At 34.9% G+C, this 60948-nt stretch overlaps 2 protein-coding genes and 1 non-coding gene across 3 annotated transcripts; 1 reads left to right on the forward strand and 2 right to left on the reverse strand.

Moving 5' to 3' along the window:
* The first annotated feature begins 11977 nt into the window (after window positions 1–11977).
* On the forward strand, window positions 11978–16135 carry LOC132059412 (uncharacterized). The gene is made up of 3 exons (XM_059452026.1): window positions 11978–12178; window positions 14136–14378; window positions 15912–16135. Exons 1-3 carry the CDS (start codon window positions 12161–12163, stop codon window positions 15957–15959), a joined length of 309 nt encoding a protein of 102 aa, XP_059308009.1. The 5' UTR covers window positions 11978–12160; the 3' UTR covers window positions 15960–16135.
* A 14188-nt stretch (window positions 16136–30323) lies between these two features.
* Window positions 30324–42826, reverse strand: LOC132059413 (developmentally-regulated G-protein 3). Its single transcript, XM_059452027.1, has 10 exons — window positions 42681–42826; window positions 40990–41043; window positions 38744–38917; window positions 36002–36073; window positions 34721–34780; window positions 33669–33778; window positions 33280–33579; window positions 31807–31998; window positions 30811–30862; window positions 30324–30696 (listed from the first exon to the last, which is right to left on the reverse strand). Exons 1-10 carry the CDS (start codon window positions 42720–42722, stop codon window positions 30646–30648), a joined length of 1107 nt encoding a protein of 368 aa, XP_059308010.1. The 5' UTR covers window positions 42723–42826; the 3' UTR covers window positions 30324–30645.
* Window positions 42827–53152: 10326 nt separating this feature from the next.
* LOC132061713 (small nucleolar RNA R71) lies at window positions 53153–53259 on the reverse strand. Its single transcript, XR_009416133.1, has one exon. It is a non-coding gene; the product is annotated as a small nucleolar RNA R71 (small nucleolar RNA).
* Between the last annotated feature and the right edge of the window lie 7689 nt (window positions 53260–60948).

Consider the following 60948-nt stretch of genomic DNA (forward strand, 5'->3'; position numbering starts at 1 on the left):
ACTACACTTGCATGTTAAAACGAGGGCTTTTTTGAAACTTGCTAACGAGAAAGGTATATTTGACCCCAACTTGTAACGAGAGGGGTATATTCGACTACTTCGACGCAACGAGCGCTGTTACCTAACAAACCAGAAAGATATATATTTGACCCTTTCCCAAATTATAAATACCAACATGAAAATGTTTTTTGGGCATGCAAACGCATTCTCTGTATTTAATAAAATAAATTAAATACTTTAAGCAAAAAAGTCTCGGTGTTTCGAAACCCCCCCGCCTACGACAAGCATTGAGATTCCGAGTCGAGCTCGCTCGCATCGGGCTTGCCTAGTGCGGGTTACCTTAGCTTTGCAAACATTGCACAGAATCGGCGATTATACGCGACCCGAAAGCGTATGCATTGCGGCTCTCATGTCATAAAAAAAAGTTACCTAACATAAAAAATGTCTCTTTGGGTAGGCAAACGAATTGTCTGTATTGAATAAAATAAATTAAATAATTTCATAATACAAAGCGTAAACAATATACGGAATCTATGAAAGAAAATAAGGAAATGAGAAAAAGTAACTAATGAATAGGAAAAAGAATTTAAAATACTTTCGTTAATAAAATGTTATCATACTTTTAACACGTAGTACAGAACATTGTTTGTTAGATGGATGAGACGAAAGATTGAGGAAAAAATTTACAATGGGTGAGCCATAAATATGACATGGTGTGTGAGGGAGTATTTTATTAGGCCAAAGTTTCAGTAATTTTACCTCCTCGAACTCGTCCCCGATTTTCCATCTGACCGCCCCAACTAAATGTCGACCATCTAAACCCCCGAACATAAGATAAAATGTATTATTTGAATCCTCTGTACAAATGCACATGCGTGAAGCTCACTTGCTGTGACATGAAAAAATAGACCAATGACATGGAGTCATGTCATTTTTTATTTTTATTTTAAATAAGTCATGTCAACAAAAACAATTAATTTTAACAAAAACTCTATTTTAAAATCTATTTAAATAATTAAAAAAATTGAAAACCCCAACCCATCCTCTCCTCCGATAGCCCACCTCGCCATCGCCGCCGGCTTCTCCTTCCATTACCGCCGCTTTTTTTAAATTTTTAATCATTAAAAATTAATTTTAACAAAAACTCTATTTTAAAATCTATTTAAATAATTAAAAAAAATTGAAAAACCCAAACCATCCTCTCCGATAGCCCACCTCGCAGCCGCCACTGCCGCCGCTGCCTCCTCCACCCCCCGCCGCTCGCTTTTTAAAAATTTTTAATCATTAAAAATTAATTTTTAACAAAAACTCTATTTTAAAATCTATTTAAATAATTAAAAAAAATTGAAAACCCAACCCATCCTCTCCGATAGCCCACCTCCGCCGGCCGCCATCGGCTGCCGTCGCTCCTCCACCGCCGTCGGCTATCGTTTAAATTTTTAATCATTGAAAATTAATTTTAACAAAAACTCCATTTTAAAACTCTTATTAAAATAATTAAAAAAATTGAAAACCCAACCCATCCCTCTCCGATAGCCCGCCACCGCCGCCCGCCCCGCCCCCGCGCCGTTCAAAATCTATTTAAATAGCGTTTTTGTTAAAATTAATTTTTAATGATTAAAAAGTTTAAAAAAGAAAGCGGCGACGGCGACGGAGGAGGCGGCGGAGGAGGAGGCGGTGGCGGCATTGGAGGCGGTGAAGTGGGCTATTGGGGAGGATGGGTTGGGTTTTTCAATTTTTTTTTAATTATTTAAATAGATTTTAAAATAGAGTTTTTGTTAAAATTAATTTTTAATGATTAAAAATTCAAAAAAAGAAAAAAAGTTGGTCTCTCATGCTCGTTTAAAGGAAATGAAGCCACGCGCGCGTATGCCACCGGGCACGAGTGGTTCAATGACACAGCTTTATCTTACGTTCCGTTCGTATGGTCAACGTTTTAGTTGTGTCCGTATTTAAAAACCGAACAAGTCAGCACCATCTACGACTTTACTTTAATTATAATTATAATGTAAATACTACTTTGTCGCTCTTCCTTCTCTACCTTTTTTCTTCCACCTTTTTTTGTCATTTCTCTCTCCTCTTTCCTATTTTTCTCATTTTCTTTTTTTTTCCATCAATTTTAAAACCAATTCTATCATACGCATCAAATTTTTAAAGATATTCTTCCGTTTTTTTATTCATTTTTCAATTTTTCTTAAAAATTAGTTAAGTCTACACAAGTTTAAAAGAAAATAATTGACACTTCAAAAAAAATTAATGTAAAACCTATAACCAAAAATGAAACGCGGGATACTTAAAAGAAAAAACACCTCGTAAAAAAATATTGGAATTCCTTTTTCCTTTTTCTTTTGGTATATATTATTCAAAGTTGCTACATGAAATTCAAAGTTCTAAGTGTTATCAATGTAGACCCTGAATTTAGTGGTGTGCAAAAATCGATTTGACCGATAAACTAGAGCGAAAAAAAAGTTATTGGTTTAGCAATCTATTTGGTTAATGATTTTTTAAGTTTTATGGACTACCAAAATTTCGATTTCAAATTTTAAGTTCTATTAACAGAAATTTATTGGAATTTTTTTTTTTTTTTGTATATATTCAATTCAAAGTTGCTACATAAGAGCTTTTTCTTTTAGTATATATTCAATTCAAAGTTGGCTACATTCTACACCCGAGAAATTGAAAGTTCTGTTGTCATCAAAGTAGACCCGAATTTGAAAAGTGTGAGTAAAATTCCGTTTAACCGATAAACCGAAGAAAAATGTTATTGGTTTAGCAATCTATTTGGTTAACGATTTTTAAATTTTATCACTACCGATTTCAATTTTTAAGTTCTATTAACGGTTAAAACCGAAACCCAATAAGGACATAGGTTCAAACACGTTATCGGTTCAGCTTTACTCTGCTAAAACCAATTGTCTCCTCGAACACAATTGGTTTGGCCTCCAAATATCTTTTCAGAGAAAATATCACTAAAACATACTTACTAAAGGTAATTTTAGTGAGAGATCTTTATGCCCATATCGTATTTGCTTAATCGTTATTGTAATCCTTAAAAAATTTAGCCGTAGTCCATAAAACTTAAAAAATCATTAACCAAATAGATTAATAAATAGATAACTTTTTTTTTCTTGCTCGCTTTATCGATTAAACCGATCTTTTGCACAACACTAAATTGTGGTCTACTTTGATGACACTTAGAACTTTGAATTTCACTATGAATGCAAAAGCAATTTTGAATAATATATACCAAAAGAAAAAGGAAAAAAGAATTCCAATAAATTTCCTAATGTGTTTTTACTTTAAAAAAGTATCCTACATTCATTTTTGTTATCAATTTTTACATTTTTTTTTTTGGAGTGTCAATTATTTTCTTTTAAACTTTGTAGTTTAACCCATTTTTTAAGAAAAAATTGAAAAGCTAAATAATCAAAAAAAGAATATCTTAAAAAAAAATTGATCTCGTATTATAGAATTGGTTTTAAAATTAACGAAAAAAAAAAATGAGAAAAAATAGGAAAGAGGAGAGAGAAATGACAAAAAAAAACGCTTTAAGAAGAAAGAAAGAGAATGACGAGCATACAAATGGGGCCCATAATATTCGTAGATTGATGGTCAAATTTGCCCCTATTAAACTCTTGGTTTAATACTACCAGAAAAAAAAATATCACTTTCGCCTAATGGACTCCAGTTTAATGATAATTTTAAATCTGCAAATGGATTTTCATAATGCCTTCTTGCATGGAGATCTCAAAGAAGAGGTCTATATAGAATAGAAGAGGTCTATATAGAATTTCCATCGAGATTCCGTGTTTCCAGTCCGAAAAATGTGTGTAATCTCCAAAAATCTCTGTACGGATTGAAACAAGCTCCATGTTGTTAGTTTGCGAAGCTATTAACGTTCAGACAGTCGTACTCGGATCACTCCCTCTTCACTATGCACCAAGGTGATGTGCATCTCAACGTTTTAGTTTATGTGGATGACTTGATTATTTCTAGAAACAAGTCGTGCCATGGAACGGTTCAAAGACTACCTCCACAAATGTTTCCACATGAAGCATTTGGGCTCCTTGAAGTACTTTCTGGGAGGTAAGGTTGTAGGGTTCCCAACGGTATATTTCCATGTCAACGAAAGTATTCCTTGGACATATTCTCTGACACCAGATTATTGGGAGCTAAACCCATCAACACTCTCATGGAATAAAATCACAATTTGGCACTGGCTGGTGGAGCCAATTTGACAGATCCAAAACCATACTATCGGTTGGTCGGGAGACTCATATATCTTTATTTCACCTAACCGGAGTCATCATATTGCATGCACGTTCTGTCTCAGTTCATGCGGCAACCGAAGGAGGCACACTGGAACGCGACTCTACGGGTAATACGATATATGAAGAAGAACCTGGGACAAGGAATAGTGATGAGGAAAGATTGTGACCTCCATTTGTACAGATGGTGTGATTCAGACTGGGTAGTATGCCCACTCACCCGAAGATCGCTTACCAGGTGATTTATCACGCTCGGAAATTCGCTTGTGTCTTGAAAAATAAAGAAGCAACGTATTGTCTCCTGGTCTTGCGCGGAGGCAAAATGTCGGTTAATGGCGATGATGGTATGTGAATTGAAATGGTTTAAATGAATCTTGCATAGTTTGGAGGTAGAACACGAGTATTTGGTTAATGTGTATTGTGATAGTCAAGCAACATTGTATATTGCCTGAAATCTAGTATTTCATGAACGAACCAAACATAATGAAATTGACTGTCATTATGTCCAGGATGAGCTTCAATCCAGTAATATATCCTCAGTTACGTGCCAACCAGTGAGTAGTTGATTGATGTATTTATGAAGGCGTTGGGCAAATCGCAGTGTGAACATTTACTTGGCAAGTTGGGTATTTGGAACCCTCATGCTCCAACTTGAGGTGGGGAAGGGGGTTATTGTTACCGGATGTAACCGACATAATAGTTCGGTTATATATATGGTAATTGTAATCAAATTGTAATTATGGTAATATAGGGATTGTGGTCGTATTAGAATAGGGTTACTTTAGGCGGTGACTTACTTGTATATAAGGAGGTCATATTGTGAATGAAAAGGCAGAGAAAATTCTCCCAAAATATTCTTGTCTCTTTACCGCTTTCACGTCCCTTTCGATTATAGCAGAGTCCGACTATATTTGGATTTGCCCCAAGTAAGGCCCGTAGGGGAAGGCACTTCCTACCAAGAAATTTTCCATACTCAAAGCTCAAATTCGAAATCTCTGATTAAAAAAGTATCAGTCCCATTCGCTGCATCATAGAATATGACGGTCAAATATGAGTTTCTATCGGTTGATCAAATTACTTAACCTTATATATTTGAGGAAGACAGTGTAAACAAAATTAACTTTATCTAGTTGTGCCCAACCAATTATTTAAATTAGTTGATTTATTCCCTGTGATATGACTCTTCTTTGAATATATTGATCCTTCTGTGATTTTTGTCTCATTGAGTAATGTCGCATGCATAAAGAAAAACAACTGGAAGTAGTACTAGACAGCTCTCTCTCATATTTATAGCCAGTTAAATAACCACCATCAAGAATATATTCCGTAGGATTTGCTTGGTACGCGGGATAAGGTGAGATATCTCAATATTAAATCTAGGATTAGATTTATACTATGATTGATTGATGGTATAATTTATTTTAGAATAAATTTATACTATCAAGCAAACACAATATAAATTTAATTCCAAACTTAATCCTGAATATCCCACCTTATTCCATCAAACTTGAGATTATTTTTTAAAATTTTAAATTGAAATATTTAATAGGAACATTTTATCATATGTTCATGTGCTCAACCGAAATATATTGCAGCTTGAATATTTACATAAGATTTACTAACAAAATTATCAATATTTTCTGCTTAATATTTATTATGACCAAGTTTAGGATTGGGAATGGAATCGGTCCACCTTCTATTCGAAGGACAAATATGTGTATGTATCATCTGTACATCCAATAAATAGAGTACGTGTTATAGGAAGTACTGTTGTCAAAACAATTGACTTTTTATAAGAATATTTGAATTTGAATTACAAGGATTCAATATTTATTTTTTCCAAGTGAATCTTATTTATACAGTACAACGAAACTCAATTTCTAGAACAAAAATTAACATGACCATATAAAATAAGGCAGAACGAGTAGTACCATAGTAACATCTAAAGGTGGATCTGCCTGCCCAATATCCACCCTACATTCAAGGTCATTGATAGTCACTTTTCCTCTCTCCAAGATAATAAATCACTTGTTATACATTGGTTTATCGTTAAATTAGTCACAAATTAATCTTGATAGATGAACTTTGCATATTTTTTATTATCCCATGCATGTGGCATCAGCAGTGAAGCTAGTCAGCCACCGTTATATATAATTACAGGTTCAATTCAGTAAATTTATGTCAAATCTTATTTTTATGTTAAGAAATCTATATATATAATCTATTCAAAATTTAGTTACAAAAGATATTATATGTAGTTTAAAATTCATAAACTAAAAATTCTTAATTTGTCTTTGTTTCTCAAATTTGGATTGCATCAAAAGTTTGATGCAACTGGTTGTAAATTTAAGCCCCAAAAAAGTTATCTTGAATAAAAAAATATAAAAGGCAATCAAAGCAATGGATGTGAGAGAAGAGTTGTGAGATCCAAAAGATTATGCCCACTTGTACAGAACTTGCGATTAACTAAATCTCTGATTTGTGACAAATTCTTAGTTTAATATTTTGGGGAATGTTCGTTCTAAGAATAATTAATTATTTATTTGCCGTGATTAGGAAATGACTATATAATTGCAACAGTCAATATTAATTTGCCGATCTGATTAAGTTACGGCGTATTAAAGGTTTAAAATTATTCTCTTATTGCTGATGTATTCCAGTTATGATTAAGGTTTATTTATTATTGATCAACATTCTCTATGATGATGAAGAAAATTATTTTAAATTTATGTGAACTATCCCAGATCTTTACAGCTAGCTAACATGTCCTATTTACATCGCCTTATGATATTTTCTTTTCTTTTTTGAATATTTTGAAAAAATTGCATAAACGGTAGATGCATTTTTTAAGCATATAAGCCAGGAAATCCAGACAGTCTACCTTAAGAGTAATTGAGTCTTAACGGATAATTGCATAAGTAGAGATGTAAGAGCTTCTTCTTTCGTCCACTAGTCTTCTTTTAAAAAAAGGAGAAACGCCCCAACCACGATGTTGCGCTACGAAATCCTCCCTCCATAGCATGACCTCTCTATATATAGATATAGGAGTCTTACAAGACTTAGACAGCTTCGAGAAGACTCCTTGAATTAGGAGCTATTTCAAATGAGACAGGAATGAAAGCAAGGCCGAGAGGGGAAGAGAATGGAATACTCGGGGAGAATCCTAGGACTTCAAGAAAGTCAGGTGAATGGTGCCTATACCCGAAAGCACATAAGCTCATATTCCAAGACTTTGAATGCGAACTAAATCGAAAGCTAATTGAAGGCTGGAGGACCTGACCCACTAAACTAAAGAATAGGCGTATGGAGGAGTAGAGTTAGTTAAAGTTGCACGGGACTCATTGCCTACACATCTACTTAAGGTAGAGTAGAGATTATTCATGAGAATTATTCGTAGTTCTCATAAGAAATGAGAGTACTTATACAACAACCCTTTAATTGCTATATGACTGTTGATTAAATTTCGAAGGAAACTCTAAATATTTTGTGTAAATATATATATATGTGTGAGCACTCATTGCTTTAAATTCTGAATTCTCTAATATCTGGTATGACAAACAAATTAAAGTTTTTCGGGTGACAATAAGGAAGATCATAACTTATTTTTTTAATTGGTACGATTCCATTCTTGTTTGGGACTTCGGTTAATTCAGATTCTTTCTTTTTCTTTTCTTATAGTTCTGAAAAAGTGTGACCAAATGCTCAAAAGAAAAATACTAAAAGAAGACACAAATTTAATATTGAAGCAGCAGGTTGTCTATTTCCCTTCACATATTATATTAGGTCGAGAAGAATAAGTCCTCGTTGGTCTCAGACATCACACAAATTCAATTTCAAAAACATGGAATATCAATCATAATTATCTTCCGATCTTCCTTTGATTCTTTTAATCATTATCTTTATATTATTTTATCAAACACAACCCTCTTTGTCCATTTTTGATAATTTCTCTTTATCAATAAGGGTTGTGGTGTAATGGCTGGTACTACTTCATCCTTAACCAAGTAGTCTCGAGTTCGAGCCTCCTTGGGTACGGAGTCACCACTGTTAGAGAGTGATTTGCCCCCAGTGTGGGACTACTCGGCACGAATCCGAATTTTATCGGGCCCCAATGTGGATACTAGACCGGATGAGAAACTAAAAAAAAAAAAAATATATAGATAATTTCTCTTTAACGCCCATTTTCTTTTGCCTCACTCGATATCAAATATTTGTACAGGATATTTTTCAACCACACATTTGATTCTTTGCTTCTAAAAGGATTATCCCTCTAAAAAGCAGAAAAAGAAAAAATTTATATGAGATATGCTAATTTGCTGAATGGGACTAAGATGTACATTTTTTTTTTTTTAAGATGTACATTGTAGGGTTTAAAATTTCGGTCTTACAGCTTATGAGGAGAAAAACACATGATGAGGATATTCATATGCAAGAAGTACTCAAACATTCGGAGCCATTTGGTTTTCCATTAGAAAGCAAGAGAAATTTTCTTTTATTCGAAGCATTTTGTGATCTTAAATTAATTATACACTTAAACATAATCATCGCGAGTAAGCATATGCTTAGCAAAAATTTTGAATTTGTAATTTAAGATGAATCTTAAATATTTGTGTGATCACAATTATCTCATTATAAAATGAGAATTTTAAAATTTTATTGTTTTTAAATATTCGAAGATGACATTCTTTGTTAAAGAGATCAAAACAAAAATTTATCACATGAAAGATAACAGAGGGAGTACCAAAAAGTGGGACTGTGCACAGTTTGGATATATATGAGAATCCGAGCCAATCCATGCTATTTGGATGGTCGGATTTCGAATTCGGATATTTGGTTTGGATATGAGCTATTGACAAGTTGGTATTTTACTAATTTATCTCTTCTTTAATCTTAGATTATTGCTATTTTTTGATTGAGAAAATAATGCATTTGATGTCGTTTATTTTCATTTTACAGGTTTTATGTGATTTAGAAGTGATCGGGAAAGAAATCAAGTAAAGATAAGTAAAAAAAAAAAAGAAAATATCAAAAAGTAGCTAGAAATGCAAAAAGGGACCAAAATTAAATGCTGAAATTCAGGGACTGTTTTGATCATATCTTTATTTGAGAAGATTAGGAATCCATGGAAGCAAGACTTAGGGGGAAATCTTCATCTTTGGCATTCACACAAGTTTGGGTGCTAGGGTTCTTACATCACACTTTGGGGTTAAAGATTTGATTGAGCACTTTCTTGAACCTTTACTTCATTTATTTAATTTCTTGTTTTGTATTGAACATCTAAGTATGTAGTATTTATTTCTTCACCTGAATCTTGTTTATGGGAATATTCATGATTAAAGTTTGGATTAAAACTCTTATTTTGCCTATGTATTAAATGATTTTTATTTCTAATGAAGTATGTCTTTGTCTCTTTAATTAATTTTGTTCTTTAATGTTTCTTAAGGGATTAGCTAATTCTAGGATTCGGTCCTTTACTTCAATTTGAGCTCAGAAGAGAAAAATTAAAGTTGGGAAAGATTAATTAATAAGGATTTGGAGCTTTAAACCCCATCTAATAACTTAAGCTAGGAATAGAAAAGTTAACTTGAGATTCAATTGATTGCGCTTAATATCACACTCTAAGACTTGAAAAAGCTTAGAGAAAAATTCATTGATTTGGTTGGAAGACTTTTAATGAGATGTTAGAAATCATTACCTATTAACATAAACTCATTCTTAGTTGTAAAATCGTGAAATACATGAGACCGTTACTTGAGAGTAATTTCCCTTGTTTCCATGTTTGTGGCCATTGATCATTTTACTTACTTTCTAGGTTTTATATTTCCGTATTAGGGATAGTCATTTCAAAATCAAAATATTATCAAGTGTTTGGCTTAGCATAGAAAGTGATAATTCCTTCCTTGCTTGATTGCCTATTATATTGTTTCCTGTGGGATTCGACCCCGACTCATAGTTGGGTAAATTATATTGCATACGACCGTGTACACTTTCTCTTTGAGTAGTGGATTTGGATGTTATCAGCTATGTTTTTAAAATTTCTAATATACGAATCGAATACGGGTTGGCACATTTTAAATCAATTCGACCCGAAATCCGAAATATATGAATACATATAAAAAGTTACACTTTCATTTTTAGGTTATTCGACATTTGTTTGGAATTTCAGTTTACTTTGTTAAAATTTTCAGTTTATTTTGTTAATGCTTTGTTTAATGAACTTTCTTATACATTGGTTGATGAAGATTATGAACTAGGTGTTAGGTTTTTGCCTTTCAATTTATTAGACATTTACTTGGGATTTAAGTTTATTTTGTTAAAACTTTTGTCTAATAAACTTTAAGTATTAATTGGCTGATGAAGATTATGAATTAGGTGTTGGGATGTAGGTATGGTGCAGCAGTGATATAAGCATCTTAATAAGGCGTACAACCAGATCTGAAAATTAAAATATTTACCCGAACCAAACATCAAAAATTTGATCCGATACAAGGTTAACTTGGATGGGTTCGCATTGTATTTTATAAAATTCGAAATTCGAAATTATAATTCAAAATATGCTAAATCTGATTCGATCTGACCGATGAATAGACCTACCAAAAAGAAATCAAGTGTTCATTCAAATTCAACAGACGTAAAAAAAAAAAAAAAAATTAACGGAAGCAATATATAGTAGCTCATTTTTTTAAATTTATCTAATTTGTATAGAAAGTTATTCGACACTTATATCAATTTTAATAAGGGAAAAGGGTTAAAAATGCCCCTCTACTTTGAGAAAAGGGCTAAAAATATCCTCCGTTATAAATTTGGATAAAAAATACCCCTTCCACCATTAAAATTTTCAAATATACTCCTATCTTAACGGAAATCACTAAATCCCACAAAATAACCCGATTTTATTTTTAAACCCGATCCAACTACATAAAAAAACTCATATGCGACCAACTTATTCCCGAGTCCTGCATCTGGAGCTACTAGGCACAGGAGTGGATAACTCATATGAATTTTTTATTTAGTTGGGTCAGGTCTAAATGGAACGGGTTTTAAAATAAAATCGGGTTATTTTGAAATTTTCGTTAAGACAGAGGTATATTTGAAAACTTTAACGACGAGAGAGGTTTTTTTGACCTCAATTTATAATGGATGATTTTTTAACGAATTTTTTATTTGAAAAATAGTTTATTAAATACTTCGTTATCTTTAGGGCAATTATACCGTCGAGTAAATGAAATACAGCACATTGGTTTTAAAATTTTTTACTCAAAATAATTTTCGATCGGATTATTTACGGATAATTTTTCAAAAAAAATATAAAAATAATTCCGTATTATATTTAAAAAAAAATTATTTGAGGGTATGAAGAGTATTTTTTACCTCAATTTATAATGAATGATTTTTTTAGTCTTTTTCCCAAAGTAGAGGGGTATTTTCGACCCTTTTCCCTTTAAAAAATTTACTACAAATACACGTAAAACAATTAAGATAACCACGAACAGTAGGGAGACACACCCTTTCATATTTTGATTGTTAGGTTAAGAAAACGTGTCAAAAAGTGTTCACAGCTAGCATTGAGCTTTGCAAAAGCATGAGACAGCATAGCATACCCAAGTTAAAAGGTGTAAACACCGTGTGAAAGCCTAATGCCATTTCCGTAATTAAACATAACTATAGGCCCTATTTGTTTCCCAAAATCTTTTATATACGTACTTCTTTTTTTTTGTATGATGACAAACTATACAATACATAATTAAGCCCCTCAATTTTTGCAAAATTTCTCTATTCCCCCAATTGTAGCTTGCTAGATTTCTTATCTCCAAAAATCCAATTTTTTTTTCCAGATTATTAGTACTTTACAAACCCCAATTTATATCTTTCTTCACTGTTAAGTTTCTGCAATGGATGATGGCAAAGAGGTAAATAAAAAAGAAAAAAAGTTTAATGGTTTGTTCTTGTTTGTTTTTTGCTTTCTTGATTTTCTTGAGAATTTAGAGTTAGAAAACAGTTTCTTGAAGTTCATTATATGATCTTTGCTTCCATATTTTTGCATTTTTACATGAACAAGTCTAGCCCCTTTGCAAAGCTTTAAGTAAGCGTTTGGCCATGAAAATGAAATATTTTTTCACTTTATTTGGAATTTTAAAGTTGGAGTTGTCTTTGGTTATAGTTCTTGCAAAGAATATTTGATTGTTTTAACGTACTGAAAGTGAAAAAAGTGGAAACAGGGCTCAAGTGTTTTCCAACTTTAAGTTGTATTTGGATTTTTCATGTTCAAACGCTGATTTTTAAATAAAGTGAAAAATTCTCATGCCCAAACGGGTCCTTAAGTTTTACAGGGCTTCTTTTATTTTCTTATTTTTTCTGAACTGTTGTTTTCATTTTTTTGGATACCCTTTTGGGTATATATGAATCTTGAAGTTTGAAATTCTACTTCTTTACATCTTTGAATTATCTAATTGCATGAATATGTAGATTTTGCTGTTTTTTTTTTTTTGAAGTGTTTTTCTCTTTGAATCTTGAATGTATTAGTCCTCTTGAAAATCTCTTAGTAATTCTACTGTTTGAACTGTTCATTGTTGTAGTCAATCAAGAATTTGTTATTTTGGTCAATTTTAATCATGTTAACTAAAATATAATTGGGTACATAGTCAAAACTCTCAATTATTCTTCCTTCAGACTATTCTTTTGTGTTTTTACTTGTTATGGGTGTCATGATGAACCTCAGCTATTTCCATCTTTTTTTTTTTGATTGGTGGAACTGTTCTTTTAACTTTAAGATTAGTCAATCTTTCTAATTTTTTAGCTGTCACTGTTGAGCAACAGTTGTTTGAAAATGTTAGGTCAGTAGAAGGCAAAAAAGTTGTGTACCTAACAGTTGATATCTTCCAGTTGGGGCCAGTCTATTCATTTCTATTTATGTTAATATTTATTAAGTTAGGTAGTTTATTTTGTGGATCTATAAAGATAAATGTGCACCTGGTTATAGGAATGTGGTGACTTAATTAGTTTTCTGCTGTCCCTTTTTGTGGCAATAAATTTGAATGCCTTAGTTGAATATGAAGTCACTTCCTCTTAGATAAGCATAATTTATGGAAGATATCAGGTGAAGACTCAAGATTGTGTTTAAGGGTGTGTATGGTAAATAGGAAAATGTTTTCAAAAAATATTTTTCAATTTTCCCATGTTTGGTTGGTCAAAATTCTTGTGAAAACACTTTCTCTAGGAAAAAATGTTCCTTAAGAATGAGGAAAATGACTTCCCCAGTGGAAGTATAAAAATAAGTTTCATAAGTGGCATTTCATTCATCCTCAAGCACATCCAATCCCACCCTCCCCTCCCCCCCCCCCCCCCAACAAAAAAAAAAAAAAAACCACATAGCCCCCACCTCCATAGTGTTTGCCTAAATGTTGTATTAATGCTTTTGATACAATTTTTCTGCTTATTTATATAACACCAGAAACTAAATAAGAAAACCACCGGCCGGGGTCTATCGGAAACAGCCTCTCTACCCGTCAAAAGGTAGAGGTAAGGTCTGCGTACACCCTCCCTAGACCCCACGGGGTGGGATTATACTGGGTATGTTGTTGTTGTATTTATTTTTCAAGAAAACATTTTCCTTCATACCAAACACACCCTAAGTTAGTACTTAGTAGTTGCATTTATAAGGAATAAACTTGGAATTCTTTGTAAGTTTTAGAGGTTAATGGTTTTCTTTTTCTTCTTCACAATGTCTAGTGTTATTAAGTTGGGTGGCCAAAAACTATACTTATTCTTGAACTTTACTAAGTAAAGAAACAATTAGGAGAATTTTGGATTTATGTAAAAGAAACTATATTGTTGAATTGACTCATGTGAATCTATTTTAATGAACAGAAGAGTGCACCATGGCTATCAGTGCCACAATTTGGAGACTGGGATCAAAAGGGTGGTGTGATGCCAGACTACTCAATGGATTTCTCAAAGATAAGAGAGAATAGGAAACAGAACAAGAGGGATTTGTCAAGAGCCAGTCTTGGTAACGAGGAAGAACTTATTTCCTCAACTAATAGAAAATCAAATACTGGTCATTCAGCCCACAGTGATGATCTCCATTACCATCAAAACCACTCCCCAACTGTAAGTTCTTTAAATGCCAGTTCTCTCTTTTTACATTTGTACATTCCCATCTTAGTTTAAATGCTGAAAACGAAAGACTCTTGAAATTTGTGGCCTAAAAAGTCTTAAGACATTTGTGTAGCTATAAATCAAATGAGTATTTTGAAGTTAAATTGTTAGTAAATATAGAAACTGTGTCATTCTTTTGGGACTGGAAAAAAAGGAAAGAATGTTACATAAATTGAGATGGAGGGGGAGTAGTTTTTTTTTTTTAATACATTTGTACTTTCCCATTTGAGTTTAAATGCTGATAGAGTTACAGCAAAATGTTAGATAATTTTCTGAGAAAATATGGTATTGAATACATTGATCAGACAAGTAGTTGGCAGTTATTAAATAAAGAGTGTGACAAATAATATATAGTTGGATACATGTGGTGGGGCCATTGTGTTGCTGATTAGTAGGTTGCCTGCATGGACAACCCTATATTCTCATATAACTAAGTAATTTTCTAAAATAATACCAGCTCATGAGTATCTTCAGACAATGGAATAACAATTATTGTACAACCAAATATTGATTTGTATTTCTTATGAGCTTTAACATTGGGATAAGGATAGATGTGTTGGTTTTTTTTTTTCCTCCTTTGGCAAGGCTTGGTGTTGAAAAGTTGAGGCTATATTTAATAGGTGTATGCATTAACCAATTTCTGATGACTTTTGATGCATTAAAAGTTACTAATCTTGCAAACTCAAAACCAGTTGGAACTCTTAGTTGATTATTTTGTTCACTCTCCAAAAATGTTATTGCACCCATGTTAGATCGTCCAAAAATGCACTACTTCTGGAGGATCCAACATGCACTCGTCGACATTCTTGAAGAGTCCGGGCAATATAGGACTTGATACAAAAAGCAAAAGGCTCATTGATGGTTTAAATTGGGCACAAGTGTTGTTCCCATGTGATGTTCCACTCATTGATGTATGATGGAAAGTGGTCCTCCCAAAAGGACCAAAATCACATGAAAACTATAAACAAGTTGCAAGAAAGTGATGTTTCCCTAATTTGGAGATACCAATTTTTCTTGTCCAGAAAAATTCTTTAAGCAAAGCATTCCTGTTTTACTTGGCTGTGGAAGGTCTTAGAATGTTGGCCTTGTGTTGGAAACTATCAGTTCATATTTGAATACAACCTCTTCAAGACTTCCTAGTATAATAGGAATCTTAATTGTGTTCTAGAAATCGTGTTTGGTCATAAGTCATAACCTTTTTTGTGTCTAATATACAATTTTCCTGTGGACCCTTGTTAAATTGGAAAAGCATAGCAAAGTCTGAACATCTTGAAAAAAAATGAAACCTATATAGCAATAAGGGAGAGGAAAAAGATGTCTGAATACCTTGAAAAATCGCGGTATTGCTAATTTAATGTCTCTTAGTTGAATTGAAGTATTTTGATTGTTTGTGCTTCTTGTAAGCTTTTAACATATGGTAAAATATGCACCATTGTTACTATGATATTCATTGCATTTATTTTCTTTTATCTTTTTGGTTGACAGACAAGGAGAAGCATCTTCAGCTACTTCAACTGCTGTGTGAAAGCTTGAAGAAGCTCATTGGATTGTTTTTTTGCGTATTTTTCTAACTTCTCTCTGTAATGATAATGTTCCTTCCTCAATGTTCTGATGGAACTCTTCTAAGAAATAGGACCTATTCTGGCTTTTGAAGATCAGCAATTGCTTGTCAAGTAATACCATTTGTGAATGTTCATGGTGACTATATCCTTTTGTCCTCTTTTTCTTTAGGTATACCGACTTGAAAATCTCATTTTTAATAGGCAAATAATGTTAAAAAGATTTTGCAGATTGTTCAAATTATTTTTACTAGGCAAATAATGTTGAAAAGATTTTGCAGATTGTTGAAATTCTGAATTTAGGTTTGTAGGACCCTGGATTGAACACAACTGCAAGTGCATTGCCAACCATAAAAATCCCACCAGAAGGGACTTTTGCGTTTTCTGTGTTTGTCTATTTATGTACATATAGCAGGCTTTAAGATTCTTTTATAACGAAAACTTGGTGTCAACATGCTTTTTAGTCTCATTAAAAATGATCACACAATGGTCAAATTTGAATCCCATTACTACTACTACACCAACAATATACCCCGGGGTAGAGAGGTGGTTTTTGATGGACCCTCGGCAGAAGGACAGACAACTCAAGTGTGTAAACAGACAATGACAAAATACTAACAAAAAACACAAAAAAAAGGAAACGTAACTACCACAAATTTGGATCTCATTATTAGATAGAAAACTGAACAGGTCTCCACAAAGTCGTAAGGTCATGTATGGGATTGACGCCTACCCAATGTCGGAGGGACAAGGAAGTTGGTGACTTGATCGACAGGGAGCCGGTGATCGAAGCCCCAGCAGCTGTAACTAGTCCTAAGATAGCAAAATTTCTTGTCGGGTAAGTCTTGACTAAAATATGATGCGAAAAAACTAAATCGATATGAATGAAAGATGCCTCAAAGCTTTTCCTTTTTTATATCTCGGAACGACTATTTTCGTACCTCGCTATGCTTGCTCATATTCATACCTCACTAATACATTTCACTTGAGTCTAAAATTGTTCTTATCGAGTAGGTTTAAATGGTAGTTTTACATGTTATGACAAAAAAAAAATAAAAAAAAATGAAAGCAACTATTGAGAAAAGGAATTGATTTGCTCTTTACATTATTGACAAAAAGGACGTGAATATGAAATGGCTCAGATTGAGTCTTTCTTTCCACTTCTCCACTGTTATTTTGAACATGGGGATGTTTTACACTATCATACTCTTAATTCTCTCTCTTGTAGATTTTGTTTTAAATATCAATAAAATGAAGGATCAATTGAAACTCTTTTTTCCATTGTTCAAGTAAATAAAAAGTTAAAAAAACAAACACCAATATGGAGTTCTTGTTTTCCTTCGCACAGAACAGGAAAAATCGAAAATGAATGAAAGACAAGTGAAGCCTCATTAAATGGTTTTTTAGCCCTTTAAAAACTTCTTATAGTTTTATGACCTTTTTACTTCATTTTTACACATAAGAGATCTAAAAGAATACGAAAGAGATCTGAAAATATCATTTTCTTCTATTCAAATTGTAAGAGGGCAAAATCTTATTTCCTCTGAAAATATTAATAGAGTTCCTCTACCCTTAATCAGAGGTTTCGGTTTCAAACCCTGGATATGAAAAAAATCTTATTAGGGAGCACTTCCCCTTAAATGGCCCTTACACGGCTAATTCGAATTGGTCAAGGCCCCAGTCCAAGTACCAGACAACAAGAAATCCGAAAAAAAAAAAAGAGAGAGTCGCAAAGGTAGTGGTCAATTCTAATGTTTTGTCGAATTTTCGCATTTTCATGACAAAAAGCGCCTCCTTTTTTTTTTTTTTGGGTAGTTCAACCAAATGTTTAAGGAGGAAATGAGATCTGTTGCCCTTTTACAATTTGAATAGGAAAAAAAATGACCTTTTGTCAGATATGTGCTATTTTTCAGAGCTTGTATGTGTAAAAATAAAAATCTCTTGTAAAAAAATCATAAAATTAAAAACATTTTGTTAGTGACTCATTTATGATAGGTCCATTCAAGTAAAATAGAACTACTTTTAGTCTCAAATATTTTTCTTTTTTGACAAAATAAAGGTGCTTCAAAGTATTTGATGTTTTAGAAAAAACAAGAACCATTCATGTTTTATTTTTTTTGTTGCTCCAATTGACTTTCTATTCAGATTAGTGGAATGTTAAATAAGTAAGACATTTAAAGAGAGATAAAAGATAATTTAAATGCATATTCTTATGGCTGTTAGATTTCTTAAGGAGTATAACTGTATAAGAATCTAACTTTAACTGTATAAGAATCTAAATTTGAAAAAAGGAGAAAATTTATTTTGAGTCTCTCTCGTATTCGTTACAAGGGCAATCCCCATCGGATTAGTATCCCAATTAGCTAGAACTAATTTCTTTACATTCTTAAAGAGTAATTTGTCTTGAAAAATAGATCAACAGATACTTGACTCTTGAGAAGCTTTTTGGAAGGCGATATTGTTGCGAGTTCATGCGCCATCTCTAATTTTTTCCGTAGAAATTAGATCTCGTGCCCTCTTACAGTTTGAATGTTTATTCAAATCTCTTATGTGTTTTTTTTCTTCAGATTTCTTATGAATAAAAAATGAAGATCTTTTATAAAAAGGTCGTAAACTAAAATGAGTTTGTGAAGGGCTACAAAATCATTTCTCCCTTTTTTTAAAATTTTCTTCTGTTTAGTTTAAATCAATGACTAGTTGTACTCTCAAGTCTCAAGTCATGGGCTTGAACATTTTAACTGAAACGATAAATAAACTGCATTAGGTACTCAATGGTGATATTATTGGATTGCTTATGTTGTACTAACTTCATTCACTTCTTCTTTGTACTGTTTTTTACTATGTTACTAAAAATCTTGAACTGGATTTCTTCGTCTGCATAGTTGTATTTAGTGGCAATAAAGATATGATAATTCCTTATCAATGCCATTTGATTTATCATGCTAAGGAGCAAGACGAGATATTTATATGCCGTTTAAGGAAGTGTTTGGTTGATGAGACACGGAAAGCTTCATATTTTTACGATGTGATTGCATGAGTTCAAAGAATACGACTCCGAAGTGATGGAAAAGCAAGAGCTTCTACCGGGAATCCGGAGCCAAAGGGTATAAAAATACACGGTATAAACTAAAAGGGGGCGGCCAAAAATTTATATACCAAAAGGGGTATAACGTGGATCAGCCCACGTTATACCCCAACTTTTTTTTTTAATTTGTCAGATTCAACGAAACCGAAAAAAAAAAAAAAATTTTTTGCGTAAAACGTGGATCCCTCCACGTTATACGTTTCATTAATTTTTTACCCGACGTCTTACAAATAGTTTGTAAGACGTTGCCTCTATTTAAATCATATTCGGCTATGTTTTTAATAAAAAAATTTATTGATTTTTTTAATTTTTAAAGCATATAGTTAATTTTAGTGAATAACTCAAATAATATTTTAATACATGCAATAATTAAATATGTGTTATATATGCGAACAGAAATAAAAAATAAAATATAAGTTAAATAAACGTCACACATTAACTAAGTAATAAATGTTAAATTACATGATAACTATTAAACGGCACAAGACATGTTATATATTCTTGGAAGATTACATAAAGAAACAACAATCGTACAAGTTAAGAAAAAACATAAAAACCAACAAGCAACAACAACTACTGATTTCCTTCGGGGCGGCGATTCTTGTTATGACACATTTGCTTGCACGTACTACACTTTCTAGCCATGCGAGCGGGAGCTATATCCATTTCATTCCTCCTTCTAGTTGTAGTCCGCGTTCACCGAAGTTCGCTCGTATTCGGTGTTTGCAATTAAACCGAAGGAGAAGGTGGCGATATGCCTCGTCGCCCAACGGTGAAAAATTTCACCGTACGTTTGCTTGTAAAACCCGCAATCCGTAGTACTTGCTAACATAGTCCTTTGGTTGAATTCCGCGGATATCACAAAATTTAATTGCATGTGAACATGGCATATGGTAGTTTCTCCACTTCCCACACGAACACTTTTTCCTTCGGCGAGACTTTATGGATATTTCTGCCCTTACCTTCGTGTGCAAATGTCAGAATCTCAAAGACCCCTTCAGTTGCATTGTATTGTTGCATGTCAGTATGCTTTAGGGACCTCTCCCGATTTCATCAAACTTCTTTCAACAATGCGCGGCCAAAATTTGTTATCCGCAATCAACAAATCGAGCAAGGTGCTTCTCTCAACAAACCGATCAACAAGATTTTTAAATGTATAACGGACCATGGCAGTAACGGGCAGTCCACGAGCTTTCTTCAATAAACCGTTGTAAGACTCGGAGACATTCGTTGTCATAGCCCCCCACCTATGACCGTTGTCCTTATGCGAATGTCCATTTCTCCTCCGGAAGAGATTTTAACCACGGATACGCTTTGGAGGTGACATTGTTTTGATTTGTTCCATCCTCGTTTTTATAGTTCTTCTTCTAGTGCTGCGTAGCCGCCAACCACATTAGGTTCTCAAGTCACCGTTGAGGAACTTTTTATTGAAGATTGCTTTTCAAATGCCGAACGCAAAACCTATGGTGTGTGGATGGTGGTTGTAACCAATCATGTGTTTGGACACATTGCAAGATGCCACGATGACGGTCGAAATAAGTCCAATTCCTTGTCTCTCACGAACAATATGTCTCCACAACAACACAAGGAACCCGTCAAGACTCAAAGCTCTCACGTGCAACAATAGCATATGCAAGTGGAAAAATGTTATTGTTCGCATCAATTCCGACGACAATTAGCGGCTTCATCTCATACTTACCGTACGAGATGAGTACGAGTATCGAGAGATGACGGGCCCGCAACTTTTGAATCCATCGATGCTTGGTTTATAAGCGAGAAAAGAAACTTGAAGATGTGTTCACCTTGCGTTGTAGTTGATTGGTGCTCCCCGCTCAACAACGGTCACCGGATTGAAATATTTTAAGGCGACTATGTATCGGGGCAATGTCTTGAAAGAGGTTTCAAAATCACCAAATACCATTTTAATAGCTTTCTTACGCCCGCTTTTGTGTTTTTATAACTAGGAGTAAACAAATACAATCCTTTTATTTTTTCCAACCGACTTAATACCGATGTATGGATCGACCATAATATATGGTATCAACGTAGTAGCAATTAGGTACCGTTCAAATTGAAATGATCCTTTGTGTAATCATCAGTGAGACAAGCGTGGTGAAGATCCGCTTTGCACCTTCCACATACCACTTGAAATTTCTCTAAAACGGATCATCCACTCACATCCCAACATATGACGCTTGCAAATAACCCTCCAAAATTTACCTTTGGACTGATCACAAATGAACTCTTTCTTTTCTTTGAGACAATATTGTCTCACTGCGCCTTTCATTTCCTGCTTGTTCTGAAATAACATACCTAATTGCATAATACAAGGAAAATTATCAACCCCTAAAAATGGGCCAACAAATAAAAAGAATATTCGTTGCCACCATACTAACTTTGATTTGATAAATTCGGGTTTTTACAATCCCAAAGTGCGGATCGGCGGACCGTCATCTCTCGTGAAAGAAAATCATCCAGACCTTAACTTGTGTTATCCAAATACGGAATCGCATTAGAATGGTAGCTAACGTTACCATCAACTTCGACGATAATGTCTTCATAAGAATGACCATCATCATCAGATGAGTGATCATCGTCTGTTTCTGTGTGATCTAATGGGATATCACTATCTGACTCACCGGAATGATCATTAGCTACATCATTATTGCTAACAATTTGTGTGAGCTGAGTTAATACGGGATTTTCTTCAAAATCGTTACACTACAAACATAGGAAAAATTCAGGGTTCAAATCTCAGAAACAATTAGTTAGAAGTCTCCTAGTTTAAGCGAAAAAAATATTGTTATATTTACCTTTCTGTAAATGACTCTACTTGAGTAGGGCGATATCGAACTATACTCCCGCCACCTAATTCACTTGTATCTGGAGCACTACTCGGTCCAGGAATATCACAGCTCTGCATAGTCCAACCAAAGTTATGTGATTGGCTTCCAACTCATACCATTGTTTCTTGTTGAAGTGTACCTCTTTGAAGCCCAATATTCATAGCGGGAAGATACATAGTATCCCGAATATCAAACTCATCGTCGGTGGGTGCTTGACATTAGTAGAGCGTTCAACGATTGCATACATGTCAAGTGTCGCTATATTGATATGATTGCTAAATATAGCGTGACTTCGAAGAAATAATGATAAGGAGTCATCGTCGAAATAAGAGTTTCCTCGTAAATGGGAAATCCCCTAGCCGTAATTGATGTTGGATATCGTCCGGTGATAACCCCGAAATGTTAGGATCGATTATGGCCATTTTGCTTATGAAAACACGTTGTAGACAATCGTATTTGAGGGAAATTGGAAACCCTTGTACGGCTCCTTGCACGACGGTTATATCTCACTGAACCTTCTTCGTACACAACTTCACCACCCCAATATAAGTTAACTCTTACATAATTTTCCACCATATTATTTTCAACAGAATACAAATGTTTAAGAGCAGTGGAGAATGCAAGAGAGAAGTGGAGAATTCTTGAAAAATGAAATCTACAAGGAAGAAGTGGAGAATTCGAGAGAGATATGCGAATGCAAATCTAAAATTATTGGATAATGCAAGAGAGAGAAGTGGAGAATTCTTGAAAAATGAAGTCTACAAGCGAGAAGTGGAGAATTCGAGATACGCAGAATACAAATCTTAAGCGAGTATATAAAACAAATGATTCACGGACCTTTGATTGTCATAATCTTTGATGTTGAAAAAAATATATTTTATTTGATTTTACGAATTGACGATTGCATTTGGCGATTTGACGACCGTATGCATTCTCGCGCCTTAACAACAAAAATTTTACAAATTATTTTACTATTTTGCTTTTACGGTACATGCGTGATTTGATCCTTGCAAGCATTCTTGAAAAGCAAAATTTTTTTTTTTTGTTGTTACGCGTACGGTCGTCAAATGAGAATCCAATTCGCAAACGATATTTTCAACATCGTCAATCACACATGCCGTAAAAAACTAAAATAATAAAATAATTTACTTCTTTCAAAATTTTTGTTAGTTGAAGGTGGAAAATTATGTAGGTGCAGCTGCGAAGAAGGTGCGGATGCTTAAATCGTCAAATCTGCTATGCAATCATCAAGTCAATTCGTAAAATCAAACGATAAATATATTTTTTCAACATCGACATTATGACAATCAAAGGTCCGTGAATCATTTGTTTTATATACCCGATTAAGATTTGTATTAAGTCATATCTCACGACCCCTTCTACGCTTTCGCTCGTAGACTTCATTTTTCAAGAATTCTCCACTTCTCTTGCATTATCCAATAATTTTTAGATTTGCATTCAAATATCTCTCTGAATTCTCCACTTTCTTTCGTAGATTTCATTTTCAAGAATTCTCCACTTCTCTTTGCATTCTCCCGTTTTTTAGCTCTTAAACATTTGTATTCGTTGAAAATAATATGAAAAAGAGTTGCGGTGATAGAGTTATCTTATATTGGAAATTTCAAGTGTATATGGTAAACCACGTCGTGTACGAAGAAGTTCAGCGAGACATACTTAACGATCCATTATCGGTATTAAGTCCGTGCATTTGTTTACTCTAGCCGTACAAAGGTTTCAATTTCCTCAAATACCATCGTCTACAACGTGTTTTCATAAGCAAAATAGCATCTGCGATCCTAACCTGTTCAAATTGAAATGATCCTTTGTGTAATCATCCGGAGACAACTGTGGTGATATCCAACATCAATTCACATGGCTGAAATAACCTCGATTTCCCATTAGACTCTTTCTTTTCTTTGAGGAAACTCTTATTTCTGACGATGACTCCTTATCATTATTATCAACCCCCTAAGTGGGCCAACAAATAAAAAGAATATTCGTTGCCACCGTACTATATTTAGCAATCATAGTGCGAATCGGCGGGCCCGAAGTCGTCTCTCATGAAAGCAAAAATCATCGGGCCTTCTGTGTTGTCAAATACGAATCGCATTAGAATGGTAGCTAACGTTACCATCACTTCGGCTGATAATGTCTTCATAAGAATGACCATCGTCGTAGGATGAGTGATCATCCTAATGATATCATATCGACTCACGGAGTGATCATTGATCATTATTAACGGATGTGGTGATTAATACGGGATTTTCTTCAAAATCGTTACACCTACAAACATAGGAAAATTCAAGGGTTCAAATCTAGAAACAATTGGTTAGAAGTCTCTAGTTTACAAAAAAATATTGTTATATTTACCTTTTACGTAAATGACTCTACTTGAGTAGGCGATATCGAACTATACTCCCGCCACCTAATTCACTTGTAACTTTGGTCCGGGAATATCATGACTTCTGCGTAGTCGACCAAAGTTGTTCTTCCGACGTTTCTTGTTGAAGTGTACCTCTTTGAAGCCCCGAGAAAGCGGGAAGATACATAGTATCCAGGTATATCAAACTCATCGTCGGTGGGTATTCAACATTATTGAGCGTTCAACGATTGCATACATGTCAAGTGTCCTTTATGCGGTATGATTGCTAAATATAGTTCGAAGAAATAATGATAAGGAGTCATCGTCCGAAATAAAGTTTCCTCGTAAATGGCAAATCCCCAGCCGTAATTGATGTTGGATATCGTCCGGTGATAACAACATTAGGATATTTTTTTGCTTATCGCACGTTGTAGACGATCGTATTTGAGGGAGACTGGAAACCTTTGTACGGCTCTGCAACGGTTATATCTCGCTGAACCTTAACTTCGTACACGACTTCGCCACCCCAATATAAGTTAACTCTTACATAATTTTTCACCGTATTATTTTCATGAGAATACAAATGTTTAAGAGCGTATGGAGAATGCAAGAGAGAAGTGGAGAATTCTTGAAAAATGAAATCTACAAGGAAGAATTCGAAGAGATATACGGAGATACAAATCTAAAAATTATTGGATAATGCAAGAGAGAAGTGGAGAATTCTTGAAAATGAAGTCTACACACAAATTGTACAAATCTTAGCAATATAAAACTAATGATTCACGGACCTTTGATTGTCATAATGCGTGTTGAAAAAATATATTCTTGATAGTGAATTGTGATCCTATTGTGTGCATGCATTACGCGCCTTAACAACAAAAATTTTACAAATTATTTTACTATTTTGCTTTTACGAAAATTTTGCATGCGTGATTTGGCTTGTTGCAAGTTCTTGAATTTTTTACGCCGGAAGGAATCCTTGCGATCGTCAAAATCACGCATGCGGTTGTAAGCAAAATAGTAAAATAATTTGTAAAATTTTTGTTGTTAAGGCGCGAATGCATGCGGGGCCAAATACGCTTGACGCAATCGTCAATTCGTAAAATCAAGCACAACATCGGCATTATGACAATCAAGGAGTCAGTGAATCTTTGTTTTATATACCCGGTTAAGATTTGTATTAAGTGCAACTCACAAGGCGGCTTCATTTTTCGAATTCTCCACTTCTCTCTTGCATTATCCAATAATTTTTAGATTTGAGAGACGATATCTCTCACAGGGCCCGCATTCTCCCTTTGACCGCACTTTGGGATTGTAAAAAACCCGACTTATCGTATTTCCAATTTAGTCTGATCGGTGGCATAAGCAAAATGGTATTCTTTTTATTTGGACGATATCCCAACATCAGTGCGGCTGGAAAATTTCCCATTCTGAGGAAACTCTTATTTCGGGCGATGACTCCTTATCATTACTGTGACCGAGTCTGCCACTATATTTAGCAATCATGATATAGCGACACTTGGTATACTATCGAAGCTGATGAAAACGCCCCTATATTGAAATTTTGTGGCAATGAAGTTTAATATTGCCGGGATACTATGTATCTTCAATATGAAAATGTTAGGCTTCAAGTACACTCAACAGAAACAATGGTAGAATTTAGATTAATCACACTAACTTGTTGGACTATCTGGCAATACAGACCCAGTAGTGCTCAGTCTAATGTATTACGTCTCGCCCTAGAAAGTAAGAGTCATTCTGAAAATAAATAAATAAGCGATAATTTTTTTAGAAGCTTAAATAAGGAGACTCCTAACTAATTGTTTTACGAAGATTTGAACCCGCGGAAATTTTCTATGTTTGGAATTAAGCGATTTTTGAAAAATCGTATTAACTTCGGCTCACACAAATTATTAAGCGATAATGTGTAGCTAATATTTTCCCGTGTCGAACAAATGACGAAAATCCCATTAGATCCTGCGAGCGAGCGATAATCACTCATGCGATGATGATGTGCTATGAGCATTCTTGCCGAGTGATGGTAAGCGTGCTACGTTCTAATGCGTTACGTATTTGGATAACCTGAAGAAAATTTCCGGATATACTTTCATGAGAATGGCAATCCCGATTTTCAATACACTATAGAGACATATAAAAAAACAGATTTATCGAGTATATAATTAACCAATGAATATTCTTTTTATTTGGTGGCCCATTTTTAGAGGTTGATAATTTTCCTTGTATTATGCAATTAGGTATGTGAATTTTTTTTTGAACAAAGAAATGAAAACGATGTAGCGTAACTCAAAGAAAATTCATTATGTCAATCAAAGGTGAATTTTGGAGGGTTATTTGCAAGCGTCATATGTTGGGATGTGAGTGGATGGTCCGTTTTAGAGAAATTTCAAGTGGGTATGTGGAAGAGCGGCCAGCGGATCTCCACGGTTGTCTAGCGGATGATTACCTGAGTCTCATTTCAATTTGAGCGGTCACTAATTCTTTATACGTTGATACTATATATTATGGTCGATTCTACATCGGTATTAAGTCGATTCGGGGAAAAAATAAAAGATTGCATTTGTTTACTCCTAGTTATAGAAAAGCACAAAGGGCGTAAGAAAGCTATTAAAATGGTATTTGGTGATTTTGAAGCCTCTTTCAAGACATTGCCCCGATACATAGCTGCCTTAAAATATTTCAATCCGCGGACCGTTGTTGAGTGGGAGCACCAATCAACTACAATGCAAGGTGAACACGTCTTGATTTTCTTTTAAGGGCTTATAAACCAAGCATCTGGATTCAAAAGTTGCGGAGCTGTCATCTCGATAGACGGTACTCATACGTACGCCAGTAAGTATGAGATGAAAGCTGCTAATTCTTTGTTGGAATTGATGCGAACAATATTTTAACTTGCATATGCTATTGTTGCACGTGAGCTTTGAGTCTTGGACGTGGTTCCTTGTGTTGTTGTGGAGACATATTGTTAGAGAGAGACAAGGAATTGGACTTATTTAAAGTTGTCGTCGAGGGCATCTTGCAATGTGTCCAAACACATGATTGGTTACAACCACATCCACACGCCACTAGGTTTTGCGTTCGGCATTTGAAAAGCAACTTCAATAAAAGTTCCTCAACGGTGACCTTGAGAACCTAATGTGGTTGGCGAAATACGAGGCACCGAGAAGAAGAACTATAAAATGAGGATGGAACAAATCAAAACAATGTCGCCTCCGGCGTATACTGTGGTTAAAATCTCTTCGGAGGAAAGAATGGACATTGCGTAAGGACAACGGTCATAGGTGGGGGCTATGACAACGAATGTCTCCGAGTCTTACAACGGTTTATTGAAGAAAGCTCGTGGTTGCCCGTTCTTGCCATGGTCGTTATACATTTAAAAATCTTGTTGATCAGTTTGTTGAGAGAAGCACCCTTGCTGATTTGTTGATTGCGGATAAAAAGTTTTGACCGCGCGTCGTTGAAAAAGAAGTTTGATGAATACTGGGAGAGATCCCTAAAGCACACTGACATGCAACAATACAATGTAGCTGAAGGGATCTTTGAGATTCTGACATTTGCACACGAAGGTAAGGGCGGAAATATCCATAAAGTCTGAAAGGCGAAAAGTGTTCGTGTGGGAAGTGAGAAACTACCATATGCCATGTTCACATGCAATTAAATTTGTGATATCCGCGGAATTCAACCAAAGGACTATGTTAGCAAGTACTACGATTGCAGTTTTACAAGCAAACGTACGGTGAAAATTTTCACCGTTGGGTGATGAGGCATATTGGCCACGCTTCTCCCGCCGATTTAATTAAACACAGAATACAAGCGAACTTCGAAACCGGACTACAAATCTGAAGGAGGAATGAAATGGATATAGCTCCTGCTCGCATGGCTAGAAAGTGTAGTACGTGCAAGCAAACAGGTCATAACAAGAATCGTTGCCCCGACAGAAATCAGTAGTTGTTGTTGCTTGTTGGTTTTTATGTTTTTTCTTAACTTGTACGATTGTTGTTTCCTTATATAACATGTCTTGTGCCGTTTAATAGTTATCATGTAATTTAACATTTATTGCTTAGTTAATGTGTGACGTTTATTTAACTTATATTTTATTTTTTATTTACGTTCGCATATATAACACATATTTAATTATTGCATGTATTAAAATATTTATTTGAGTTATTCACTAAAATTAACTATATGCTCTAAAATTAAAAAAATCAATAAATTTTTTATTAAAAACATAGCCGAATATGATTTAAATAGAGGCAACGTCTTACAAACTATTTGTAAGACGTCGGGTAAAAAATTAATGAAACGTATAACGTGGAGGGATCCACGTTTTACAAAATATATTTGTAAAACGTGGATCCCTCCACGTTATACGTAAAAAAAAAAAAAAAAAATCGGTTTGGTTGAATCACAAATTAAAAAAAGTTGGGGTATAACGGGCCGATCCACGTTATACCCCTTGTATATAAATTTTTGACCGCCCCCTTTTAATTTATACCGTGTATTTTTATACCCTTTTGGCTCCGGATTCTATGCCTTGAACTTTATTGGAAAGCCAGTTTGCAGGGCTACACCTATAAAATTCACTTTATGGTTGATCAAACTCATGACTTCCGCTATTGAGGTATATTATCACGTCGTTGAGACATTCTTTATTTTTTCTTGATATCATGCTTCAAATCCTTTTTTACCTCGAGCCGAAAATCTATCTGAAACACCCTCCTTACCCCATGAAGGTAGGGATTAGATTTACGTACATCCTTTCCCCAGATCTCACCTGAGGAAATACACTGGGTATGTTGTTTTTGTTGGGACATTCATTCTTTGTGTGTGCGTGGGGCGCGCGCGGGGGGTTGGTGCATGATTTGGAATCTGAAAAGGAAAATTGGAGATTTTAAAGGCACATGAACTCTTTTTAACGGCAACAGTAAACCCTATTGCCTTCCAGAAAGCTTCTCAAGAGTCAATTATCTGTGGGACTATTGGTCTCTTTTTCAAGACAAACTACATTTCAAGAGAGTAAAAGTTTAAAAAATTGTCCACCAAGAGGAGTGCCTCACACAACTTTTATGGGTTAGGTCAGACTCAAAAATAGCTTCTCTGAAAAAACATAAAATGTGGACCAGAAATAGTGCAATAAGTGTGGAAACACCAAAAATGGTTACTTTGCTGTTTTTATGGCTTTGTAATGGAGCATGTTACTCATTTCAGTCTTCTCTAATGATTTGTACATAACTCCAGTTTTGGTAATAAAGTCACTAGTTACCCCAGAAAGTGTGGAAATAACCATTTTAACAAGTCGAACAACAGCTTTTACTTTGCAAGATGCATCCTGCCTTCATTTTTTTTTCATTTAATTTTCCTTGGAGAATTTTAACGTTTCAAAAGAATAACTTCTCAATGGAATGTGCATTACAATGATTTTCCTTTCGGCTTACGTGTGTATAGTTTCTTTAAATGTTGTCATTATTTGGGTAAAAAATTAAAACAAGTTTTGGCAAATTAAAACGGGCAATTTGCAGGATTACCCTTCGCTGGGGGTGGTCTTTAATTTTTACCCCTCAAAATGGTGGTCTTTAAATTTTACCCTTCAGGCAGAATTTACACCTCACAGGCAGAATTTGCAGGGCAGAAATTCTGCCTTAAGGCAGAATTTTGCTGGGCAGATTTGCAAAATTCTGCCTCACGTTTTGCAAAGTCTGCCTTGCGAAATTCTGCCTAGCGTTTTTTTTTTTTTTACCTGAGCTGGGGTTCGAACCCACAACCTCGGGGTGTTAGGCGAGGGGTATAAATTAAAGATTACCAATTTGAAGGGCAAAAATTAAAGACCACCCCAAATGAAGGGCAATCCGCGCAAAAAAAGGAATTAAAACTCACAACATTTGCTTCCGTGTTTAAATCATGTCATGTAATGTGTACTCAGATCCCCTACTAGATTCTTTTCCCAAAGCATGAGAAAGTCCGAGTTTACGTAATGCAGATTTTGGGGAAAGATTCAACATAAAATCGTCAAAAAAAAAACACTAAAAGTTCTCATGGAAAATTTTAGCTCCAGTTGAAGACAATGATGCATGAACCAAGTTTTCTCAGTTTTAACTACCACTAAATGCTCCTTGGGGCCGACTTTAGATTGATACATAGGATTATTAGCCAGCATGCACGCAGATTCACCATATAGCTTGACCGTGAGAACATACACATCAAGCTGTACTTTGTTCAAACTAGATCTACCTACCGGAAAAAGAACAACAAAACCAACCTCTGCAAACTAGGACAAACCTCAACATGTGAAGAAGACCTTTAGTGCTAGAGATATGCATCGACTGCAGCAATCAAGATACAATTTCTGCAATCACACCTTCTTGATGATTTGGACAACGTCTTCATCTTCTAGTTCATGTTCCTGGTACAGAGAGCAAGAGTAAAGACCGACATCCTAATTGCAGAAAACCAAGGGACAAGGGACAAACAAACTAGCAGATAATATGTATAATCCAAGCAGTTCAGAAGAGTTTACCTTGCCCACCCTCTGAGGCTTGTGTTTTGCACTTGAACCCCAAACCAGGGCACTGCAGAAACCATGGCACATGTTTGTTAAAGAAGACGGATAATGTCAAACGATACCAAACCTGAGGTTAACATTCTATGACAAACTTTATGAAATCAATGATGTGAAGCCAATGGAAAAAGGTCCTCAAAAGACAAAGCACGTTGAGCATGCAAGTTAGTATAACACTAAAGTTCAAATACGAATTCACAGCTCCCAGGTACGGGCAATGATGATTGAAGCTTCAACCAAGTGGACCAGGAGAGCAGACAAGCTATTTTAGAACTCATGACTGTAATTTTTTCTGATTTAACCTTCATCAAATTATTGCTTTATCTCAAAACAAACTTTGAGGAAATATCAATTATGCTTCACCAATGTTTGACAGTATGTATTGCTGTTTCACATCATTAAAAAAAAAAAACCAAACACAGAAGAAGGGGGAATGGAAATGAGAGCTTTACAACTACAAATCCCACAAGCTCAATAAGCATCCATCTGGTTGGCAATATCCTGTTCCTAGCTCAAGAAGCATTTTACCAGTATTTCGAGTTCAATTTTTTGAATAATATTAGCCAAGGTGTCAAGAGTTTGCAATATTCTGTTCCTTTGGAGTTTCAGTAACTACATGATATTTCAAACCCTCAACCCCATCCCCATCCCCTCCCCCCACCACACTCCGTTCTCCTTTTCTATGCCATCTTTGGGCCATAGGAGAGAAGGTCCTTATCTTTCAAGGTGGTGTTTCACATACGAAAGCTCACACAGTTTTTCCTCAAATTATGCACAATTGTCCCTTACACACTTACTATGCCCTCCTCATGTCTCCCTTAAAAATCCCTTTCCCTTTCTTCGTAAAGAAGGATGCCATACCTAAACCCATCCTCTTGACAACACATGTAAAAGGTACTTTTCATTCCATTATGAGAAAACTGTAGAAGGAGAGTTTTGCATGGAAAGACATACTATTTGTATTGTTTAACCATATCCTTGTGGATTCTTTCACAGAAGTCCTCCACTGTCCTCCTCTTTGATGATAAAATAACTGGATCCTCATAGTCTGGATTCATTCCCTTCGGCTTTGTGTATATGCGGGTTAGACTAAGATATTCCCAAATCTTCTCCAGCAGGCCATCAAGATTCCATTCCAAATGAGCACTGCAGGAAATCATACAAAAAGCATTTTACGATAATATCAGTATATTCTTAAGGGAAAGAGAAAACATGACTAAAATGATTCGAGCAGGTACTACATTCTAAACCAAGCAATTTAATTAGAATCTAAAAATTCTGTGTCTTTATAGCCAGAAAGAAGCAATGTTGTTGGAACAGTCAGGGCTAGAAAAGCAGTGTAATGTCACTTCAGTAAGTGAAAGCAAATTAGATCCCTACTAAGGCCGTAGAAACTTGGATACCATGTAAAAACTAAAAAGTCAGAGAACTTATTCTGAATTGAGTGTAACTTGTAACAATGTATAATGACAGCTTCTTATATGAGAATCTTAGCTATATACAATATGGTGAGTAGTTGTTCTCTACCACCAGAGTAAGTAATTTCTACTAGGGGAAAAAAAAAAAAGGGGGCAGCCCGGTGCACTAAGCTCTCCCTATGCGCGGGGAAATTTCTACTAGAAAATACAAAGAAAAACATCATCTATTATTCTCTTAGTGAAGTTACAAAGAATCTAGATATGTTGTGAATCTAGAAATATAATGAAATATAATTCCATTAATCCTTCTGAATTTCGACCGTAGTGATGAGAGGAAGTCAGAGTAACCTCACAGAAACGTAATTGTCAAAAAAGAGATGGTTGTGAAACACATTTGTAGCGATCCTTAACCCTGAATTCATGAGGTTCAATCGCCAAGCCTAAGTCGTGTGAGGGTGCCAATCCAATCTCCTGAAAAGATCTAGCTAGCTAAACACCTACTTGCCTCTTTACTGGACGGCGATGTTTAGTAGAAACTGGTTCAACTACACACATTACTCCAATAATGTTTTCTCTTATTGGATACTTGTAATTGCAAAATGATGTTTGTCAACCAAACGAAATCTAAATGTGACCATACTGCAAATTTCAAAAGAAAAAAATTGACTCGAAATAGGGTCAGCTAAAATGGGAAAAACCATGTGCAGCTCAAATGCTGAACGGAGGGAATAAAGTGGCGTAGGATTTTACCAAGAGTCTGATGTATGTTCATTGTCAAGAATCTCTAATTTTATTAAAGAAGTGCATATTTCTGATACTTTATCGAAAAATATTAAAGAAGTGCACATTTCTATTAGGCAGTCATGAATTTCATTCAACATTAGCACAGGTAGATATGTTGTTTACTAACTTGTTAGCTATGAAGCTTCTGTAAATGATGGATGAAAAGAGAGGGGGGGGGGGGGGGGGGGGGGGGGCGGTGGGAAGAAACTCAAAAACGGATAACTACCTGATTGGACAATAGTGCGGAAGTTTATCCAGAATCTCCAGCTCTTCCATTGTGATTTGATCAATTTTGTTCACAACATAGATGCAAGGTGTGTATACTCTACTGCCTTCAATGACATCAATAAGATCATCAGCAGTTGCATCATACCGAAGATGAACATCAGCGTTATGTATTCTGTATTCGCTCAATATGGCCTTCACAGTGTCAAGGTCCAAATGGGTATTGGTCACTGTTGATGTCAAATTGATCCCACCCTTCTCTTTCTTCCTGAATGTCAGATTAGGTGGTTCCTTGTTCAACCTAATAAAGGGAAGAGCACCAAGAATCGTGAATCAATAGGTGGGGAAAGCAGACTACACAAGGCGAACGCAAACATTACAGTCTTTTACCTAATGCCAAATCCCTCAAGCTCTTTCTCTATGAGACGTTTGTGAGTAATTGGCTTTATTGCATCGAGGACGATAAGTATACAACTGCATGTCCTAGCAGTACTGATAACCTGTAGTTGTTATCAATCACAAGATAAGCGATATTAAGTTCACCAACTAGTTCTTAATAAAACGAGAGATGAAGGTCGAACACTCTCAAGGTTTTATGTCACACAGCAATAGTCAGCATTTCATTCACACCTACTTACAAGAACAAAGAGGAACAGAGGGATTTGAGGGAATGGAACTTTGTTGGCCGTCATATGGTGTATTTAGTTGGCATGCAACACTATAACATCCCCTTTCTTTGTGTAGTTTTACCATAGTTTTCATGTCTTCAACAGAGCCAAATTATTCCGATCTTTGTTTTCCCTAATATATCCTCAACCGTTCTGGAGCATTTAGCAGAGCTATTCATTGCAAGTTCAGTTAGAAAGGGGAAATGACAGATGTAAAGCTGGATGTAACTGTGGCTTTATCAACAAGTGTCATGTTTTGTTTTCAGAGGTGTGCTTTTGTGGTTTCTTATACTTCATTCCAATTTTTTAATAAGTACATGCCTTCTATTCCAAATTATTTGGCACTGTTTGATTCGACAAGAAGTTTAAGGAAGACAGATAAAAAAGTTTAATATGCATTAAGCGCCAAAACTACTCTTTGATGTTTGTTTTTATATCAGTGGGGCATACAACAACTCATGCCAATGGAAAATTAGGAATGCAAAAGTTATTAGTTTCTGTATAAGTAAATATAGAAAAGCCATACTCATTTGGACGAAAGATTGATAAACAAATTAGAATGGAAGGTGTGTATTCAATGTGGAGAAGAAACATAGATATTTTACAACTGACCTTCATCGTGACTGGAGAGCAATTCACTTTAAGTACCATTTTCTTAGGTTTTAAATGTATCTACTTGGTTTGGATACAGATATAAATCCCCGTTTTATTATGAAAAAATATATGGTGCTAAAGAAATAATGAGAAAGCTAAGCTGCAAACACAATACTTTACCTGCCTTCCTCTACCTTTTCCATCCTTGGCACCCTCAATAATTCCTGGAAGATCCAACAACTGCCAAACAAATTGGGAAAGGGATGAGCAAGAGAGTTTTATATTAAGCAAAACTCTAGAATTAAACATTATCACGCTTGTGAGATGGATAATCTCCTATCATGTCAACCACACGCATTAAAGAAAAAGAGTAAATAAAGACATTGAGTGTACAGGTTTAAGTAGGCTTTCCCACTGTTCACACTGTATACTACTTATATTTACAATAAAGTAGATAGAACAGTTCCGTGAATTAGGACCTGTACGGTGCTCTATTTCTTCTTGATGCTCTTAGGATTATTTCTTACATCATCAAAAAAAAAAAAAAAGTACTGTGAATTAGGAAAACTTAGTAATACTTCACTGCCTGGCGTCTGCAACTTTAGTTGTATTCACATCCTCCCAATTACTGATATCTTGTGTGAGGATTAATGCTTAATTTTACTGCCTGCAGCGTGAGTAACACACCTTCTCCCTCTCTTAACTTGTACAATTTAAAGAAAAGATAAAAGGGCTGGGGGGTTGAAGAATGGATTATTGCCGGGTTAATTTTGGGGAAATGGACCAATTCAGCCTTGAGAAGCCCAATGCTATGAATAGATACCTTATGCACTCGCATTTTAAAGAGAAATCAAACTTATTAGAAGATGGTATAACACCTCACAACTTAAGACACTTTACAGCCAAAAACCCAATATTTACCATATAAACTGGTCTTTTGCACTGAAAAACATTTTATGTCATTCATTCCACATCCATTTATCTTTGACCATCTTCCTTTTCAAGGCAAGAGCTTCAACATTATTTGAACATATTCTCCCTTGAAACTGAAACAAGTACACTTCAGGAGACCAACAAATTAGGTAATTGCCTTCCACAGTTCAGAGTTCACTTCTCTAATTATCTGGATTATATAATTGAAGCTAAGGGATTTACAGCAGCCAGCAGTTGTTAATAAATCTAGAACTGCATCTCAAGGAAGAAAATCCTCCTTGAGAAAATCTCATCACAGAGTAAGTAGTACAAACCGTTATCAGATTTCCCTTTTTATTTATCACAAGAATCTGTTTTCAAATATTTCTGGAAACAAGTGGATGAAATTAGTATTCACATCCAAAGATCCATTCATATACTCATCTAAAGAGTAGTACTCTTTCAAGTTGAAAGTTTTGTTGGCACAAGTAGCAAACTTTATCTAAAGCGTCATTAAGTGCCAGGTTAAATCATGAAGGTTTTGGATACCTGAATTTTAGCTCCTCGATACATGATGACACCAGGAATGCAAGTTAAGGTGGTAAATTCGTATGAAGCAACCTGTCAACCACAGAAGGGGGCTCTGTTAGGGAAAAAGCGTAAGAAAACCTTATTGCAGCATGAAGTTTAATCTGTTTTTTTTTCTAGAAGCGTCACACAAAACCTACAGAACAGATTATATTTTCTTGGACAACCGATTATAGTAGCATGCATGACTCATAATCATAGGCCATTCATTACTTAAAAAAGAGTTGAATTCCGTTTAAGATACGGATCCGATTCATGATCAATAACTACCATAACATTTTCAAGCCACTGCTTTTAAAGTTCTTTTGGTGGTCCACAAAAAATTACAGCACAAAAAATAATCAACTCAAGAAATAACTAACAAGAATCAAGAGTAGACGATGAACCCTCTTCTTCCCTGACAAAATATGTTTCTGATTGGTAAATCACCAGTTAAACCTTGAGAAATTAGATACAACTTCCAAAGTAGACAGTATAGTGAAAGCAAAACTCTTGCCCCCCCCCCCCCTCCATCCATAAAAGAGGGAGAAAGAAACAAAAACACAAAATGATGGTATTTTTCCATTGTCCTTTTCCTTTATTTTCCTGTTCTTTTATTTTCCTTTCTTTTCTTTAATTTTCTTTCCTTTCAGGGTCTTTCGGACCCACTCTGTGGAAGATTACCTACCCTCACCAGACCCCACTTGTGGGATTACACTGGGTATGTTGTTGTTGTTGATAGAATGTTTCCAAGGCCTTTTTATACTGCTTTGAATTGCTTGTCCTTGTGCCGAGGTCTACCGGAAGCAGCCTCTCTACCTCCCAAGGTAGGGGTAAGGTCTGCGTACACTCTACCATCCCCAGACCCCACTTTGTGGGATTTCACTGGGTGTGTTGTTGTTGTTGATAGACAGGGAGAAACGTTATATAAGAAGAGTGCACTAAGTTTCCAGAAATAAAAACTTGAGCAACTTGTGCTACTAAAAAAGAGGGTTATAGCTAACAGAGAAAGCATTTAAATTGCGTACTACCCTCCCCAGACCCCACTTTGTGGGATTTCACTGGGTATGTTGTTGTTGTTGTCGTTGATAGATAAGGAAAAACGTTATATAAGAAGAGTGGAATAAGTTTCCAGAAATAAAAACTTGAGCAACTTGTGCTACTAAAAAAGAGGGTATAGCTAACAGAGAAAAGCATTCAAATCGACCAACTTAGGTACCCTAATTAGGAGTCTGCTACATAACTAACAGTGCCACTTCACCTTCCCTAATATGTGATCTTTATCCTAAGAAGCTCAAAAAGAATAAACTCATTAGCTACTAAAGTCACTAAGCAAGCTCTAGAATCAGAATTTGACATTAAAAGGGTAACTTCCATGTGTAAACTCGTCCAACTTTTTATTCAAATAAATTCTATGTTTCCTGCATAGATCTATCTATTTTCGAACTCTAGTCCATCGCAGTGCTACTGCAGTTAACTAAAAAGAACATCCATATCGATTATATATTTGCAGGTAGGAAATTTATCCATCTTCCATGACTAAAAGTATCAGCACCGCCTACCTTTAACAGCTTAACCTACACACAAAGACTTTAAGCCAATTCTTTTCTGTTGAATGTTATCAGCCGCAAATGCTAAAAGGAAAGAAGAATTCAAAAAAACATCTTCGTACATCTGTCAACCTAAAGTGTGTATCGCCCTCATGTTTCTCCTATTCTAGATGATTTCTCATTTTTCCCTGATACACTCATCATTAAATTTTCAGTTACACTCAGAGACTACATTTCCTGGACTTCGTCAAAGGACTACATTTCCTAGAAGAATTATATATTTTTTCTCCTTCTGTTTTGCTCTTATTATTCATTCTAGAGTTAGGTAAATCATTTGTGAAGAGTACAACTCCTTGTTGTAAGACAAACTTCATTTTGCACCATTGCACTGCTTTCTGATCAATGAACGTCCATTACTCATAGTAAATCTGTTTTCCTTCCAAAAGCATATGACCTTTCAAACCACATGCATTTGAGATTGTATCTAGAAATTCTTACCCTTTTAAGCGGCATATGAGCCAGGGAGATCAAACTCGTTTCCTTTTAAAGGGGCTGACACAAAATACAACTCTAAGAGGGGTACATTCAACAAATCTACAGAGTTCATAAGAATTAAGCTTATTTTTTATATGGTAACACCCACTGACCAGAATCTCCCCCCAACCCTCCAAAACAAGGGGCCAACAGTGGCTTTTCCCGTTTTTCCCCCTTGGTGAGTTGGAACCCCAACCTCATGGTTTGAGGTGGAGGTCCCTTTCACTTGACCAACCCTATCTTGTCAGAATCCAGCCAAATTTTAATTGGAATGGCATTTAAATATAATTTACACATGCTTCCCGTAAACTGCATCTGATGTATGATACTTTTGACAAACATACCGGGTGGGTTTTCCTTCATGGTACTTCCACTACTACAAAAGAGTTGGACATCATTTCCTCATTATTATTCTTAAGAAAGGCTGAACTTCAACTGAAAAGTTCTCCATATGCCTATTTGTCAATAGACACTTAAAATTTATAACTTCTGAGAAGCTAATACAAGACCCTTTTTCATAATTGCAAAAGTGACAAAGTTTACCTCTTATGGTACACCTGCGTTATTCAAAAAATAATACCTGAACTAAGACAATCAAAGTACTAATAACAAACGTAAATATCATTGGATGGTTACACACCTCAGAAAAAGTTCCTGTCAGTTTGTTCAAGAGTGTCGATTTTCCAACTGAAGGAAAGCCCACTAAACCAACTCTTGCATCACCGCTTTTTGTAACATCAAAACCTTCTCCTGCTCCACCACCACCTTTTGTTGTAGGTGTAAGTAGCTCCCTTCGAAGTTTTGCCAGTTTTGCCTAGCCATGCATTGCATCACAAGACTATTAGTTTGTAGTATGAAAAACTAATTGTACTTTACAATAACCATAGCAAGTGAAATCTCTTCACAATTGATGGTAAATTTACCTAGTTAATTTTTGTGCATGATATGATTTCAGAGAAGAATGAGTGTTAGAAACTAGATACTTGTTCTATCCCACGTTACTGCATTTATGACTAAAAATAAAAAACTAATGCAGACATTCTGATACTATTCCAACTAGAATTCTGGAAAAGGCAAAAAACATCACGTTTTGGAGTAAGAAATGTGTTATAATGATGTGAAACCACACAAACAGTTATATATAACAGTATTATCCTATGCTAATTTGAGAAGTCTTAAAAGCTTTGCCTAGCCATGCATTGCATCACTATTAGTTTATAGTATGAAAAGCTAACTGTACAATATAAAATAACCATAGCATTACCTAGTTAATTTTTAGCATGTTAGAATTTCATAGTTGAATGAGTGCGAGAAACTAGATACTCGTTTTGTCCAACGTTAATGCACCTCTGACTAACAAAAGAACTAATAGCTAATTCTAAACACTACACCAAATGGAGTTCATAAAAAATTTAAAAAAGAAACATGAAGTTTTGGAGTTAGAGATTTTAATGATGTCAAACCACATCAACAGTTATACTCCCTCCGTCCCCTAATAAGTGTCACCTTAGCCAAAAACATGCATATTAAGAAATCAATAATGCAATGTGAAGTTTACCAAATTACCCCTATATAATAAAAATTAATTACTTTTACCTTTTGATTAGAGCATGCACAAGAAGTAAACCTTTTGACATTGGGAATCCAACAATACCAATTTACTATGTAGCTTTTCCAATCATCATTTAGATGTTACTTTATTGTCTAAGGGTAGAATTGGAAAAGCCTAGCCAATTTATGTCTTGGTTTCCTAAGGTGAAACTTGTTATGGGACAAATTTTTTTAGCTAAGGTGACACTTATTATGGGACGGAGAGAATATATAACACTATTATCCTATGCTAATTCAAGTAGCTCTAGGTGGAAAATGCCGTGGCTAATGGAAAAGAAAATATGAAATGAACAGCTATAAGAAGTAGATCGAGCAATTAGAGCAAAAGGGAGTAAACGATTAACACATAATTCGATGACATTCTATCACAGAAACAGTAATGGAAAATTTGCTAATGAAGAGAAAAGAATAATAGAACAGTTTTCTTTTTCATGAAATAATGGTAATATTACTAATAGCATCCAGAAGACGCAATTTACAAAAGGTATCGCTTCTATACAAAACTTAAGATGCCAAGGAAATCAAAAACTGATTAAAATACCATTTATATTCCAGCTGTTACACCAACAAACAAATAAGTTTGAAGTAAATCTAGCCTTCAAGGTTGGGATAGGTGCTGAGGTATCCTCAAAGCATCTTGTGTTATAGTAAATGACAATTGTATGAAGTATGTTGAAAATAATTCAAGAAGTTAAGATAAAAACTAGTGTTAATTTCGAGGCATTACCTAAATATCTCCTTAAATGTTTGAAAGAAGTCAAACCAACCAGCATCTAAACTAGAGAAACTCAAAGCATTGGAAGATTTCATAGGCACAGTGTCTTGTCAAACCTAGGCATTTTTTTTGTTGGGGGAGGGGGGTGCAATTTTTAGGCACATAATTTCAACCTGATCATTACATTTGGACAGCAGAAAGACACTACACATATTCACCAGCATCAGCGATATAATATGAAGATTGTACTAAAAAGCATGATAAGCAAAAGAATAAATTAAAATTTGGTTAGAAAAGATTTGCCAGTTGTTGGTTTTGTCTTTGATAAGGATTATAACCTGGTTGTGATAAAAAAGTAACTTCGAAAGTCCAAATATAACTTTAGAGTGAGCATGTTCATGACATTTCAACACATCCAAGAGCGTAAAAAACCATACTTCCCCTTTGCCTAGAATATATAACTGTAGAATATAACCAACCCAATTGCATATCAATGACCTAACAAAATAAATGTCATGTAACCTCATAAATTAACCAATAAAATGTTGTGACTGTGCTACCTTTAACAGACCGAGATGATGAGCAGTCGCTTTGTTCTTTTGGGTCTTAGCCATCTGCAATGAAAGAGAAAAAATCACATTTTTTAATCAACAGTAACACCTATTCAGTGCACAGAAATAAATGCCGTCATACATCCAGAGGCTCTTTTTATATAACCAACAAATCCCCGAGGGCCAGTGGCACAAGGTTCGGAACTCTGTGGGATAATGGGCCCACCCCTACCCTTCTCCACTTAGATACCAGACTTCTAAGCAGAGTTTGAGCCTGCGACGTGTGGCTAACCACACATCACGTACGGCATTCCTACCACTAGACCCACGCCCTGGGGGCACTGCCAGAGGCATATTTGAGTGAATACAAATTGAACACAGGAATATCTCAAAATTTAAAAAAAGGAAGTAGTTAACTTAATTTACTTTACTGCTCTACTATACACGATTCAAAGACATAGAAGCAGATCAAATAGAACTATTTACACAATATCTCCTTTTTGACTTTAGATGCATGAACACTGAAACTATCAAGTCTACAGCATGTTCAAAGTTACAATTCTAGATCATATAAGCGAATTAAGCAAAGCTAATAGTTGGTCAAGAAAGCCACTTACGATGGTTGATTGTGTTTTCAATTTAGTTAAGATATCAGAGTGTTTAACAAATGGATTTAGAACCACAACATATGCTAGGATAGCTCCATCTACGGATGGACTTAAAAGGTCTAACGTATTTTCAAAATTATTGGGTTTCACAAGGACACCTAAAACATTATTATCCATCATTTGAAGTCATCCACCGTTATAGCAACATAATAAACTACCAATTTGAAAATTTATCTCGAGACTGGAACAAATGAGACAAAAACTCACACTAAGATTGCTATTTAGTACTTCCTCTGTCCCAATTTATGTGGCTTACTTTCCTTTTTAGTCTGCCCCAATTTATGTGGCTTACTTTCCTTTTTAGTCTGCCCCAATTTATGTGGCTTACTTTCCTTTTTAGTCTGTCCCAAAAAGAATGCACCTTTCTATAATTAGAAACAACTTAACTTTAAAATTCCCCTTTTACCCTTAATGAAATGATTTATAGTCACAAATGTCCAAGGTTTGTGTTAGACCACCAATTTCAAAAGTCTTCATTTCTTTCTTAAACTTTGTGTCAAGTCAAACGGTGCCACATAAATTGGGACAGAGGGAGTACTCCTTATCAAATTAACGCATCAGAATAACAATTCCATTTACCTTTATTTCTGAAATTCCATTACAGAAATAGTATATACGTGTCCTTCCCGTTTAATTTTTCTCATTCTGTCATTTCCATTACTCAATTCACAATCAAGTCAATTCTCTCATTGATATCGTTAACGCTATCATTTCCAATTTTTTATCCAAAAGATTTAAGTAATTCTGACAGCTAAAACAAACCTAGACAGTCTACTTCAGAAAACTTGAACTCTCCAATTTTTCATTTATAGAAAGACACATAAAAATCATCTTTTTTGAAATATCATATAGTAGCTCTATAGCTATAATAAAAAAAAATTATGAAGCAGTAAATTGGTACAGTGATTAACAGATTTGATAAGATAATTGGATTCCAGATTAGCATCCAAAAATCTGAGTAATCGAAGCGGATTTTTTTTCTCCTTTTTTGGTGTTTATTTAGAGGAAAGAAAGCAATAAAAGGGGTGGTACCTCATCTTCGATGTCTTTGATTTTCTGCATAACGGTCGCCATTGTTGCTGATGGAGAGTTTCGTCGGAAGACAGCGCTGAGAGAGTTTCTCGAATGTGCTTTTGAGGTTTTTGCAACGCCGCTTATTGGTATTTCGTGTTTCTTTTCGTTTTCCTTTTTTGTGCGTGGGTACTATGGCATTTTAAACACTTGATAGCACGTTTGGTCAAGTTTATTTTTTCTCTAAAAATATTTATTTTTTAATAAGTGTTTATTCTAAAAAAAAAATGAGGTATTTGGTTAAATTTTTAAGAGAAAATCAGTATTTTTGAGAAATAGAAGAATTAGTTTTTCATAAGCTATAAAAATGAAACTTTTGTCTAAAAATCTTTTTTTTGAAAAAAAGCTTAAAATTAAAGAATTTTGAGAAATAGTTTATCTATACCCTTCCTTTTACTCTTGGACCAATTATATCCTTACCGTTATACTATGGTCCAACTTTACCCCTAATCCACACATTGGACCATAGTATAATGATAAGGGCATAATTGGCCCGATAGTATATGAAGGGTATGAATAAACTATTTTGTGGGGGTAATTTTGGCCTTATTTTTTGAAAAGTATTTTTGAGAAAAATATCTTAGAAACACTTTTTAAAAACTTGGTCAAACGATCGGTTGCTCAAAAGTACTTTTTAAATTAATTGGTATATATAGTCAAATATTTTTTTGGATATAACTTTTAGAAAAAAGATATATATAAATATATATATATAAGCTTAGCCCGAGACGAGCTACGAAATTTCTTCGCCTTAATTAAAGTTTTTGAAAGGTTTGTGGATTTGTCTGGTTCATATGTAAATTAGTCGAATCAATAAACTTTAGATAATTCAACACAGTCTAAGCTCACAATTTGGGAGAATAGAGTGTACCCACACACGATAACCTATCTTTGTGAGGTAAATAGGCTATTGCTTTGAGCACTTTAAATAATTCAAATCATTAAATAAAGAATCGGTTTAGCTATATATATATATATATATATATATATATATATATATATATATATATACACATATAATTTTTACCATTTGCTAATAAGTCTTTGTAATTCCTAGCTGTCGAATCAATTTCTAAAATAATTAAATTTATACAATAATTTGTCAGAGCATTGCAAAGTACGGACAATTTATCTAATATTATACAATATATAATATATGTAATTACTAAATATTGTAATTATACGATCCTAATAACTAGTATTTATACAGTTGCTTCCAAACAAGCACTTAATGAAATCTTAATCTTCATTATTCATACCTCACTCATTAAATTTGTTTATTTTTAGGTCAGAATTTTAATCATTCAAATCTTAATTAATAAGTGCATCATTTTTATTATTTTAAAATCATTCCATGGGTCTAGATAGATCCAAATGATTAAGATCTAAAACGAATTTTTAATACTACTAAAATGTCTTGTTCAAGGATTCTACAAATATGATTGTTCACCACTACTTCATTCACGTTCACCGTCTAAATTTGTTTGTTTGACCAACACGCCCTCGATTGGCATCTACAATCAAGACAAGAAGCTTTTGTTCCAAATTTGGAACGACTAATCTTTCGTTCCTGAAAAAATAATCAAGACAAGAAAAATAGCGATAAAGAGTAATATTTGATTTCAAGAATTTGTGCGGGGGTTACAATCTTTATGAAATCTTAAATAAAAAGATGTAATCCTCGGTTCTTCTCCTCACGGCAGTAGTCAATCAAGGGCTTTGCTTGTTCTTAAATGGACGGATTACTTTATTGTTGAGACTTCACTACGAATGCGGAGCCGAGCTTTAATCACAAACGTATAGGTATGGAAACTTGCGGCTCACCACTTGGAGGGAAGACTTCTTAGTATCTTTCAGAAGATTCTACAGAACTTCTCTATGTATTTTTCTTCATCCTTTTGGGTACAGTATGAAGGCCCTATTTATAGTTGTAAAGGAAAGCTAGGGTATGTATATGATTAGTTGAACCGTGTCGTTTGAATACGTGGCGACATTGATTGGTTCTTATATTGACTTGGCATGCTACATCACTTGTGCACGTGGTGCGATTTTATTGGTCCTTGACTTGACTTGGCGCGCCATGTCATTTGACACGTGGCATGGACCTTGGGCTAATAGAGTGGACACATTGTTTTTGAAGACGCTCGATGGACTAAGCCCAATAAATTTGGACTTTACTTTAAATCCATGTCTTGGACTTAAATAACTTAACCCTCATTCGAACTTGATATTTCTTGAACATGAAAATTTATCCAAATTAAATATGGATCAATTCCACAAAATTCATATGCCTACAAATGCCCCCTACTTCAAGGCTTGTCAAGTTAGACTTGCTTAGAACTTGAAAGAACGAGACTTGTACTACAGTTGAAAACAATGTTTTGTTTTATCTCATTTCAAATGCTTACTCAAGACTTGCCATACAACTCTTTCAGTGTAGCTTGAGAATACCAAATTTTGGAATATATTCTTCATATTTCCCATGTAAATATTCCCCAAAATAATTACTAGGTAAACAACTTAATTAAGGAGATGAGTGGTTGTATGTGTCATAGATTGACCATCCTTCAATTAGGAGATAAATTTGTGGTCTTCTTAGTTGACAACTAGATCAAATAAATCCACCTTTTGACTTTAATTATCACCTTAACACCATTTCATATTGGAACAGAAGGCCAACCCAAGCAATGAGCAAAGTCACGGGGCCAAGCTTTTAAACTTAACACCACATGAATTCAATCCCGATCAAACTTGTTCAAAATTTTTGAACTTTTTTTGTGCAGCTTCGTATCCATTTGGAATTGGGTTTGGTAGGAGACCTAAACGTTTCCATCAGGGAATTGATCCTTTATTTTAAGGAATTACCATCTTTATACTTTTGCTGTTTAAACCATCCACCGCTTAATGCCTTGTATTAAAAAAAGAATTAGACCCACTGGGCGTGCCAAATTCTTGAAATCAAATATTACTCTTTGTCGCTATTTTTCTTGTCTTGATTATTATTTTCAGGAACGAAAGATTAGTCGTTACAAATTTGGCACTCCCATGGGAAATCTTTACATCTCTTCTCTCATTGAAGTTCAAAATCACTAAGATGGCTTCCAGAAGGTCGACTCGAAATCCGCGTCCGTAAGAACTTTCCAAATTCTCCGTTCTTTGTTGAAAACATCCTAGATGTTGAGGGAGCATCGGACTCAAGCCAAACTACTAGGGTATGACTCCATTTGACATGAATCAGCTATTTCGTTCATCTTCCAAAGGTGTGAGATCTTCGCGAAATACCGCGAGAAGAAGGGGAGAATGTCGCCAAAATGGTGGAGAGGGTTCTTGCCCAACTTAGTTTATCTAAGTCCAAGAAATCCTTCGGATGGGCGACGATGATGTCTTGAGCACGGATCTACTTCGCCTAACATGTCCGCAATGTTCGAATTCAAGTGGATTCTTCTTTCTATGATGGTGATGCATGCGATGATGACCAATGCTTGACTTCAACGACTTAAATAACTTAACCTGTCATCGGCAACTGATTCGATTATCTTGATCATGCATGAAAATTTGAATCTCCCGAAAACAAGTGGAACGTAGAAATCAAGTTTCCTCGGAAGGGATGATTCCAATCAATCAAATAAAGGAGTTTATCATGGGGACCATCAAGGATAAATATGATGTTTCCGCAAAATCATCCCTTACATATACGCGCTCACTGTAAGGATAGCGAAGATGCACAGGTTATCAACCCCTAAAGACGAGACTTGATGGTAAGAAATCGAAGCAACACGTGGCACACTTCATTGAAACACAATGTTTGGTGATTACCTTGCTAGACATTTGTTCGTTCCCCTCAAGGTTATGCTTTTGATTGGTACATAGACCTTGAGCCATTGATAGTTGGACGAGAATGAAGCGAAGTTTCCAACGAACTACATAGCATCGCAAAGTGTTACATCCCGTAGTTACGGAATAGGTGTTAGCTATTCAATTACGGACATCGGAGTTATTGTCAAAAGATGCCGGATGTAAATATTCCTCAAAATAATTCTAAGAGTTCGAGTTCAAACATAGAAAAAGGGATTGAAAAAAACGATGAATTAAGGAGATTAAGCTTGAGCGTTGAAGGAAAGTTGGGCAAGGTTTGACCATTTTGGTCTTATCTCTAAGTATATTAAGAGTTTTAAAGTGAAACAAAAGCCTAAAGTAAAGTTCGGGAAGTCTAGTTTCCAACGATAAACTTCGGGGTAAGGAGATATGGATGTTACAAGTCATGCGGCGGGAAAATGGTGCCAAGAAGCGCCCGGGAGTGGCGCGAAATCGATAAATCGCGAACGCGCCACGGCGGGCCGAGCAGCGAGCAATTTTGAGGCTCGGGGTCGGGGATGAAGGTTATATTATAAGAGTGTAATAATATCACATTTGGAGACCATAGGGTGTAAATCAGGTGGTACGTTGCTTGACGAAAGCCCTCGTTACTGTAAGCTAAGTGGGGCCCACATGAAGGGATTTTATAAAGGAAATATGAAGAGATATATAAGTAGTACATGGAAAGTTGAGCAAGTCCTAAGAAGGACCCTTAATGGACATTAAGTCCTCCAAAAGGGCAATTTAAGGAAACATTTTCGGATGATCTGACTTGGAGGGGCCAAAACGCCATTATAAGTTTGGAATTTGGAAAAACTCCAAGAATGAAAGTTGTAGATAATTGAAAGATCTTTCCAACCATAGGTCGTGGGCCCTCACAAGATATCGGGATCAAGAGTTATGACCACACTTTTGCGAACGAAGGCGCGATCGGGGAAAAAATAAGCCGATCGAGAACGCGGCCCAGACGGGAAATATATGTCGGTCCGAGCGGGAACAGACCGTTCTATAAAGAGGGAGGCCCCTTATTTTTCAACCAAACACACCCAAAACCTTCCCAAATGTTCCGAACTTCCCCGACTTTCCGTTGTGAACTTTTGGCAAACCGGGTATAATTCCCGAATCCGGTCCGGACGGCGTATAGTTGCAACTACAAGATTGTGTATTGAGGCTTTGTGTCTTAAGTTCAAGGTGGAGGAGTGAATATATGGCATCATTATAAAGGGAAAGGTATGAATCTCTTTTTATTTGTGTTAATATTCGTTTACTTACGAAGAAAGCGTGGTTAAACAATTGTATACTGAGTTGATTAGTTATGAAAGTTGGAATACGATGTGGTACATTACTGAATACCTTGGAGTTGGGAACATTGTAATTGATGTTGGTATTGTTTTTTATTCTTCTCTTGTTGAATTATGAATTCGGGTTGGGCATATAAAAAAGTCTTTGCCCAAGTTTCGGCGAGATTTTAAGGAGGTTTAATTTGAAGGTCTAGGATACGTATATAACGATGAGCCTAACCATAGTATGAATGGTCTTATAGGTAGATTGCGAAACCGAAAATAGGCGGAAAAGCCGCAATGTGAATCTCAGGTATGTTAAGGCTCGTCCCTTTCTTTCAAAGGCATGATTCCTATGGTATGATTCCATAAGTGTTTCCATAACCTCCTTGATTTCAAAAGCTAGAAGTTTATGACCCTTAAAGTTTCTTATGATATTAAAAGTGAGAATGTTTTTTTTTATATGAGAGTTACGTTGAGGATGATTTTATGCTTAAGGCCTCAAGTTATGATTTCAACGATGATATGAAAATGTTAAGCTATTTCATGATCTTCTCGGTTTATTTCATTGTTGTTGATCTGCATAATAAATTGTTCCTTCAAGGTGAGATAGGGTGATAGCTTCTATTTGAACTCCTATGCATGCCATGAGTATAATATATGTATCTGGCTATTTTGTGACATTACAAAGTTCTAATATTTCATTTTGAATATGCAAGACCCATTTTCATTCTTCATGCATATATAAGGCCGACGATTGTGGGGGGGGTATGTTGTGACCTTTGTTGTGTATATATAAGGCACGGTTGACGGGTCTGTGTGACCTTTGTTATGTATATATAAGGCACGATTGACGGGGGGTGACGACCTTTGTTGTGTATACATATGGCACGGTTGACGGGGGTGACGCTGTGTTCATGTTGTGATGTGTGTATATATATATGGCATTGACGGGGTGACAACTTTGTGGCCTTTGTTGCGACGTGTGTGTATATGGCACAACTATTGTGTGTGTATTTCTTTGATGTACATATCTATATGGCACGGATTGACGGGGTGATTTGTGGCTTTGTGCGGTGATGTTTTAATTCATTTTTGCACATTCATTTAAATGTTTTACATGTCTTCCATGATTTTATGTACATACTGATTTAAAAAGGGTAAAGTTGCATTTATGGTATCCGCCTTAAGAGGCAATCAAATGTACGGGTCATCTTTGTCCCCTGTTATGTTTTATATTTCTTACTATGATGTTACTCAAGCTTTACATACTCGCACACTATTCGTAACCCCACTTTCTTCGGGGGGGCTTGCGTTTCGTCTGCGCGCGGTGTATACGGATGAGAAAGACGTTGGCTATAGGATGTTTCCATGCTATCATCTGGATTGGTGAGCTCCGTTCGAGGTTCGAGTGTTGCGAGTCGGAGTACTTATATTATGGCATCTCGTGTATGTTAGAGACTTTTGCGGACGCTGTCTGTGGATAGGGCGTCGAGGGAGTCGACGGTTGTGTAAGCGACCGTATAGGTTGATGTGTCTTTATGCTTTGTTTCCTTTGTAAAGATTTTATTTGTGACTAAAGGTTTTCTTTGAATTAACGATAAGGAGAAGTCATGACTCACGGATGGAATAGTTGTATGGCACTCGGAGTATTTGGGGTGCCGGTCGCGGCCCTCCGGTTTGGGTCGTGATAGTAAGCATGGTGGAACTTACGAACACTCACCAGCGGAAGGAAGAACCAGTTATTGACTTCATCAACCGATGGAGGCATGCAAGTCTAAACTGCAAAGATAGACTTAGTGAAGCTTCGGGAATAGAGATGTACATTCAAGGTATCTTTGACTCGCCTATATCTTGCAAGGCATAAAGCCTAAGACTTTTGAAGAATTGGCCACTCGTGCTCATGACATGGAGTTAAGCATGGCATCAGTCGGAAGTGAAACACCGCCGGTCTATAAATCCCGCAAAAGTAAAGACAAGCAAGAAGTAAAGAAAGTGGGGAGATATTTTCCCAAGACCGAAAACAAAGAATCCATGAAGGTTAATATTGCGCCTGTGAAGTTCACCACTAAAGTAAGCAAGAAGGAGAGTGTAAAGACAACTTCTTTGGAGGATAGAGCGAACAGAAAACCAACTTTGAAGGAGATACAAGAGAAGGATTATCCATTTCTTGATTCGATGTTTACGCAATCTTTGATGAACTTCTTGGTGAAACTTTTTGAGTTACCGGATGAAGCGGCCGAATGAAGCAAGAAGAGCCGATGAACCGAATTATTGCAAGTACCACCGGTTGATCAGCTACCCTATCGAGAAATGCTTTGTCTTCAAGGATAAAGTTATGGAGCTAGCCCGCGAAGGAAAGATTTCACTTGAAGATGGGAAAGAAAGTACAAACTAAGTTGGTGTCACCATTGGCTCGCTCAATCCAGTCATGACCTGCAACTTTGTTGAAGGATATGGAGAGGAAGACATTCCGAACATATGTCTGGCAGGAATGATTAAGTTTGGAGACTTCGAACCAGTTAATGTGAATGAAATGTTTTCTCTTCTTACACCGAGTGATGTTGTGTAGGTAGAAGAAGGATCGTCTGAAGAAGTGATGGATATAAATTATTCATAATATTTGTATATAAAAATAAGTTTTTAAATAAAACATGAATAAATATATCATATTCTCACATATTTTCTAACAAATTCTACAGGAAAAAGAATACTACAGAAGAATAGAGAAGAAACAAATTGTCAAAGAAGTAAGCAAAGAATTCAATAGGTGCAACCACGAATTCATAAGTCATAACCGTGGAGTTTTACATGTGGGAATTACAAAAGATAACATTGGGAGAAGTTGCATAATCTCACACCCATCAAGTGTTGAAATCCACGGGTGTCACCGCCACTTTCATACTCACACCCGTCAATTATGGGCATCAATAAAGAAGTTGCATAATCCCACACCCGTCAAGTGTTGAAATCCACGGGTATCACCGCCACTTTCATACTCACACCCGTCAACTATGGGCATCAAGAAAGAAGTTCCAAAATTCACGGGTGCGACTACCATTGTTATACTCTCACCCGTCAAGTAAGGTCACGGATGTGAGCACTACTTCGAAGTTGCATTCGTAAGGGGGAGACACTACATTTTCCTATAAATAGAAGCATCACTTTGCTTACAAATCATCAAATAATTTAGAAGACAAAGTGTTAATCTTGTTCTATTCTCTTTTCTTTCCTTTGTAGTAAAAATATTTCTCCAAGTCTTTCAATATTTCTAGCTTCTTAAATTCATATTTTCTCTTTTCTAACTCCATAATGGAGTAATCTCTTTTTGTTGGGATAGTTGAAGAAACTTGGTGTAATGTTATATTATCTTATTTTAGTTATTCCTCGTCTTGGTATTATTTAAGTGTCTTACTTTGTGTTGGAATGATATGTTCTACTAATCATTATCGTTACTTAGTATATTTTGTGTTATGATTATAGTTTTATTAATTTGTACTTCTAACAAGGAGGGAAATTAATAGACTATAATAATCACATAAAATATATATATATATATATATATATATATTTTTAGTCATCTATTATTCCAAATCTTTGAACTTGCTTCTTTTAATCCTAATTCTCACGGAGGGGTTATTTCAAGTTAGTTCTTAGGTTTAAATCTTTATCTTATTTCTTTCCGTCCTAATTCTCACGGAGGGACAGTCTCAAATAAGTTTATTGATTTGAGGGATCTCTCTATCTTATTTCTTTCAATTCTAATTCTCGCGGAGGAATTGTTTCAAATAAGTTTATTGATTTAAGGACTAATCGCAAGAGGTCTTTATTTCTCATAACACAAATCAAGTCTAGGAACTATTTCTACTGTTTTGTGGAATTTACTAAAAAAAATGCTTTATTGTCATATATACACTAAGTGGATTCAACGACTCCCAACTCTTTCTTTTAAGATAATCTTTTGAAAGTTGTTTCTTTTGTTAAAGTAATTTACAAATTTAAGTCACTACTCTCCTTTCATCAATCTGATTCTCTCAAATAGCAGCAAAAAAATACTACAAGTCCGTAGCATAGATTTTTCAATCTCTGTGGGACGATATCTCAAACTATATTAGAATTTGACAGAGTACGAGCGAAATTTCCTATGCACTTTAGCCTCGTCAAATTTTTGGCGCCGTTCGGGGATTGGCATACATCTACTTCAGACTAAGTGTTTTGTTACTAATTTGAGAACTTACGTTTATGTTTATCATTATCTATATATTCATTAATATTATCATTACCAACTAAGTACTATTATAATTATTTTATTTATTAATACTAGTGTTTTTATTTGTAATCATATAAATTTTCTAAAAAAATAAAATAAAATAATATATTAGTCTTCCTACAGTTTCATCGTTACATCACCTCTATTCTTACCAGCATTATAGCTTTTTCTATTATCATTATATATACTTCCTTTATATAAAATTATATATATATTTCATTAAAAGTGCTAGTAATACCTAGTGCTACCATCTGTTGTTCTCATCACTCTTGTCTATATAAAAGTGATTTTATATTATTGGTGTTAAAAGATAGTTGTTGTTGTTATTATTATTATTATTATTATTATTATTATTATTATTATTATTATTATTATTATTATTATTATTATTATTATTATTATTATTATTATTATTATTATTATTATTATTGCAATATTACTGTAGTTTATGACCCGCTCTTCTTCAAAAGAGTTGGCATATTACGATCCAGAAATTGAAAGATCTATTCGTTTGCGCAGGAAGAAACAAACATCCGCTTCTCAAAGCATAACTCGTGAAGAAATGGAGCATCAACTAAAGAGTTGAAAATCAACCACCAGGAATTCCACTACTACTTGTTCCAAGATCGGTTTGACGAAGTGGTTCCAAGACTAGCAAACAGAATTCTAAGGGATTATGCTAGACCGAGATCACTTCAATCGTGAATCTAGTGTGAGGAACCCTCCGATTCCAGCCTAACAACTTCGAAATCGGGACTAGATTGATTCAAACAATTCAACAATCATATACATTCACTGGTGATCTTAGTGAAGATCCACATACTCATCTGATTGATTTCTTAGAATTAGTTGAAACTGCTAAATATAATGGAGTATCCCCTGAAGCAATCAAGCTAAGGCTATTTCCTTTTTCTTTAAAAGGAGATGCCAAGACTTGGTTGCGAAGTTTGCCTCAAGGGTCTATCACCACATGGGATCAGATGACTCAAAAGTTTTTAAACAAATATTTTTCCCCTACTAAAACCACAAAGTTAAGACAAGATATTACTATTTTCTTGAAGACTGACACATAGTCAGTTTATCAGGCTTGGGAGAGATTAAAAGTAATGCTAAGAAAATGTCTACATCATGACATTGCTGAACATATGCAATTGAATATTTTTTTTTATCATGGGCTAAAACCTTCTTCTCGAAATGTGATAGATGCAGCTGCAGGAGGATCCATTATAGGAAAAACCACAGAAGAAGCTTTGCAAATGATGAATGAAATATCTGAAATGCCATTCAATGGCAATCTGATCGTGCAATCAATAAGAAAGCTGCTACTGTAATTCAAGCAGATGCTTTAAATACACTAACTCAACAAATTGCTTCTTTGGCACAAAAGTTTGAATCTTTTCAGGAGAATAAACAACAGTCAAGCCAAGCTGAGGCCTGTGACATATGTGGAGGAAACCATTTAAACCATGAATGTCAAGCAAGCAACCAAAATGATGAGCAGGTTAATACTGTCGGATACAAGCCATACTCTTTTGGTAGTCCATTGGAACAAAAACATCCAGGATTTCAATGGAGCAATCCAAATAGTGCTGAAAACTCCCAAAGCTTTCAAAAGAAACAGGTACATGGTCCACCTGGATACCAGAATCAAAATCGCGGGCCATCAAATTTCAGACCATATCAACAAATAACTCCATATCAGCAGAGGCCGCAACAAGCACATACGAATCTTGATGACCTATTATATAAGTACATCAAATCCACTGATGAAAAAATGGAGAGTCAAAATTCAGATCTAAAATATCTGAAAATTCAGTTAAGCCAGTTGGCAACTCTTGTGTCCGAAAAAATTCAAGGTCCCTTACCAAGCAATACACAGAAAAATCCAAAGGAGCACCTTAAAGCCATCGCTTTACGGTCAGGTAAGAACCTTGATGAACCTTACAAGGACATCCAAGAAAAGAATCAATCATCACAACAGGTAGACAAAGGTAAGAATGTTGAAACACCCTCTGAACAATCAGAAGAAAAAGAAAAGAAAATGGAAGAGGAAAATATTCTCCCCGTGAAAATTCCTTTTCCACAAAAAATGAAGAGAGAAAAGCTTGATAGTCAATTTGCCAAGTTTTTGGATATTTTAAAACAAATTCACATTAATATTCCTTTTACTGATGCTTTATTACAAATGCCTTCATATGCCAAGTTTCTCAAAGAAATTTTGTCAAGCAAAAGAAAACTGGAAGAAGCACGTGATAGTACTTATGAAAAATGTAGTGCTATACTTCAAAACAAACTACCACAAAAGCTCGGGGATCCAGGTAGTTTTACAATTCCATGCACTTTGGGAGGAGTATATTTTGAAAAAGCACTTTGTGACTCTGGGGCTTCAATAAATCTAATGCCTTTTTCTATTTTTAGAAAATTGGATCTTGGTGAAATAAAAAACACAAGTGTTTCTCTTCAGTTTGCAGATCAAAGTACTAAAAAACCTAAGGGAATAATTGAAAATATTCTTGTAAGAGTTGATAAGTTCGTTTTCCCTGTGGATTTTATAGTACTTGAAATGCAGGAATGTCCTGATGAACCGATAATTTTGGGTAGACCATTTCTTGCTACAGGAAGAATAATCATAGATGTTCATCAAGGACAATTAATTTTAAGAGTAGATGAAGAAAGAGTCATTTTTGATATGCAAAAAATGCTAAGATTTTCAGGAGATGAGACATCATCCCCATGTTTTTCAATTGACATGATTAGTGATCTTGCAGATGAATTCAAAGATGATAAATTGTTTCTAGATTCTATGGAAAGATGCTTGTCCAAATCTGGCACCTCACAAGATGATGATCTCACCATCAGGAGCGAAGCTGAAATATTGGAAAAACATTATAAGGATGAGGAGATACAAGCGGAAGAAGTTCAACCAAAAATTGAACTCAAAATTCTTCCTTCTCATTTGAAATATGTTTATCTTGTGCTTAAATTATTTCCAGTAATTATTTCATCTTCTCTCTCTGCTGAACAGGAAGACAATTTAATTGTAGTATTACGAGCACACAAAGGAGCCTTAGGGTGGACAGTGGCAGATATCAAAGGGATTAGTCCAGCTATTTGTACGCACAAAATCCTCATGGAAGATACCTACAAACTAATAGTCCAACCTCAAAGGAGATTGAATCCTACAATGCAAGAAGTGGTGAAAAATGAAATAATTAAACTCCTTCCGACAGGTATCATCTACCCCATTTCAGATAGCCCATGGGTAAGTCCTGTTCAAGTAGTACCAAAAAAAGGAGGTATGACGGTTATAAAAAATAAAAATAATGAACTCATACCTATCTACTAGAACAATTACTGGATGGAGAGTTTGTATTGATTATAGACGCCTCAATGATGCTACCAGAAAAGATCATTTTGCTTTACCATTTATCGATCAAATGTTGGAAATGGTAGCAGGATGTGGTTTTTATTGTTTTCTTGATGGATATTCAGGTTATAACCAGATACCAATAGCACCAGAAGACTAGGATAAGACAACTTTCACATGTTCTCATGGAACATATGCCTATAGGAGAATGCCATTTGGTTTATGTAATTCACCTGCCACATTTCAACGTTTTATGTCCGAAATTTTTTTAGAGATTTTTATGGATGATTTCACTCTTTTTGGAAAATCATTTGAAGATTGTCTTTACCATTTGACCTTAGTTCTTAAGAGATGTGAAGAGACAAACTTGATTCTTAATTGGGAGAAATGTCATTTTATGGTTACAGAAGGAATTGTTCTAGGACATAAAATCACTGCTAAAGGGATAGAAGTTGATAAGGCTAAAATTGATGTTATAGCAAGATTACCCCTCCCACAACAGCTTAAAAGCATTAGAAGTTTTTTTAGGACGGGCGGTTTTATAGACGATTCATAAAAGACTTTTCAAATATTTCAAAACTGACGAATAACCTTTTAATGAAAGATGTTAAGTTTGAATTTTCAGGTGATTGTTAGAAGGCATTTGAAACCCTTAAGGAAAGATTGTCATGACCCCTATAGTTGTGTCCCCTGATTAGAGCCAGACTTTTGAGATCATGTGTGATACTAGTGATACAGCCGTAGGAGCTGTTTTAGGCCAGAGAAAAGATAAGATTTTTCGTCCCATTTACTATGCTAGTAGAACATTGAATGAGGCTCAGTTGAATTATGCAACTACAGAAAAAGAATTACTGGCAGTAGTATTTGCATTTGACAAGTTTCGTTCCTATTTAATAGGGACCAAGGTTCTTGTTTTTTGACCATCACGACTTTAAAATACCTCGTAGCAAAGAAAGATGCTCGACCTAGATTGTTAAGATGGATTTTACTTCTGTAAGAATTTGACCTTGAAATAAAAGACAAGAAAGGAACTGAAAATCAAGTAGCTGACCATTTGTCTAGATTAGAGAACCCTCCTCTTGAGTTTACTGAGATAAAAGAAGAATTTCCCGATGAGCATATTTTTTCTGTTGTAACTCAACCACCCTGGTTTGCAGATATCGCAAATTACTTGGTTGGAAAGTGGACACCTCAAGATCTCACTTATCAACAAAGAGAAAAGCTTATGTCTAATGCTAAATATTACCTGTGGGATGAACCTTACTTGTTTAAAAATTGTACAGATAATATCATTAGACGTTGCGTACCCGATGAGGATATGAAGAACATACTTTACCACTATCATGGGGGAGCATTGGTGGACATTATGCGTGAAACCGAATCGCTTTAAAGTTTTGGAAGCTGGATTCTTCTGGCTGACAATATTTAAAGATGCTCGGGCATATGTTGCACAATGTGATAAATGTCAGAGAACAGGTATATCACTAAGAGAGATGAAATGCCATTACAATCAATACAGGTATGTGAAATATTTGATGTTTGGGGAATATATTTTATGGGTCCTTTTCCTTCTTCTCACTCTTATACATATATCCTTGTAGCTGTGGATTATGTATCAAGGTGGGTTGAAGCAATTCCTACCAAAAAAATGATGCTCGTACCGTGTGTGATTTTCTTAGAAAAAATATTTTTACCAGATTCGGCACACCACGAGTCATCATTAGCGATCAAGGGACTCATTTCATCAATAAGCAATTTTCTTCGTTGCTGTCAAAATATGGTGTGACTCATAAAACAGGAACACCATATCATGCTCAAACTCAAGGGCAAGTTGAGGTATCCAACCGCGAATTAAAAAGAATACTTGAAAAGACGGTTGGAATCTCAAGAAAAGACTGGGCTTTAAAATTAGATGATGCTCTATGGGCATACCGAACGGCTTTCAAAACGCCAATCGGAACATCTCCGTATAGATTAATCTTTGGAAAAGCTTGTCATTTACCTGTTGAATTAGAACATAAAGATTTTTGGGCATTAAGAGCACTAAATTATGAATTAACCTCTTCTGGAAAAAATAGATTTCTCCAAATTAATGAATTAGAAGAAATAAGGTTGGGAGCCTTTGAAAATACGAGAATTTTTAAAGAAAAAAAACAAAAAATGGCATGACAATTTGATTCGACCAAAGAGTTTTAAAATTGGAGACTTGGTACTTCTTTATAATAGCGGGCTTAGGCTATTTCCGGAAAACTAAAATCCTGGTGGACAGGTCCCTACAATGTTACAAATGTCACTTCATATAGAGCTATTGAAATTCAATTGATCAGTGATGGAAACAAGTTTAAGGTAAATGGTCATAGGCTGAAATTATATTTTGGAGGACAATTTGAGGAACAACCATCGGTGACTCGATTAAATGATGAATCAAGAAGTCAATAAGTCGAGTTTGGCGATATTAAACTCGAACTCCTATTTCCAACCGTAGCCATTGAGGGTGAAGCAATGGAACCTCATAAGTCCAACATAAATTTGCATCAATAAATTGCTTAACCATTTAATCTGGTTAATATCCAGGTTAGTGTACAACCGGAGCATCTCATGAAAGCCTCTACAAAAACAAAGTCACCTACAGAGGAGTAATTCCATGGTGATCGGTATGCCTAAGTAACTGGTTGGTTAACCAATTTACTGTACAAGTTAATTACCGGCTCTGGTAATTTTTTGGTTTATAATAAACCAAGATCAAATAACTAATAACGTCTTGAATTAGTCAGTCTAATATAGACATGTGAGTTCTCAGTTATTTTAAGCCTATAATATAGATGTATTTCTTTTTAAAGTATGTTTTTGTGTGCATGTGTGTGTATATTTATGTACATATTAGTTAGAACATAAGTTTTATTTTATCTTAAAAAAATAAAAATGGAGGTGTAGTTGGAGGACTCGCTTAAGCTGATTTTCATCTAGGAAAATGAAAAGCTCAAGCGTAGGGAGATTTTTTGATCTAATCCACCTTTTTGTGTATATATGCATATGCTACTTCGTTTATATATATATATATATATATATATATATATATATATATATATATATATATATATGTGTGTCTATATATTTTGCAGTAAGTGAAAAAGAAAATGGAATCTGGGAAATACTTTAATACCTCAAAGTGGGTAATATAGTATTTCTCTCTAACAATGATTAAGAACTAGTAATGGGTAACTTTTTGATCGGACCAAGAACAAAAACAAAAGTTTTTTCTTTATATAAAACTATGTTATGGCATACATAAGGTGTGGGACTGCAGTTTCTTTCAAGCTTTCTTCTGCAGTTGTAAATTTGAAAGCCAAAAATATTTTTACTTTATTTATAAATATTATATATGTATTTCTTTAAACTTGATCTTGTTTAGGTATTTTAGTTAAAAAAAAAAAAGTTCTTTACATTATGTTCAAGATTGTTTTCTTTTTACCTTCACCAAATGATTTTCATGTCTATGATTTTGACTTTGTGAAAGAAAGAGCTCGTCTTCAACTCAAGAAATCATTGGAATTGAGAAAGTTATGATCACCAAACAGGAAGAATCACTCTATTAGGAACTTGAATGTTTTTCAAGGTGAAATAATGGATGACACTTATTTTTGAAAAATGATATTAGGCCTTCTTTCATAGCCTATTTTAACCTTTTTATTTTTACCCAAGCATACACATTTTCCCTTTTAGAACCCTTCTTTGAGCCATAATTTTTTCTCTTTTCTGGACACCATAATATTCTACATATATGTGTGTATATACATGTATACGCATACACACACATAGATCTCCTAATTCTTCCAGCTATAAATAAATGAGCAGAAACCAAAAAAGGGAAGAAAGTGAAAGAAAAAAAAATGGGGGTTGAGAAAAAGAAAATTGTGAATATACAAGTCTTTGAGACATTGCAAAAGAGGAGAAATGAAAATCAAGAAAAGTTTATCAAATGGAGAAATTAAAAAAAAAAAAAAAAAAAGAGCTTTATATATCTGCTCCATGCTGGGAGAAGAAAAGTCACTATTAAAATATCCTTACCTTACCAGCCTGAAGCCTGACATTATAAGCCAATAAAAGTCCTAAGATGATTTCAGAAAACAGTGTTGAATCTATATTAGTGGAGATGAACATAAGGAGCAAGCCTATGGACAAGATTGTGATACTCAATGAATAAGTGATCATAAATTTATCAATTCTAAAAGATTCTGGGGAAAAAAGAGTGCAAGTTCTTTCTGATCAAAGAGGAATTCAGAAATCAGGAAAAATATTTGGTGAACTTAAAAACGTTAGATTATATTGAGCATTATGAAAGAAATTTATTTCTGAATAATTTTTCTATCCTATAAAGATCATTGATTTTTAAATGTTTGAAAATTATCTTTTTCCTCCAGGACGAGCAAAAATTCAAGTATTGGGGAGTTTGATGGATATAAATTATTCATGATATTTTGTATATAAAAATAAGTTTTTAAATAAAACATGAATAAATATATCCTATTCTCGCATATTTTCTAACAAATTCTACAGGAAGAAGAGTACTGCAGAAGAATAGAGAAGAAACAAATTGTCAAAGAAGTAAGCAAAGAATTCAATAGGTGCAACCACAAATTCATAAGTCATAACCCTGGAGTTTTACATGTGGGAATTACAAAAGATAACATTGGGAGAAGTTGCATAATCTCACACCCGTCAAGTGTTGAAATCCACGGGTGTCACCGCCACTTCCATACTCACACCGTCAACTATGGGCATCTAGAAAAAAGTTGCATAATCCCACACCCGTCAAGTGTTGAAATCCACGGGTATCACCGCCACTTTCATATCACACCCGTCAACTATGCGCATCAAGAAAGAAGTTCCAAAATTCACGGGTGCGACTACCATTGTTATACTCTCATCCGTCAAGTAAGGTCACGGATGTGAGCACTACTTCAAAGTTGCATTCGTAAGGGATAGACACTACATTTTCCTATAAATAGAAGCATCACTTTGCTTACAAATCATCAAATAATTTAGAAGACAAAGTGTTAATCTTGTTCTATTCTCTTTTCTTTCCTTTGTAGTAAAATATTTCTCCAAGTCTTTCAATATTTCTAGCTTCTTAAATTCATATTTTCTCTTTTCTAACTCCATAATGGAGTAATCTCTTTTCGTTGGGATAGTTGAAGAAACTTGGTTAATGTTATATTATCTTATTTTAGTTATTCCTCGTCTTGGTATTATTTAAGTGTCATACTTTGTGTTGGAATGATATGTTCTACTAATTATTATCGTTACTTAGTATATTTTGTGTTATGATTATAGTTATATTAATTTGTACTTCTAACAAGGAGGGAAATTAGTATACTATAATAATCACATAAAATATATATGTAATAATAATTTTTAGTCATCTATTATTCCAAATCTTTGAACTTGCTTCTTTTA

This window comes from Lycium ferocissimum, chromosome 6 (genome assembly GCF_029784015.1).
Source record: "Lycium ferocissimum isolate CSIRO_LF1 chromosome 6, AGI_CSIRO_Lferr_CH_V1, whole genome shotgun sequence".
Classification (NCBI taxonomy): Eukaryota; Viridiplantae; Streptophyta; class Magnoliopsida; order Solanales; family Solanaceae; genus Lycium; species Lycium ferocissimum.

Bases quoted from the DNA above. Each gene is read 5' to 3' on its own strand.
- LOC132059412 (XM_059452026.1), top strand. The intron at 14,379-15,911 runs GTAAGTTCTTTA...TTTGGTTGACAG, and splicing joins ATCAAAACCACTCCCCAACT to ACAAGGAGAAGCATCTTCAG.
- LOC132059413 (XM_059452027.1), bottom strand. From the start codon at position 42,722: ATGGCGACCGTTATGCAGAAAATCAAAGACATCGAAGATGAG. The intron at 38,918-40,989 runs GTAGCACAGTCA...ATGCATGGCTAG, and splicing joins ATCATCTCGGTCTGTTAAAG to GCAAAACTGGCAAAACTTCG. The intron at 30,863-31,806 runs GTATGTCTTTCC...TGGTTTCTGCAG, and splicing joins ATGGTTAAACAATACAAATA to TGCCCTGGTTTGGGGTTCAA.